This window comes from Tamandua tetradactyla, chromosome 11 (assembly GCF_023851605.1).
Source record: "Tamandua tetradactyla isolate mTamTet1 chromosome 11, mTamTet1.pri, whole genome shotgun sequence".
Taxonomy (NCBI): domain Eukaryota; kingdom Metazoa; phylum Chordata; class Mammalia; order Pilosa; family Myrmecophagidae; genus Tamandua; species Tamandua tetradactyla.
Window position 1 is genome coordinate 77,464,850 of NC_135337.1, and position 56,784 is coordinate 77,521,633.

General features: G+C 51.6%; 2 protein-coding genes and 1 long non-coding RNA gene across 8 annotated transcripts; 2 read left to right on the forward strand and 1 right to left on the reverse strand.

The window, feature by feature from the left end:
• Positions 1-1,305: 1,305 nt before the first annotated feature.
• Positions 1,306-18,686, forward strand: MYDGF (myeloid derived growth factor). 2 transcript variants are annotated; one of them, XM_077121079.1, is made up of 6 exons: positions 1,306-1,532; positions 2,522-2,572; positions 12,487-12,548; positions 15,477-15,558; positions 17,762-17,834; positions 18,410-18,686. In XM_077121079.1, exons 1-6 carry the CDS (start codon positions 1,359-1,361, stop codon positions 18,547-18,549), a joined length of 582 nt encoding a protein of 193 aa, XP_076977194.1. In that variant the 5' UTR covers positions 1,306-1,358; the 3' UTR covers positions 18,550-18,686. The 2 variants fall into 2 exon arrangements, with proteins under 2 accessions (XP_076977194.1, XP_076977195.1); XM_077121080.1 differs by having other exon boundaries at positions 1,308-1,532; positions 18,218-18,532.
• Positions 18,687-20,824: 2,138 nt separating this feature from the next.
• On the reverse strand, positions 20,825-35,941 carry TNFAIP8L1 (TNF alpha induced protein 8 like 1). Of its 5 annotated transcripts, XM_077121084.1 has the most exons (5): positions 35,828-35,941; positions 27,861-28,030; positions 27,496-27,618; positions 23,271-23,449; positions 20,825-21,849 (listed from the first exon to the last, which is right to left on the reverse strand). In XM_077121084.1, exon 5 carries the CDS (start codon positions 21,842-21,844, stop codon positions 21,284-21,286), a length of 561 nt encoding a protein of 186 aa, XP_076977199.1. In that variant the 5' UTR covers positions 21,845-21,849; positions 23,271-23,449; positions 27,496-27,618; positions 27,861-28,030; positions 35,828-35,941; the 3' UTR covers positions 20,825-21,283. The 5 variants fall into 5 exon arrangements, with proteins under 5 accessions (XP_076977199.1, XP_076977197.1, XP_076977200.1 ...); XM_077121082.1 differs by lacking the exon at positions 27,496-27,618; XM_077121085.1 differs by lacking the exons at positions 27,496-27,618; positions 35,828-35,941 and adding an exon at positions 34,561-34,675.
• Positions 35,942-35,977: 36 nt separating this feature from the next.
• Positions 35,978-46,413, forward strand: LOC143650366 (uncharacterized). The gene is made up of 3 exons (XR_013159537.1): positions 35,978-36,260; positions 45,622-45,758; positions 45,974-46,413. It is a non-coding gene; the product is annotated as an uncharacterized LOC143650366 (long non-coding RNA).
• Positions 46,414-56,784: the final 10,371 nt, after the last annotated feature.

Below are 56,784 nucleotides of genomic sequence, written 5' to 3' on the forward strand. Positions count from 1 at the left end.
GCCTTCTTGAACCAAGGTATCTTTGCTTGGATGCTTTAGATTGGACATTTCTATAGACTTGTCTTAACTGGGACATTTTCTCAGCCCTAGAACTATAAACTAGCAAGTTATTAAATTCCCCCTTTTAAAAAGCCATCCTGTTTCTGGTAAATTGCATTCTGGCAGCTAGCAAACTGGAACTATATAGCCTTTATCTTGTGATTGTAAAAACCTTGTGACTGGCCCCACTTGTACCCCCTAATCCTGTCTTTCAAGTTTAGAGTTTTATGCCCAGATGAGTCAGCCCCTAACGCTTATCAATGAAGGAACGTGAGTCAGCTCAGAACTAACCCACCCAATTCCGAAATTATCTTAGTAGATGAAGCTGAAACTAACCAAAGCTGGCCCTCCTGACATGTGCAGCAGCTTATAACACTAAAAATCATGCCCATCATCATATTAAGGTGGCCATTCTCATACAGACTTTCTGGGACTAAGCATGTAATAATCAAGCCACGCATGCTAAATAATTAGATCACCTCTTATTACATCATCTGGGGCCATTGTGCTCAGTATCCTAAAACCTGCCCATCTTTTTTTTTTTTTTTTCCACATGGGCAGGTTCCGGGAATCGAACCCAGGTCTCTGGCATGGCAGGTGAGAATTTCGCCACTGAGCCACCATTGCACTGGCCCCTGCCCATCTTTTGATACAATAAAACTACCAGAGTTACCGCAGTTCAGGGAGACAGATTTTTAGACCAATAGGCTATAGGATCTCCTCTTCTGGCTTAGCAATTAACTCTCTTTTTGAAACCCTGGTGTCTCAGGAACTGCTCATTCGAGAGCATGGATAGAGAACCCCCACTTTTGACAGGTAACACTGTAAAATTACTATTTGCTATTCCCCCCTCTTTGCAATTAATAAGCATCTTTGAAGGAAATACCTTGAGACCATACAAACATCCTGTTTCTTATCATTTCCCCCACTCATTTTAAGCATCCATCCATGGGCTGTCTGCAGCAATTATGAGGCGTTTTGCCTCATCGCGATCTTCTGATTCCCACATTTCCTGGACATTCAGTGATCGAAAGGGCTGTAGGGGCAGTAACATGGCTAACAAGCACGGACTACTGGCCGCCGAGCCCAAGAACCCCGAGACCCACCCAAGGGACCCTCCCTGGGTTTCCCGGCCCAGCAGGGACCCGGAGCCTGGCCCGCCCTTTCCAAGCCCCGCCCCCCAGGCCGGCAGCACGGGCAGGAGGAGGGGCGTCGGGCCACGTGGTTTCCGTGGACGCTGACGTGGCCGCAGGCGAACGTCCCACGTGTCCCTCGCGGCGCCCCGTCCGCCGCTCCCGCTTTGCGCACCCGACCCCAAGATGGCGGCGCCCAGCGGAAAGAGGAATAGCAGCGGCGCGAGCTTGTGGGCCGCGTTGCTCCTGGCGGCCGTGGCCCTGAGGCCGGCGGAGGCGTTGTCCGAGCCCACGACGGTGGCGTTTGACGTGAGGCCCGGGGGCGTTGTGCACTCGTTCTCTCAGAACGCGGGCCCAGGGGTACGTGCCACTGCCGCCCCGGGGATTTGAGCGATGTTGCCGGCGGGGGTCGGGACGCGAGGAGGGGGCGCGGACCGTCAGGGGTGGGGCCTGTTTTGGGGGACGCGGGACATCGGGGTGGGGCCTGGGGCAGGGCGAGGCGAAGTTTAACTGCTAGAGGGCGGGGTCTCCTGATGTCTGGAGACTTTTGACGGGGTGGGGCCACCCGCCTCAGTCCCTGTCTCACCCCTGCGGTGTCTGCACGCCATGGGTTCCCCTACCTGGCTAGAATATCTAGCCAACCCTGTCCCCCAAACCCTAGGGCGAATCCCTGGCCTTTGGAGTGCAGGGCGGACCAGAGGTAGGAGGGTGGAGGTGGCAGGAAGACAGATTGCTAGTCTGGAGGATGAGGAGTCGTCTTTACACAAGGTCCCCGCCATTTTCATGGAGCGGGTGAGGAGCTTACCCCAACACTTTCCCCAGCTTGTGGGAAGAAGCCCCTCCCTCTCAGAGGTTGTTTCCATAGCTAGACATTGCTGAGTGCTCAGGCCTTTATATGTTAGGCCCATTTTACAGATGAGGAAACAGAGGCTTAGGGAGGTTTTTACCTCCCAGGCAGAGCAGAGACGCGGACCCCACGTGCTCATGCCTCCAAAGTCCGTGTTCCTAGAGGGGTGGGTGCTGGGGGATGACCTCCCCTTCCTGTTCTTCATTCCCCCGGACCCCCACCCCGAAGTCACATGGATTGTTTCCCCTAACCTAGGGATTCCCCAGTAGGGAGGCCAGCAGGGGTCTAAAGCCTCTGGAAGGCCTTGCAGGGCTGACCTCCAGGAACATGGCTGGAGGGAGCTTGTTCCCCTTCCTCTACAGTGCTGAAAAGGGAAAACCTCGCCTGAGCATATTGTCATACTTCTAGATCTCAGAAGAATGTCCTGAGGCTGAACCTTAGGCACTAAGCGTTACCCCCTGCCAAGTCTTTTTTTTCTTTTTTTCTTTCTTTTATGCTCTAGGACAGATATGCTTGTGTGTTCACCTATGCTTCTCAAGGAGGGACCAATGAGGTGAGTTGTTGAAAATACTTTGTGGTTTATTTCAGACTTAAACCTGTTATTAGACAGTGATGCTCTCCAGGGAGTATGCATTAGCTCACACTCCTTGAAACATTCTTGCTTTAATAAGAGAGGAGGATTCAATTTAAATCATGGTGACAGATTCCACTCATTGTACACAGTCCACAAATGTCTGGACAGATGAAGAAATGTGAGATGTGAACCTGCTGTTCCTAGGAGCCTGAATTAGTGGCTATTGCATTTGTTTTCTGAGCTGCCCAGCACATTAACATAAAGGTTGCAGCTTCACACAATACCCGTTTATCATCTCACATTTCTGTAGGTCAGAAGTCTGCATGGGCTCGGTTGGGTTCCTCATAAAGCCAGAATCAAGATGTCGGTCAGGCTGGGCTCTTACCTGGAAGCTCTTCTGAGCTCAGTCAGTTGGTGGGAAGAATTCAGTGCATTGTGGGTGTAGGACTGAGGTCATCGCATCCTTGCTGGCTATTTTCTCCAGCTGGTGCCAGAAGAGGCAGTAAGAGAGGTTCGAAGTGCAAGAAAGATGCAATGCACTACTGCTGGTTGGAGGGGGCCACACAGCCAAGAGTGTGGACAGCCTCTTGGAGCTGAGGACAGCCCCTGGCATCCTACAACTGCAAGGAACTGAATTCTCCCATGACCACATACACTTGAAAGAGGACTCCAAGCTTTAGATGACAGTACAGCCTGGCTAACACCTTGATTTGAGCTTTGTGAGCTTCTGAGCAGAGAATCCAGTCACATCATGGCCAGCCTTCTGATCCACAGAGTGGTGAGCAAATAAATGCACATTATTTTAAGCTGGTGAATTTGTGGTAATTGTTATGCAATGTAGTGGGTTAAATGGTGGCCCCAAAAATATATGCCCACATCCTAATTTTTGGAACTGTGAATGTGACCTTATTTAGAAAAAAGGCCTTTGTGGATATAATTAAGGGTTTAGCGACCATCCTGGATTATCCAGGCGGGCCCTAAATCCAACAACAGGTGTCCTTATATGAGACATGGGAGATTTGATAGATGAAAGATAAAAAGCTACTTAGAAGAAAAGGCCATGTGAAAATGGAGCCAGTGATTGGAGCATTGCTGCCAGAGCCTAGGACCACGTGAAGTTGGAAGAGGCCAGGAAGGATTTTCCTCTAGAATCTTCAGAGAGAGTATAGCCCCACTGACATCTTGAACGAACTGTGAGAGAATGCATTTCTTTTGTAAGCCACCAAATTTGTGGTGATTTATGAAGGAAGCCCCAGGAAACAACTACTTGCAGCAATAAAAATCCAATACAGCCCATAAGTAGAAAATCACCATTAGAAATAAATATTCTGTTAATGAAATACTGTCATTAAACTAGCAAGATACTGCTGCTTGGTTTTGTCTGAAGGGAAAGCAGCAGGCATATACGAGGAGGCACAAAACTGAGACTTTCTTCTTGTGAATATTAGAAAGAATGAAAGAAAATTGAAAGGGAAGAACTGTCACTATGGGAATCAGAGTACTAATTTCCCTTCTCAAAACATCTTTTGCATCGCAAATCGTGCTTTCCTCTCACACCCAGACGTTGAAAAACACTACTATAGTTCTGGAACAATCCACGATGTTGTGACTTCTAACATCCTAGAGTATTAGGGGTTAGGAGGCTACCTGGGGAACCCTGGAAGTGTATACAGTTGATGGGAATGTAAAATGGCGCAGCTACTATGGAAAACAGTTTGGCATTGCCACAAATGACTAAACATAAAGTTACTTACGACCCAGCAATCCTACTCCTAGGTATCTACTGGAGAAAAATGAAAACTTACTGTTTCTTCTAATAGCCAAAACTTGAATGCCCGTCGGCAGATGAATGAATAAATAAAATGTTACATCCATGCAGTGGAATATTACTCAGCAATAAAAAGGAATGAAGGACTGATAATTGCTACAATACAGATGAACCTTGAAGATACGATGATTGGTGAAAGAAGCCAGACACAAAATACCACCTCTTGTATGATTATATTTATGTGAAATGTTCAGAAAAGGCAAATCCATAGAGACAGAAAGTGGATTGGCGATTGCCAGGGAGTGGGGGACAGGGAGGAATAAGGAGTGACTGCTAAGGGGTAAGGCGTGTCTTTTTGGGACGATGAAAACGTTCTGGTATTAGATAGGGTGGTGATGGTTGCCCAACCCTGTGACTATTCTAAAAACTGATGGATTATACACTCTAGAGGAGTAGATTATATGGCATGTGAATTATATCTCAATTAATCCCTTAAGAATGAATGAGCTAGTGATACACACAGCAGCATGGATGAATCTAAACTCATCGTGCTAAGTGAGACAGACTCAAAAGACGACATGCTGCATGATTCCACCCAAACGTCACGTTTGCAAAGACATAACTGTGGGGACCGACATCATATCATTAGTCACCAGGAGTTTGCAGAAAGGGGGCAGACTCCAAAGGAACCTGGGGGAGTATTTTAGGTGATGGAGCCTTTCAGTAGTCTCATTGTGATAGTGGATACATGGCTGTGCACATTTGTCAGAACTCTCCGATCTCTACTCTGAAATGGGCACATTTAAAAAATATCTTTATTGAGAGATCTTCACACACCATACAGTCCATCCAAAGTTTGGACTCACAATATCATCACATAGCTGTGTATTCATCACCATGATCATTTTGAAAACATTTTTCTCACTCCAGAAAAAGAATTAAAAGGAAAAACCCGTACATCCTGTACTCCTTAACCCTCCCTCACATTGACCACTAGTATTACAATATACCCAATTTTTTTTAACTTATCCCCCCTATTATTTATTTATTGTCATTTTTTTTTTACTCGTTTGCTCATACCCTGCAAAAAGGAAGCATCAGATACAAAGTTTTCACAGTCACATTGTAACAGCTATATCATTATAATCATCTTCGAGAAACAAGGTCACTGGAACACAGTTCAACAGTTTCAGGTACTTCCCTCCATCCACTCCAATAAATAAACTAAAAAGGGGTATCTATATAATGCATAAGAATAACCTCCAGGATAACCTCAACTCTGTGTGAAATCTTTCAGCCACTGAAACTTCATTTTGTCTCATTTCTCTCTTCCCCCAAAAGGTCAAGAAGGCTTTCTCAGTCCCTGAAATGGGTACATTTCACTACGTGTTAATTATACACTAATAAAAGAATAATAGTTGCTGCCACTTGTGTATCATCTACTCCACCAGCCACCGTAACTCTAGGGTGTTGTTAACACCCTCGGTTGTGCAATGCCCATCGGGCAGATCAGGCCACAGAGCCTCAGGTTGAGGAGGCTGGTGGAGTGTATGAAGCCACAACACACGCCATCGCCATAGTGTCCCGCTGCCTGCCCTGCCTCACGGCAGACACACCGAGCTCTCAGCCACCCTCACAAGAGGACAGTCACCTTCATTGAACCAGGGGAGTACCATCCCCACAGGGGTCGAGCCTCTGGTTAAGAGAGTCTTGGCTATAAATTTATTTGCTTTCCTAATGGTTTTTTGTTTGTTTATTTGTTTTTGGTACATGACCGGAAATCGAACCTGGGTCTCCTGCATGGAAGGCGAGCATTCTATCCATGAACCACCCATGTACCCATTAGGAATAATGTTTTGAGAAGAGATTTAATTATTTGCCTCATTTTCAAAAACTTTTCCAGAACTATGGAGAACCTCCCCAGATATATTTCACAGGTTCACACTGTTTCCAGGTGCTTAGAGAGCTCAGATTTTAAATAGGAAGAGGAAAGAAAGAAGTTGAGTGGGCACCTGTAGCCTTCCCTTGTCGTCCAAGTATAATTGATGCCCATGTTTGTGCTCACAGGCAAAAGGCATCCATATGACTATTTACTCCCATCTGTATGGCCGTTAATGTAAAAAATGGCCATGTTTCTACTAATGGAAACACTCCGACATTAGGCCAGAGATACCCGTAATCCAAGTCCATTATTATTCTTGGGAGGTGACCATAAATGTTGTCATTTAAAAAAATTATTTTTTAATTGTATAATATAACATATATACAAAGCAAAGAAAGAGAAAAGCACACTTCAACAGGTAGTTACAGAACAGATCCCAGGGTTTGTCATAGGCTACCATTCCACCTTCTCAGGTTTTTCCTTCTAGAGGCTCCAAAACACTAGAAGCTAAAAGGAATATTAATATAGTGATTCAGCAGCCATACTCATTTATTAAGTCCCATTTTCTCTGTTATAGCTCCTTCTCCTTTAATCCTTCTCCCAATCTATAGGGATCTTTGGGCCCAGCCTGTTCTGAGTTTTTCATATTGAGAACGGATGTCCACACCAAAGGATATGGGGATGAAATTCGTTGATATTCTTAGAGAGGTTGGTCCCTCTGGGTTTCAGGATTTATCTACCTAGGAGCCCTCTGGGAATTATATGTTCCAGGAATTATATGTTCATATAAAGGTATGAAACCTTTATAGAGTCTCAGTTCTGGCCCTAGATGTTCTTAAGAGCCAATGGGAGTCATCTTGATTGGAATTTAGCAAACCGTGGCAACTAGCACTGTCTAATTGAAGCTTCCATAAGAGCAGCCTCCAGAAAAGCCTCTTGACTCCATTTGATCTCTCTTGGGCACTGATGCCTTATTTGGTTACACTTCTTGTCCTCCATTTGGTCAGGAAGGCATTGTCCATTCCATGGTGCCAGGGCCAGACTCATCCCCAGAAGTCATGCCTAGTGTTGTCAGGGACCTTTTCACCCCCGAATGGTTTGTACCACGTAGCGGGAAGGGTAATGATTTTCCTTGCAGAGCTGGGCTTAGAGAAAGGCCACGTCTGAGCAACAAAGAGGCTTCCTGGAAGCAACTCTTAAACATCATTATGGATAGTCTTAGCTTCTCTCCTATAGAAATAAGTTTCACAAGGGCAAACCTCAAAATTCAGGGCTTGGCGTATTTTCTTAGGAGTCCCCAATGGTTCAGAAGATAACAGGAGTTTCACAGATGGGAGAATTGAATAGTTACATGTGAATGTGCGCATGTATATTTATGTTTTTTCCCCTTCAGATCCTCAAGGGACTCTACTTTTTACTTATCATCCCACCATAGTCTGCGATGTGTCTTGGTATTGCATTAATGCTGTAGAGAATTACAGGGTCTCCAGGAGTTTAGGTTGTTTATATGAGCTGTCCAGACAGGTTGAGTGATATTGTGTGTTACAGAAAATTTAGCTTCTAAACATAATAAACCTCTCTCCCTTTGATCTCATACAGTAGCTGAAGATCTAGAGTACACCCGCTATCATCTTTTACCCTGCGTTCTAATTTACCTTAGACCCAGCCAGATTGTCTGTTTTAAACTCTAATCAAGTCCTGATTAAATGCTTTCATTTTACAAGCAAAATATGAAGACTGCCCCAGGCGGCCAGCAGTGCAGTGACAGATTTACTAATACCGTTTGGCCAGATTATCAGAAGCCAGGAAAATGAGAATAAACTGATGGTAGCACGTCTTGGAAATTTTCTAGAAATTTAGGTTAATATTTCAAATTTAATTTAAAAAAAAGATAAGTCACGTTCAAAAAAGAGAAAAAATAAAGCAAGCTTTCGAGAGCCTTGACTTCATCCAGGTGCCACCCACCTTTGATGTTTCTTCATCTCTTGTGTCTCCTAGGACTTCCATATCTTATACAACTAAGCATGAGTACACTGTTTTCCCTTTTATTTTTACTGAAGTAAAGCATACAACTTTTGCTGTTCTGTAACATGCTATGTTGTTGGTTTGTTTGTTTAACTTTTTACTGTTAAGTACTTTTAAACTTCTAAGGCAGTTACAGAAATAGTACCAGCCCCACACAGAGACTTCTAACATACCCCCACTTCTAGCTACCCACATCCACCAATATAACATTTGCCACATTTGCTGTGTCGTTCTATCCATCCATTTGTCCATTCACCCATCCATCTATCCAATTATCTGTCCGTCCATCTGTCTATTTATCAATCCCTTTTCTGAACACTTGAGTGTAGGTTGTGGACATCATGTTCCTTGAGCACTTAACACTGCCAGGAACATTTCCTAAGAACAGGGATATTCAGTTATGTAACTGCCTTAAGTGCAGCTATCAAGTTCAAGACATTGAACATTGATATAAAATTTATAGTCTATCGCTTCTCGGCCTTTTAGCTGAGATCAAATGTAAAGACTTACAGTCTATATTCTAATTGTTTCATATGTTCCAGTAATGTTCCTTTAAGCCTTTTCTCCTCCCTTGCTAGTCCCGTTCAAAATCATGTATTGCATTTCATTGTCATTGTCTCCTCGGTTGCTCTTTCTTCTCCCTCTCCTTTCTCCCCTCCCCTCCCCCTCCCCTCCTCCTATTATTATTGTGGAATGTATATACAGCATCCCAGCTCAGCCACTCCCAAGCATACCATTCAGTGGAATTAATCACAGTCACAATGTTGCAATACCCTTACCACCTTCCGTTACTAAAACTTTCCCATCTTCCCAAGCAAAACTCCCCTGCACCCATTATACATTTACTGCCATTGTCCCTGTCCCCCGCCTCTGGGAACTGAGGTTGCACAGTCTCTAATATTTTCTTTGCAGTTACCATGAAGCTTAAATTTAACATCCTTCATCTGTAACAATCTCATTTGCTTTAATACCAACTTAATTTCAATTGTGTTTTCGTTTCCTGGTTGCCAAAGCAGATACCATGCCACAGGTTAGCTTAAACAAAGGGAATTGATTGGTGAGAAGTCCCAGATCAAGGCATCAGCACGGTGATGCTTTGTCCCAGGAGACTGTGGCATTCTGGGGCTGGCTGCTGGGAATCCGTGGTCCTCGGCTTTCTGTCATATGGCAATGCACATGGCGGCTCCTCCAGGCTTCTCTTGTAGGTTCCCTTGGCTCCACGGTTCCAGCTTCTCTCTCTCTCTCTGGACTTCCCTGTGAGGTTTTCAGTCAGAGGGTTAAGCCCTATCCTGAGTCAACTGGGCCACACCCTAACTGAAGTAACCTCCTCCAAAGGTCCTATTTACAATGGGTTCACACCCACAGGAATGGATTAAGTATGTTTTTCTAGGGCACATAGCTCTAAGCCATCATAAATAGTATACACAACCCGTGCTCCTATACTCGCACCTTTGTGTAGTTCTTATCCTGTTACATGTTTATACATTGTCAGTCCCAAACCACTCATTTATCATATTTTATGCATTTGCGTTTTAGTACCTGTAGGAAGTAAAAAGTGGACTCACAAACCAGAAATACATAGTTCTGGGATTCGTATCTACCCATGGTGTTACCTTCACTGGAGATCTTGATCTCTTCATGCAGTTTTGATCTATTGTGTATTGTCCTTTCCTTTCAACTTGCAGAACTCCCTTTAGCATCCTGTAGTGCTGGTCTAGGGGTGCCGACCTCTCTCAGCTTTAGTTTCTCTAGAAATGTCTCAGTCTCTCCCTCATTTTTGAAAAAGAGTTTTTGCTGGATATGGAATTCCTGGGCGGCACGTCTTTGCTTTCAGCACTTTAAATGTGTTTCCCCACTGCCTTCTTGCCTCCATGGTTTCCAGTGAGAAATTGGCTCTTAATCTTATTGAGACTCCCTTGTATGTGACACTTTGCTTCTCTCTTGTGGTTTTTGGAATTCTCTCTCTCTCCTTTGCATTCACTAGTTTAGTTATAATATGCCATTATGTGGATCTGTTTGGGTTCACTATTTGGAGTTCTTTGAGTGTCTTGGATGTGTAGGTTCATGTCTTTCACTCTGCTTGGAAAGTTTCTAGCCATTATTTCTCCAAATATACTCTCTACCCTTTCAACTCTCTCTCTCCTCCTCCTGAGACCCCCTCTGTGGTATCGATACATTTGATGGTGTCCCACAGTCTCTTAGGTTCTGTTCACTTTTCTTCTTTTTTTTCCTGCTCCTCAGATTGAATTATTTTAATTGTCTTATCTTCCGATTCCCTTATCCTTATCCTTCCTTCTACCAGTTTGAATCTGCTGTTAAACCCCTCTAGGGGAAGTTTTAATTTGTTACTTTGGTCTTCAGCTCTGTTAGGCTCCTTTTCATAATTTTCATCTCTCTAATAGTCTCTTTGTGGTCATCCTACATTTTCCTGCTTTCCTTAAGTTCTTTGAACAAATTTAGGACCGTTTTTAAAAAAATCTTTGCCTGGAATGTCCCAGATCAGTGGTTTGTAATGTTTTGGTCTCCAATGCCTGGGCCATCACTTCCTGTTTCTTTGTATATTTTGTAACCTTTTGAAACCCAGACTTTTGATATTTTAATGTGTTAACCCTGTAATTTAGTCTGTGAGGTGCCTATTTCTTAAGCTTGTATCTGGCTAGTGTTATCACAGAGCTTTCTTTGAATGCCAGGAGCTAATTTAAAAAAAAGAAAGAGGAGGAAAAAAAAAGCAAACACCTTTCCCAGTCCTTGCAGACTGACCCGAGGGAGTGCACTCCTTCAGGCCATCCCTTGGAGTTTATAGACTAGCTCCAGGCCAGACACAGGGATCCCTGATCCTTTCTGCCTCTGAGTGTTGAGTTTGCAGATGTAGTCCTGATAATTCCTGCATTTCCACGGTTCAGGATGTCCTGTCTTGCCTAGGAAGCAGTTTCCTCACAGTCCCGGGCACCACACAATATGTCCAGTTTTTTCCACAGCCTGCCCCAGGCAGCTCCGCTTGACAGCTTGCCCACCACATTCTGTGGGAAAGCTCGGCGAGCTGCCTTCTACACGCAGGATGAGTTCTGGCATGGCAAGTCCTTCAGCCACCACCAGGCAGATGGGCCCAGGAGCTCCAGGACTGGTAGCCAAGCCAGTGAGAGGTAAAGAAAGGGCCTGCTGTGAGGTCCTGTCGGTATGACTGGCCTGTGTTTGTGATTTGAGCTGGCCCTGTCACCACAATCCTCTGCTTTCTGGAGTTTTGAGAAAGATGTTTCTGCCAGTTCTTACTGATCATTCAAAGCTTCTACGGGGGTTGGAGCCCCGAAGGGTCTCACTGACCATCTTGACCCCACACCTTGCTGTTTTATGGGACAATGTGTCCTGGAGAGCTTTCTTCGTCCTACATCACGTGCTTGCTCAGTTCTTATCACAGTCGCGTCTCGCTCTGCTGGACACATGTGCACTGTTTATTTCACCAGCTCCTTGCAGATGGACAGGGAGTCCTTCCCGGTCTTGTGCAACTCCAAAAAGTACTGCTGTGAGTTCCTCGAGCAGAGGTGTAGGCACATGTGTGGGGTCACCCCCCAGAAATGACATTGCCAGGTTTGTGTGTTTTTGTTCAGCTTTTTGTCTTGAGATAATTTCAGATTCACACTCAGTTGTAGGAATTCATTCAGATGGATCCAGCAGGCCCTTTGACTACCCAAAATGATAGTCGGTATCATAGCCAGGATGATACATAGCCCCTTCTCCAGGGTCCCTCACGTGGCCCTTTTGTAGCCATGCCCGCCCCATGCCCATCCTGAAGGCCAGGAGTTTGCCATTTGGGATCACAGGGACAGGGCTAGGTACAGCCTACCAGCAACACCTGCGAGCCTCTGAGACCCGCCTCCCTCAGCCTCACCACCGCGTGCTGGCTGAGGGCCAGGGTTTACCTTTCACTATAGTTTAGTTTGCATTACTTTTTTTAGAAGTGAAGGAGGACATCGCATATATTTAACAGTTGTTTGGGGCAGTTCTTAGGAGAGGCCTGGTGTTTCATGAGCACACGGGCTGGGTGAGTTCCTTGGGCACTGAGGGACACTGAACTGCAGGCCACCCAGAGCAAGGGGGATTTTGAAGTGCCGGGCCCCTGAGCGAGGTGGCCATGAGGGACAGCTCAGAGCTCGCAGAGCTTCCTGGGCCAGTGCTGCTCTGTGTCCTGGGACCCACCCCGTGCTTCTCTTCTCTCCCCAGCAGTGGCAGATGAGCCTGGGGACCAGTGAGGACCAGCAGCATTTCACCTGCACCATCTGGCGGTGAGCCACGGGCCCTGGTGGGGAGACTCCGCCTTCCCTAAGGGCTGCTGTTGGCATTTGCCACCCCTGGAGCTCCCCTGCGCTGTTCCAGGCACCGGGGGTGTTGGGGGTGGGTGGGCAGGGTGACAGGACAGCCCAGGCCCCGTCCCCCCAGAGGGGCACCAGCCAGCGGGGTGCCGGTCACACGCTATACTGGGGCTATACAGGGTGCCGTGACTGAGGAGGCCTCCCTAAGGACGTATGTGGACACAGGCCAGAAGGAAGCAGGGAAGCCCAGGGGAGATTGTTCCAGGAAAGGGGAAGGAAAGGAAGCTGAGCGTGGCCAGACCACCCAGTACAGGGAGGGCGCCAGTGGGAGAGAGGGGTTGCAGCGGGAGGTGGGCAGGCCTGGGGCTCTCAAAGCTGCCTGTGAGCTTGGCTTCTCCTCCAGGGGCAGCTCCGGTCTTCAGAGGTCTTTTCTGTAGACTTTTTAAGGTTTGTTTTTTTTTTTGCATGGGCAAGCACCGGGAATTGAACCCAGGTCTCCGGCATGGCATGCGAGAACTCTGCCTACTGGGCCACCGTGGCCCTCCCTCTGGAGACTTTTTTTTGCCAGTATCGTTTCATTGGGATGCAGCTCACATACCGTAAAATTGACTTTCTTGAAGTGTACACACGTCCATGGTTTTTAGTGTATTCACAGAGTTGTGCAGCCATCACCACTACTTCTAGAATATTCTCATCAGCCCCACTAGCGGTCACTTCGTAGTCCCCCTCCCCCAGCCCCTGGCGAACACTAATCCGCTTTCCGTCTGTGTGGACTGGCCTTTTCTGGACCTTTCGTGTAAATAGGCTCATGCTGTGTTTGTCTCTTGGTGTCTGGCTTCTTCCACTCAGCGGCTTGTGTCAGGTCCATCCTGTCATAGCGTACATCAGAGCCTCGTTCCTTTTACGGCTGAATGAGCCTCTAGAGGGCTGTAAGCCAGAACCTGCCGGCATTAGGTCAAAGCAGCCGCAGGGGGAGGGGGAGGCCGTGAGGAGGCCACTGTGCTTGTCTCCGCTGGAGGGTCGTGCCCTGGGGGGGACGGGGCAGTCAGATGTGAGAGCTGGTGGGGGGCAGGGGGCAGGCCTGCAGCCCCTGTGGGCAGTGATGGGGGAGGTGGGTGGAGGGAGCGGCAGGAGAGGAAGGTCCCGGCGGGGAGCATGAGGAGGGGCAGGGGACATCCAAGGCCGGGCGGGCTGCTGTGGGAACTGTGGCTCAGGGTTGAAGGCGGGACCCCGAAGTGAAGGTAGTCCCTGAGGAGAGTGGGTCTCATGAGCAGATGTCGCCAGCAGGGTCTGATGAGACCCCCGCATTCCCCCCAGAAGTCACCTCGAAACCTGTTTTCCTTTGGGCAGGTCTTTCACCAAAATGTTTCTCCTAAGGAAAAGTGGTTTCTTAACCTTTAGCATTAAGACCTGAGAATCAGGCGAAAGCTGTGTGCTCGCTCCTTCCAGAATGTGCACGCGTGCACGTGGCTGCCCCAAGTTCAGAGGCCACAGCCCCTCTGAAGCCTGTCTGGCCTGGTTCAGGTGGTGTGGCTTTGCGTGAGGACAGGGCCTCCCGCGGCGGCCCCCTGCCTGCTCCTGGGCTCCTCTGCGCCTCCCTGTCTCCCTTCACATCACCCCGGGCACGTTCAAGACTCCTGGGCATAGCCTCCCTGCCAGGGGGCCTGCCTGGTCCTGCTCCTTGTGGTGCCAGTGCCTCGAGCACAGCTTGATGACAGAGCCTGGAGTCAGAGAAGGCGTGGTGGGTTCTTGCAGGCCAGGGGTGGGATGCTACAGAGCTTCCTGGGATCTTGGTCCTTCCCCGCTGGGCCCTGCAGCTCCCGAAGGCCCCAAGCCCCATAAATATTCCTCCAAGAGTCAGAACGTACGGACAGCGTGTGGTGCTCTGGGGATACACGAGAGCTACTCCTGGGCCCGCCCTCTGGAAGCTGGGGCTTTCCCCAGGGGCAGCGCCACCTGGGGAGCTGGTGAGAGAGCAGCGCAGGCCCAGAGAGCCGGAGGCCGCGTGCCTCCTGCAGACGCGGTACAAGCTTCCAAGGAAGTCCTCACCACCGTGTGGGATGGACCCCTGTTGGAGGCAGGCAGAGGCCAGGGTAACAGGTCCCCTATTGATAGAGAACTCCATTGGCAGGGTGCTAGCCGGGAGCCAGTGTCCACCCCGGTGAGACGTCCAGCCTCTCCATCACTGACTGGGCCACCATTGAGCCAGGCCCAGCAGCAGCTTCCCGGGTACACCCCTGCCCTGTGTGCAGCTCACCCGCAAGCCCTCCGACCATGGTCCCACGTGTCTGCTCTCCCGGCGACCACCTCCTTCCACCCCTACACCCCACCCAGGTGGGACTTCCCAAACTACAGACATAACCATCTTGCTGTCGCCTTCCAGTGGCTTCCCTCTGCGCAGCTCTCCCTCTCTCTACTGCTCACTGCTCTGGCTGCGCTGATCCTGCTGTTCCTTGCAGATACCGGCCCCTCTGCCCGGGACAGTTGCCCCTTTCCTTTCCTAGTTAGACCCTGTACTTCTTCCCTGAGTGATCTCTGACCCCTGGTGGCCCAGCCCCAACCCCTGTTGCAATTCCCACATGTCCCAGGCACTCAGTAGAAAGTATTCAGTCCCTGGACACGAGGGCCCCGTTCTAGAACCCCCCAGCCCAGAAGGCGAAGAGGCCTGTCGGGAAACGAGCTGGAAGAACATTCCAGCAGAGGGGAGAGGGGGCACGATGTGGAGGGGCCTGATCCTCCTTCTCCGAGTCAGGCCCACTTGGAAATGGTTTCCACTTTGAGAAGCAGATGGAAACACATGTTAAAACTAGCCCCTCACCCGGCCCAGGCCCAGCACCGGGCTCAGGCCATTATTTCCAGAGTCCACAGCCCTGGACTGACCCTGCCCACCCTTTCTCGCAGACCCCAGGGGAAGTCCTATCTGTACTTCACTCAGTTCAAGGCGGAAGTGCAGGGGGCCGAGATCGAATACGGCATGGCTTACGTGAGTATCGGCTTGGAGCTGGCTCGGGCCCTGGGGGTCGGCTGTGGGTGTGGGGGCTGTCCAGGAGACCACAGTACAAGACCGTCCTTCTCGGACCACCCAGGAGAGGCCAGCAAGTGAGAGTCCATTCCTGGGGCATGTGGCACAGCGTTTTTCAAATCCTGCCTGAGCAAGGGGCATCCCAGACTCTCATCCCCAGCTTGAAATGCATTTGGAGTATCTGAGCTTATCAGAAACCTCAGGGGCTTCCTATAGTCTAGACCATACCTTTGTTCTGTTTACTACAAGTCCTGTAATGGCCCCACATGGGGAAGTCGGTGCAGGCGGCAGGCCAGGGGGTCTATGGCTGCCTGTGTCCCGGGACTCGCTGCCTCGGGCTTCTGGGGCACGTGCTTCCCAGTCTGCAAAGTTCAGACACCACCGGGGTTTTGGGTGCAGAGCAGTAGGTCAGGGGTGTGGGAAACTGAGGCGCCGAGCCACTCATGAGCTGCCTGCATCCACGCCCCAGCAGGCCCCACACTCCCTTCTGTGCCTCAGTTTCCTCCTCTGGCCCACAGGGCTGACAGCACTGGCTCCCAAGTCACTGGGCAAAGCCGTGAAGAATGCGTGGGACAGTGTCAGGCAGGGCGGGTGTGCAGCAGCTGACGGGGCCGATGAGGGTGGTGATGGGCACAACGATAAGCCACCGGCTTAGGGCAGAGGGTCTGAACCTGCGCCCGGGTCTCCATGCGGGCACCCTGGCGTCACTGTGCTGAGTAGATCCTCCACCCCACTTAAGCCCAAGGAGCCCCTGAGTGGACTGCACTCTTAAGAAAGTGCTGTCTTTAAATTAAACAGAGGACATACTGGGTCCCAGCAGGAATAGAAGGCACAGGCCAGCGGGGTGGGTGAAGAGTTAAGTGTGGCTGAGGTTGGGGTAACTAACCAGGGGCTGTGCAGACCCCACAGGTCTGGAAGGGCTCCAGATGGGCTGCTGTGGTGCCCCTAGAGACCCAGCGGGGCCGGAGCCAGGAAATGCATACCCTGGCACTCCCCTCCGCCTGCCTACCATTCTCCTGCCCCCACTGGTGCCCCACAGCTGGAAGGCAGAGTGCAGGGCAGCCCGGTCTTGCAGTTCTGGCCACTCAGCCTCCTGGGACACGAGCAGGGCAGGTGAAGGTGGCAGTGGACATGCTGGGGCAGACAGGAGACACAGCCCCCAAGCCCAGGGACGGGGCCTAGAGCCCCCCCCCCCCCCCCGTGGCAGGCCAGCCAATCCACAGCTGGGGCAGTGCCTTAGGCCGCACTCTAAACCCCACAGCCCGTACCAGAGTCTTGTGCGCGGAGAGGGGTTAGGCAGGTCCCCACACAGGGCATGGGGCAGACCACAACCACAGGAGCCTACTGCTGGGCATTTGGGCCAAAAGAGGTTTGCAAACCCTTTATGTTAATCAGGGTTCAACCAGAGAAGCAGAACCAGCAGGAGATACTCATATTAAGAGATATGTTATAAGAAATCAGTGGACACGATGGTGGAGCTCGCAAGGCACAGGGTAGGCTGGAACTCTCGGACATGAGCTAAAGCTGCTGTCTGCAGGCAGGACCCCTTCTCCACCCAGGAAGTGTCAGCTTTGCTCTGAAGGTCTTTCAACTGATTAAGTCAGGCCCACCCAGTTGGTCTAGGGGGGCCCCCCCGACACTCACACATTCAGTCAGTGATCATGGATTTCAAGGGTCCATGTACAAAAGAGCCCCATGTTGCCATCCAGATGACCAAGTCATGGATGGGAGCCCTGTCCAGCAGACACACCACACTGACCATCACCCACTGAACTCATCACCTCTGGGGCCCCTTCCTCCTTTAAAATTCTCAGATTCTCTCATCTGGGCTGATTTGAAAGTGATTTAATCCATGTTTGTAAAAACAACTTTGAAGACCACTGGGCTTGTACCATCACTGTAGAATATTAACAGAAAGAAAAGAAGTGGATTAAATACCTTTCACACTCAGATTTGTCAGGAAGGCATGAGGTTTTAAGCTAGTCGACAATCTCTTAAATAGATTAACCCTTCCGTTGGATTCCTTTATGTGCTTAGGAAAGTAGCACCCGCCTCTTCTGTATGTAAACGTGGCTTTTCGTCTGCTTCTCTAGCCAGCCACCTGAACCGTTTTCCATCCCCATTAGAACAGCCATACTAAAGGGTTCTGCTTGTCCTCTTTCAGTCTAAAGCTGCATTTGAGAGAGAAAGTGATGTTCCCCTGAAAAGCGAAGAATTCGAAGTGACCAAAACAGCAGGTATGTAACGGTGGGCCTGGAAGCGGGGCCCAGGAACATGAGCAAAGAAGTGACCAAGAGAGAAATGACTGCAGCCCCTCAGAGGAAGATTTGGTGAAGGGCGGCCTACCGGAGGGTGTCTCAGGGTTGTCGAGCCGGCTGGCACCCAGGGGTGGCACGCTGTTTGTGGAAAAGACCAGACAGTAAATCTTATGGCTCTGCGGGCCACGCGGTCCCTGCATGATCACTCGGCTGTGGTGTGGAGCTGGATGAGGGGTCTCAGACAGCGTTTGGGCCCTCCTGGGTGGCAAGAGGCCGCTGTCTTCTGTGGGGCCTGTTCAGAGGCTTAGGCAGGCACTGGGCAGGCAGAGGGGTCAGTGCTAGTCATGTGTCTCCTCTTGCAGTGGTCCACAGGCCCGGCGCCTTTAAGTCCGAGCTGTCCAAGCTGGTGATGGTGGCCAAGGCGCCCCGCAGTGACCTCTGACCAGGAGCCCACCCGGGACGACGTATCTCCACCAAAGGAGTCCAGTGTCCTGAGAGGGCGGGGAGCACGTGTCTGGTTTCGGGGGGCTCTCCATTTTCTGCTCTCTTTGAAGGGGTTCACAGCCACCGAGGCCCCAACACAGAATCAGTGGGCCAGGAGCCATGGATGTGCCAGGACCCCTTTCCAGAAAGGGCATCTGGGACCAAGGAGGCTGCATCTTCCTGGACGCTCCGGGGCCTGCTTTACTTGTGACCCCCAGAGCCCACCATTTGCCCCAGGACTGTTTTCTTACAACCTACCTACCTGCCCAGGGACCTCCTTTCCGGTTGACTGGGAAGAAATGAAATGTTCTTTTGTATTTAAATAAATAAGGCAGGAGAAAAAAACAACCCCAGAGGCAGCCTTGCCCGTGTCCTCCCAGGGCAAGCGGGTGGGGCAGGGGCCCCGGGTGGCAGCAGGGTTGAGGAGCCCTGAGCGCCCTCTTGCTGCAGCCCGTCCTCCACCTCAGCTGAAAGACTTCGTCCAGGTGCTTCCCTTCCCGCAGGACGGGGCGACCCTGCAGCTCGGGCAGGACGCCACAGGAGTGGGAGCCAGGAGCCTTGTATTCCGGGGTGCAGCCCTGAACTTCCCTTAGAAGGGAGGCCATGCTGTGTCACATGCAGGTGCCCCGGGGGAGGTGGGACAAACCTGGGAACAGAGGCCAGGCCAAGGGGGGTGATCTCATCTGGAACGCATCTGGCCTAGCAACTGACCCCACTCCCCAGAGAAGCAGGCCCGGGCCAGAGGACGCTGGTTACAGAAGTGAGCAGGGGGCCACAGCCGTAACTGGTGTAGGAGCCCTTGGCCATTTAGAGGGGAAGGGTGTGGGGGTGCAGAGAGCGGAGTAGGTAATGAGAGCGGAGCTGTGGGCCTGAGCGTGTTATAAACACACCCTCAGCAGCCTTAACCTTGAGTGGGTGCCGCCTGGTGAGAAAGGTCATCCCCAGGGAGAATCACGGAGGTGGGGTACCCCTTCCACGGCCAGGGACGTCGCCGGCCCCAACTTGGGGGCTCCAGGGGGCCCAAGAGAAGGGCCTCCTGACCCCAAAGCAAATGGAGCCTGGGCGCCGAGACGAGGCGTGCACAGGTTTGCGCCCCCCACCCCACCCCGGCACCCCTTGTACTCGGCCCAGAGTCTCAGCAGCGACCCTCTGCTGTCTGCCTCTTGCTGGAACCACGTCCCCCTGGGAATCCCTGTCCTGGATCCAGGATGCAGGGCAGCTGGGGAGCGGGATGCTGGATGCTGCTGGATGTCTCAGGACCCCCGAGAAGCTTCCTCTGCCCCCTCGTGTGCCTGAAGGCACATCCTAAGGCAGCTTATAGCAAAACCAGGAAATTGGGATCCCCTCACCCTGGCAGCTGTGATCATGGTGAGGAGATGAAACCAGCCCTGGTTCAGGGGTGCAAAAACCTAGCCCCGCAATTCCATATTCTATCACCCCAGCCCCAGAAGGTGAGAAAACTGAGCTTGTCACGTGGGCCCAGGGAAGTGTCGCATTCACATATAACCTCAACTTGAAAGGCAAAATCTCCAGACGGACAAGAGAAAACTCTTCAGTCAACACCAGGCAATTTAATCACCAGTCCCACCTGATATAGGTGAAAGGCTCACACGTTTGTTTAAACTGTTCTGTGGTGCCTTTATTTTTTTTTTAATTAAATCTCTAATTTATGAGAGTCGAGACAGATGGGACAGCCCAGCAGGGAACAAGGACAAACAATCACACACATCAATAGTTTCCGTCAGCAAAGCCCAGGGCGCAGGATTTCATCTGGGGCTCCTTGGGGTACCCAGAGCGCACTTTTGTGCTCGACTGTGAAGCACTGTCTCTTGATTGGAGATGAGAGGATACGTTTGCCTTTGAAGTCTGGGGATGGAGGGAATAGCAGCTGGCTCTCAGAATCCTTTGGCCTTTTCAGGGAATCCTTTCAGGCCTTTCGACCACAGAAAGGCTGCCCTGAAACTGGGTTGTCATCTATCAGCCAGGGAAGCAGAATAGGTGGAGGCAAAAGGGAATGGTGGGGACTGTGGCAAAGCAGAGCCAGAGGCCACCCCCACGCAGCTTCCCCTGACTTGCCAGGAGACAGTGTAGGTCCAGGTGGCCTGAACTAGTGAGCTATCAATTCCAAATCTCCAAATAGATTTGCACGTGAAATTTCCTCCTTTTAAAGTGTCGGCAACAAATTCCAAACGCCTCGAATGCTGTATGGGGCCAACCAAACCCATCTTCTCTAATATGGCCTGCTCACCTCCCATTTGCAAACTTTGCCCTCAACAGACCAAATACAGCAAAACAAACATCACCATTCTCCTCCATCCCCTGCAGATACCCAAAATAACCTTCCTGAGCTGACCCCTCGAGACCTACAGCTGTGTTTTGCAAACTAGAAACCCATACCCCTTGCAACAGAAAGAAATCACAAGCACATCCCCCTAACCCCTCTCTGCATCTATATTGGGTGCCCTAGACACTGAGAGTTGTCCATCTTGAGTTAAAGCCGGGATTTATTTGTTTTCCAAACACAAAATTATAATTTAAAAATGTGCACATCAGAGATGCCCTCACCCCTGCCCCTGTGTCAGGCTTGTACATTTCCAACCAAAATGGGGTGGCCCTGGAACTGGGCCAGCCCCCACCGAAGACTGCACACAGGGTGCTCGAGGGGTGGAGGTAGTTCAGGCCAACTGCAGGCCAGGTGGACCCTCGGGGGAGTCCCTGGGCCAGCAGGGCTGCAGCCCCTCCCCTCACCCCGAACCCTCTCCTCATCCCCTAGTGAGAAGGACGGGAACCACCAAACGCCTTTAAAACCTCTGCAAAGAGGCTTCACCTGCCAAGGGGAGTTTGGGAGAAAAGAGAATAAAAAAATATGAAAAAACAATAATTACAGACCTCTCCCAGCAGAGGAGCCCCCCCGCCCCCGCCCCAGCCAGCTGGCCAGCCCAGCCTCATATGCTGTCCTCGTCCAGCATCTTGCTGACACCCTCACAGATCTTGCGCAGGTGGGAGCGGTAGGGCTCGGCCGGGCCGTAGAGCGCGGCCAGGAAGTCGCCATCGGCCAGCTGGCCGAACACGTGGTCAATGCGGCCGTGGGACTTGGCGGTCAGGTGCGGGCCCACGGCCTGCCGCAGCAGGTCCCGGCACTCAAGCAGGCCGGCGGCCAGTACGCGCCGGTCGAAGGTGAAGTCCACCTGCTGGAAGCTGACGATGGTCATGGCCAGGCTGTGCATCTTCCAGCGGAGGCGCCGGAGCAGGGCCAGCTCCTCGGCCCCCAGCTGGCCAGCGCGCAGCAGGACGCCCAGCTTCACCAGCACCTTCACCAGGTTCTTGACCAGCTTCTGGGCCTCCCGGCGGCTGCGCCGGAACTCCTTGGTGGCGCGGTACAGCTCGTCTAGCACTGCGCTGCCCGTGTCATCGAGGAAGACGCCCGCCAGCGCCCTGGACGCCACCTTGCTCAGGAGCTTCCTCTGGGCCTGCAGGACCAGCCCCTGGGTGCTGAAGGTGTCCATGGGGCCTGGGGGAGGGCGGTGCAATGCAGCTGTCAGTCCCCACGCCACCCACTCCCAGCCCCACCCCCACCAGCCACCCGCAGCCCTGCATTGTATGACCCGGGGCTGGCTGGGTGCTGGGGACCACACAGGACACCAGCATCCCTCCTGTGAAGCACCTACTGTGTGCAGAGGCTGGGCGCGCTGTGGAGAGCAGCGCTGCAACTGCTGGCAATGCAAACCTGCCACCCGGGGCCCCAGGAGATAAGGGGGCAGGGCAGACCTCCGCAGGAAGGGACAGGGAGGCGGGGGCGTATCCCGTGTGCACGGGCAGGACCTCGGAGGGGCCCAGGGAGGAGGCTGTGCAGGGACCAGCGAGCAGTGGAGGGACTTTGGGGTGATTGGGTGGGAGGGTGCCACAGGGAGAAGGTACAGTAGGACCTGGGTCTCCCAGACTTGGGGGACAGGTGCCCAGCGATTGCCCCGCTGCCCGGCAGACCCCACAGACGGCACCAGAGCAGGCCAGTGAGCGCGAGGCTGCAGCTCCCCCAGAACCGGGCCTCAACTGATGCCTCGGGACTCAGCCGCAGGGGGGCGGCCGACCTTTCCCCTTACCCCTGTCTCCTCCCCCCGGGGGTCCCGACAGGCCTAGGGAGGACATTTGCCTGAGCTCAGGGGCCTTGTCAAGACCAGGCCAGGCTGCTCACTTTAGAAACCTCCACAAACCCCAGCCATTGCCCTAGACTGTCAAAGGATCCCGAGCATGAGAAGTGGTGGGGTGCGAGGAGGGAGCTGATGGGGCAGGCAGGGCACCAGGGGAGTAGGAGGGGGTAGAGTGGGAGGGGCTTATACGGGGTACCATGGGTGGGGGTGGGGCAGGGTGCAGAGTGCTGGGGATGCCGGGGGCTCATGCAGTCAGAGAAGGGGGACCCCACCTGGCTCCACCAACCTTGGGGGCCTCCACTTCGGGGCTCACTGGTGAAATTGGGTGTGGGGTGGGGGGTATGATAGGACCTACCCCAAGGAGTCTAGTGAGGATGAAACAAACAAGGGCTGTGAACTCCCTAAGGAAGCTCCCAGTATGCAGTAGGTGTTTAATAAATGCATCTGGAATGAATGATTTCTCTCTAAATCAGAGGCCTCCTGTGTTGGAGGTCTTCAAGGAAGAGGACTGAGGTGTTCGCTGGCTGCAGAGGCCAACCATAGGTGGCCCGGGCACCAGCAAAGAGATGCAGGGCAGTGCCTCTGTGACCCCATTTTACAGAGGAAACTGAGGCACAGCCAGGAAAGGTGGGGGAACCCCAAATCAACACGCTCTGTCTGTCCATCTCTGAGCTCTTTCCCTGACCCCCAGCCTGCTCGTGTCTGATCCTTGCCTGGGGTCTTGAGGACAGACACAGGGTCACCAGCATGGGGGAGGGGGTCCCAGTCCAACTCCTTGGCTCACCTGGGCGAGTCGCCGCCCCACGGACGGGGTCCCCCCAGGCAGGACCCCAGACACTGAGCGGAGTCTGGAAACCTGTGCAGGCCGAGTCTGGAGAGGTTAACTCAAAAAACGCTGTAGCCGGGCGTCTTCAGTGTCAACTCCGCCTCTTCTCAACCCTCTCTGTGTCTCAGTTTCCCCATCTGTAAAATGGGGGACAGAACTCATCTCCTAGGGTTCTTACAAAGTCTAAATGAGTTAATGCAGGTCAAGCACTTAGAACAACATCTGACCTAAAGTACATGCTCAATAAAGAGACAGATATAGTTATTTCTGCTCCACCCTGTCCATGCACCACCTGCCACCAACAAACTCCCTCCCTTGAAAAAAAGATGCAGAAATACCTACATAGGAAAGGCTTGTGAAAAAAATCACATTCACATTGAAGACATGACAACCCAAGGGAACCTAAGGGACCTAGGGAATTTGTTTCTTAAAAACAAAAAGTCTCAGTCAAAGGAATTAATGTGTAATGATGGAATTGGGGCAGAGCCTTCTAAATCCCACTAATTGTGGCCTAGCTGTCCTGGCACCAGCCCCCAGAACCCAGCATATCTTACTGTGGGTTGAAAAGGGGCTCAGGGTGAGTTATCCCAATGTGAGTTAGAGAATTCTCTCTCCCCTAAGTTCAATTTCTTGTTCTCCATCCCTAAACTACAGTTCCATGAGATGGAGGTCCTGAGCCCCAGGCCCTGGACATTCAGGGTGGAGATGCCCAGGTACTAGTACCAATCCCTCCAGCCTCACTGTCCCTGCAGGTTAAGGCCTAGATAAGCCAAGTGGGCAGTGGGTTCATGGGGGATCATTTTTGGGTTCCGATGATTCCTCCAATACGAAGAGACTGATCTGTGACAGCTTCTGTCCAGGAAAGGCCTGGGGACAATGTGAAAAGCAGTCCAGCTCTCCAGGGGCACAGTGGCCAGGCCTCCGATGCTGAGGCCCGTCTGTCTGTCCACACATGTCTCTTTTTATCCTTCTAGCCACTGTGGTCTGCCAGATTTCCCAAAGTCTGAAACAGCCCCCTCTAAAAGGCCTCCTTCTCACAGCTCTGGAATTCTTCCTAAATTGCAGATTTGGGCATACCCCTTATCTGCTGAAAACCTGCCAGCAGTTCCTCTTGGCTGCCAGGACCAAGTCCTCACACCTCATTCTGGCCCCTGCCTCTTCCCTGGCAGACTCCTATACATCCCTCAATGCCCTGGCCTCTGAATCCCTTCCCCATGCAGATTCATCCCTCAGCCCTGCCTAAACAACCTTCTCCAGGAAGCCAGTCCTGAACTCAGGCTGACAAGTGGGGACCCTCCTCTGCGTCCCTTCCCCCAGTGCGCGTCACCCTCCTCACAGCTCTGCACCCCCTTGATCTCTGTCCCAGACCACCAGGCAGGTGGGATGGGCTCTGATTCCTTAGCTGTTCTGTCATCAGAGGCTCCAGAAAAGTCTGCTAAATGAATGAGGGGAGATGAGAGAACCTTGGGATCAAGTCTCCAGCCCTCACCCATTGCCCGGGGTCCTGGTCAGAATCCACTCCCACCCCAGCCAGGCCAGGCCAGGAATGCCTGTGGGCGCCCATTCATCCCCGTTTGCCCCCACAAAGCCCGTCTTTGTGCCAGCTCAGACCCCAGAGGAGTCCCAACCCTCAGACGCCCTCTCGCCTGCCCTCAGAGGTCAGGGCAGGCTTGGGGCCTCTGGGTCAGTCTTCCCCACCCCCGGCCCCAGTCACCAGACCCTGGACCCCTCAGGCCCTGACTCAGCGCCACATGGCAGGCCCTGATCCTGGAGACCTGTGCCCATTTCATCATTTCCACCTGGTTAAGGGCTGGTGGCCCAATTTGCAGAAGAGAACACAGGCTCAGAGAAGCTCAGCCACTTCCCCAAAACCACACAGCAATACGGTGACAGAGCAGAACTTGCAAACCAGTCTGTCCCCCGCCCCCCATACCTCTGCTTCCCAAACTCTCTACCCCTAGAAGACACTGTCTCTCCGCCTCCCCCACTTCATGTCTGTGAGCCACCCGCAACTATGACAAAACCAGCTCCAATATTTAGGGCTCACTCCTGGCTTTGAACTCTTAAGCATACAACATAATTTCCAGATGCCTCAGTTTCCCCATCTGTAAAATGGGGAAGCTCAGAACCAACTTCATCCTGGGACAGAAGCCCAGGGTGACATAGCAACCCCCCAACTATAAACCTTTCCCAGGCAAGACCCAGGAACCGTGCCTGGAATTCCACCATCCAGCCTCCCACCTCAGCTCTCTCTGAACATGCAAACCTAGTTCTCTGACACATACTGTGGAAAAAAAGAGAAGGAACTTCAGGATGGCCAGTTGGCATTAGGGAATGTTTACCCCTCCACTCCCCCAACACCAGATGCCGGCCTGCCTCCTCTCCACCCTGCCAGCTTCTCCAGAACATTCCGTCTCTCACTGTTCCCTGTTCCTGGATCTTTCCTCCCTCCATTATTCATCCAGCTAACTCCTGCTCAACTTTCAACCTGCAGCTTCCTAGCCACCTCCTCCTGGAGGCCTTCCTGGGTGCCCCCCCAGCATTCCCCGACAGTGCTAGAAGGGACTGCATCTGACTTCTTCGCGCCGTGTCCTCGATGCCTGGCTCAATGCCTGGTATACAACAGGGGCGCCCTAAGTATTTGGTGACTGCTTGAGAGAAAGGATGTCAAGAGGAACTCCCAAGGTACTCAGACCAGCCTCCTCAGTTTACCAATGAGCAGACTGAAGCGCAGAGAGGAGGGGACCTTAGCCTGAGTCCAGGGCTGGGACCCAGGGCCCTGGACCCCCAAGAGCCACCAAAACCCAGACTTTCCACCCGTCTTGGTTGTTGTGTGACCCCAGGCAGGGCTCTGTCCCTCTCTAGGCCCCGACCTTCCCATGTTGCACGGCCTTGTTTACCAGCTTCAGGAAGGGCCTGGGCTCCCCGCAGGAAAACGGATGCAGAGGTCCCGACCCCTCCGGCCGCCCCCCAGACCTGCCACCACCTGGGACCAGCCCAGCTGCGCAGCCCCCGCTTCCTCCCCGCCGACCCATTGTTCTGCCAGAAATGGCCCCACGGAAGCAGCCAGAGGAGATACCAGGGGAGCAGGTCACAGGGACCAAAATAAACCTCAGCCTTCCTTCCTGACCACTGTTTTCACCCAGGTCCGCCAGCCTGGAGGTGCCACTTCAGCCCTTCCCGGGGGGCACGGGCGGGCCGAGGGGTTGTCGAGGTGCTGCCCGGGTCCCCCCCACCAAACAACAAAAACAAAAAAGCCCCCTAAAAGCTCAAGGGCTTGGCCTGAGAACTTATCCCTCTGCTCAGTGAGCATTTATGGAGCGCCGACTGTCTACTAGGATTCAGGTACAAAGAGGTGACCGAAAGAGACCTCGTCTCTTCCTTCCCAGAATTCCTGGCCTTCTAGACCCCATGCCGCCTTCTTATTACAAAATAACTGGGGAGGCTGAGATTCCAAACAGAGTGGAAGGTTATCCTGGAGGTAGATAAGTAGATATCACCTTGTTATTCAAGATTTAGTGGAGAGGCTGGAGGGAACTGCCTGAAAATGTAGAGCTGTGTTCCAGTAGCCATGTTTCTTGAAGATGATTGTATAATGATATAGCTTTCACAATGTGTGTGATTGTGAAAACCTTGTGTCTGATGCTCCTTTTATCTACCTTATCGACAGACCAATAAAACATATGGATTAAAAATAAATAAATAATAGGGGGAACGAATGTTAAAATAAATTTAGTTTGAAATGCTAGTGATCAATGAAAGGGAGGGGTAAGGGGTATGGTATGTATAAATTTTTTTCTGTTTTCGTTTTCTTTTTCTGAGTAGATGCAAATGTTCCAAGAAATGATCATGATGATGAATATGCAACTATGTGACGATATTGTGAATTACTGATTATATATGCAGAACAGAATGATCAAAATAGGAATGTTTGCGTTTGTTAGGCGTTTTTTAGTATTTAAAAAAATTAAATTAAAAAAATTAAAAAAAAATAATAACTGGGGAGGTGGTTGTGTGAGGGTAGCTTAGTGATAGAATTCTCGCCTGCCATGCAGGAGACCCGGATTCAATTCCCGGACCATGCACTTCCCAAAAAACAAACAAGCAAGCAAGCAAACAAACAAACAAAAAAACGAACTGGTCAAAAATTCAACAAACAGTGCTGCAGTACTGGGATACTCACACGGAAAAAGAATGCAATGTGACCCTGCCGTACAGCGTACAAAAATTTAAAAATTGGGGAGCTCCTCGGCCCCTGGCTGGTACTATCTTGAAACAATTCACAGACAATGTCACTTCCCTCCACCTGCCAATTTGAAATCAAATGAATAGATGGTGACAACAGTCAGGGTCTGGGTGGGGGTGGGGGGTGGGGGGGTGGGGTAGGTGGAGGTGGTTTGAAAAGGAAGGGGCAAGACACAAAAGTGGGCTTCGGGGGGAGGTCTGGAATGTTCCACATTCTGTGTGTCCATATGAGCCTATCCATATGCAACAGGCCATAGAACGTGATGGCTGCCCGAGTCTATGAATACACTAAAAACGACCAACCTGTGCGTTTTCCAAGGGGGATCTGTATGGCCGGTAAACTCTATCTCCCTAAAATCCATGCAACAGTCTTCCAGAGAAGATACACAAATGGCCAATAAGCATGTGAGAAGATGCTCAACGTCTCCGCCTACCCGAGGGGCAATGCAAATCCAAATGCCTGGTGAAGATGGCTGGAATGAAAACGACAGGCCGTCACAAGGGGTGGCGAGGACAGGGAGAAATTGGCAGCCACACTCTCTGCTTTAGCAAGAAGAGGGGCAGCCTCTTTGGAAAACAGCTGCCAAAACCCAGTCTTTCCAACCCATCTTGGTTGCTGTGTGACCCCAGGCAGGGCTCCGTCCCTCTCTGGGCCCCAGCCTTCCATGTTGGAGGGCCTTGTTTACCAGCTTCAGGGAGGGCCTGGGCTTTGAGAAATCGGCAGCCACACCCTCTGCTTTAGAGAAAGAGGGGCAGCCTCTTTGGAAAACAGTCTGGTGGCTCCTCAAAAGACAAAACGCAGAATTACGATATGGCCCAGGAATTCTGTCCCCAGCGATCTACCCAAGAGAAATGGAAACCACCTACGTCCAGAGGAAACTCATGTAAGAATATCAACAGCCGCGTGATGCAAAATAGCCAAAGAATGGGAAAATGTCCTGAGCGGATGAATGGATAAACAGAACGTGATTCCCTCCAGACAATGGAATATTATTCAACTGCAAAAGGAATGAAGCTCTGATTCACGCTACAATGTGGATGAATCTTAAAAACATGATGCTGAGTGCAAGCAGCTGGATACAAAAAGACAAATATTGTGTGATTCCCTTGGTTTGGAATGTCCAGAACAGACAAATCCACAGGGACAAAGGGGGGAGGCTGGCGGCTGCCAGGGGCCAGGGGAGGGGAGGATGGGGGGTAATAGCTAATGAGGTGGGGTTTTTATTTGGAGGTGATGAAAATGTTCTGGGATGATACAAAGGTGATGGTTGCACAACCCCGTGAGCATACTATAATCCCCTGAATTGTACACCTACAAGGATGCATTTTATGGTATGGGAATCATATCTCCATTTCAAAAATATGTGTGTGTGTGTGTGCATGTATAATTGAGCTATTTACATGCATATATATATTTCATCGAGCGAACACTTACGATCTGTGCCCCTTACTACGTGGATTTTATATCTCATTTTTTAAATGTTAAAATAAATTGAAAAAGAAAAAAACTAAAAATCAGGATTCGGCCCAAATTGTAACATAAATGGAAAATAAAAAGGATCTCTCACACACACACATACACACAATAAAATAAAATTAAAAAATAATAATAATAAAAAGACCACACCAGTTGATACTTGTAAACCACTTCCACATTGCTGGGACTAAGGTAGATGCTCAATCCCCGTTTGGTGAAAAAGAGTCTCCCTCCTTAAATGTCCAGGCCCCACCTCCCCGGATGACAGAGGGAAGCCATCAGTCCAGACTCATGATAAAGTCACAGCCATAAATTCCCAGCAAGAGAAACCTCCATCTTCCCTCGATTTACCTGGGCATCACTGCCCAGGAATATTCACTAAATATTAAAATCGTGCGAAAACCCCACCTGTAGGTTTACATGTCAAGGAGAATTTGTCACCCCGCTCCCTGCCCCCATAGGAGTGTGTGGAGGGACATCTGGGCCCCCCCAAGGAGGTGTCCTCGCTCCTGCTGGAAGGAGGAGGCGAGAGAAACCAGTAAATGTACAAACCCACAGGATAATCCCAGGGGGAGATAAAAGGGTGACGGAGACATGGGAAAGCGACTGTAGGCGACAGGCAGCTGACCTTCGCCAGGGAGGAAGGAAGACCTCACCCTGGAGCTGGGTCTGATTCAAGGCCAGGAAAAGCCCGTGCAAAGGTCCTGAGGCACAACCAGGCCTGAGGTGTTGGAGGACCAGAAAGGGGGCTCATGGGGCTGAAGTGAGGGAGAGGGAGGGGACGAAGGTAGGGAGGGGACAGGGGAAGGTCCTGCAGGGCCTCGAGGCTGTGGGGGAGGACCTCTGACTGTGCCTCAGGAGCTCCTGGCCCCACTAGTTCTAAACCCTGCTTCCTACCCCCCCACTGCTGCAAACCCAGTCCTGCCCAAAGTCATCAAAGTCGGGGAGAGCTTGGGGAGGATTCTCAGCTGTCCATGACCCCGCCTCCCACCCCCCACAGTGGGCAGAGACCACCCCACCCCACCCCAGGAGCCCCGGTTGCAGGAGCTCCCCAGGGCGGTGAGTCCAGCCCAGCCACTTTGCTCCTGTCCAAGGAGCACCTAGACAAAGCCAGGTCTGATGCCCACCATGACCAGAGCCCCTGGCAGCCCCGACCCTGGCTCCTTTTTAACCTACAAACCCAGATTTTCGACATGCTCTGCGAAGCCATGAAAAAAAAAACACACACGAGAAAGAACCGAATGCCCCTCTTTGGGGGAGCCTTGGAGAGACGACAGCCATGACCCAAAGATCCAAGGGGAGGCCAAATGGCAGATGTAGACCCTGCCCAACCCCTGGAGGACCCACCTGCAGTCCCGTTCCCGGACACCCGTCCAGGGAACCCCCACCAGGATCTCTGGGCCCTAAACTCTCCCCACCAAGTCCCAAGACAAGCCCCGCACCCCTGGGGGCAGCTTTCCCATCTGGCTCTGAGAGCTCCTGCTGCACCCCACCCCTACACTGTTTCTGGGAATTCTGGGCTCCTGCCCACTCAGACTTTTGCCCTCTGCCAACCCCCTACATGTGTCTTTTGGAGTCCAAACTTCATCCCCAGATCCCAGAGTCCCCGCCTTAGCCACCGATCTGTTCTGTATCTGCAGCAGACAAAGCAGAGGCAAAGAAACTCCAAACTCGGCACCAAGGCAAATCACCCCTGCCAATATCCCACCCCCCGGATTACAACCTCATCTCCTGCTGCCTCCTTGCTGTTCCTGCTTCCGAGCTTTGCCCCTGTCATGTTCTCTGCCCCGGGGGGGCTCACCGTAACAATACGATGCAATTTACAAATTAAAAAAATAAATCAATATTCTTTATTGTAAATCCCACATAGCCAATTGATTCTCCTCAAATGGTTTTGTGATGCTTATCAAACTTGAATCTGCAGTGCCCTGTAATTGCAATTGACAGACGAGTGTAGCTCTGATAGGAAGGTTAGTTCACGTTTTCCTTTACATTAATAAAACTCAAGTGAAATAAGGAAGACAGATGCGAGGACTTCACTCATCCATCAGTGATGTGAGCAAAGTCGGCTGAACCCATTGGCAAATCCTGGAAGGGTATTTCCTTATTTGGGGAGCTGCTATTCACAAGATAAAGACTATAGAAATTGGCACCCTTTTAAGTTTAATTTGCATTATTGACATTTTCATCATCACTCTCTTACGTTATATCAGGAGTTGGCAAACTTCGGCCCGCTGCCTGTTTTTGCGAGTAAGGTTTTAGTGGCACACAGCGACACCCATTCATTTATATATTATGTATTTATGTATGTGTACACTTATGTATTATGTCATTGACAGTTTTCAGGCTAGTGTGACAGAGTTGAGATGAGTTAAGCCAATCAAAGCCAAAAGATATTTTCTATCTGGCCCTTTACAGAAAAAAAATTGCCAACTCCCATTTTAGACAATCAACGAAATCATAAAGCAAGCCCTGATTCGTAGCATTTGCCTATTTATGTGATGTCAATTCCACCCTCTGGCCAATTTCAAGCTCCCCGTGTGATGTAATGAACTTGGAGTTGGAAAGACGCACCCGGTATGGTGGCCCCATTTCCACCAAACAGATACAATAGAAGAAAACAACCTAAGCGCACGGACAATAGTAAAATGCGGTAAAATAATTCAAAAGTTTGGCGTTTTTCATATTTATCACTTCCGATTTTTTCTTGGTATGGAATTATTCAAATATCTTAAAAATCATCCTTTTCAAGTGTACAATTTGCTGGTTTGTGGTTCTAAATTGATCGATTTTAGAACATTTACATCACCCCAGAAAGAAACCTGGTACACATCAGCTGTCACCCCCACAGTCCCCTGCCCTCCCTCCAGCTGCCGACAACCACAAATCTCCTTTCTGTCTTTATGGGTTTGCTAATTTCTGGATATTACCTATAAATGGGACCCTATGGCAGGGGGCTCTTTTCCTGAATTTTCAAGGTTCCCGCCCCATCGTGGCATGCATCCGTGCTTCATTCCTTCACGGATGAATACTATCCCTGCCTTCATTTTAAATATAATTAATTAAGTATATGTTGACCATCTGTCATTTTTCATCATGGCCGGGTTTTGACAACCGCCTTGCAAAATTCCCGAAACGATAGCAAGTGGGACCAGCCAGGTTCCTGCCCCATGAATTCTTCATGCACCACACAAAGGGAAAGTCAATAATTGATGGACCAGCTCAGCAGGTCCCAGCCGGCCGCTGCCTCTCTCCTGTCTCCAACCCTGGCTGCGGCTGCCCCAAGGGTGGCCCCGGGATCTCCAGGAACCCCCAGGCCTGTGCCTGCCCTGGCTGATGTCCCCACGGCCACCGGCGCGACACGCGACACAGAGCCCACGAGTCAGCGCCTTTTTTTATAAATGGATCCCGCTTGCCTGGGATGGGGTGAGTGCCCATGGTTCTTAAACTGGGTTCCCTGGAGCCCTTGGAGGAACCTGCTGCTGGCCAGGCTGCTGTAGGCGAAAGAACGCTTTCAACCATGGTCATATTTTCTGGAAAAAGGGTTTGGGGCCCACTCTTCTGCTGACAAGGGCAGTGCAGGCTATAGCTCAGCCCAAGCAAGTGATCTTTAACAGCTAAGCTAAGAGCTGGGGCCATTGGCAGGAAGGTGGATGCAACCCCTAAATGAACCCCGGCTCCTCCCACTTCTCCCCCCTTCACTCCCCCACCGTGGTCCCCCCCACTCCCACCTACAACCCCATTGCCTATTGCCCCTACAGCAGCCAGAGGGAGCCTGTGGGTCCCCGGGTCAGGACTTGTCCCTCCTCTGCCTACAACCCTCCATGGCTCCCACTTTCCTCGGGGGAAGAATCCAAGTCCTCCCTACGGCCCCCCAGGCCCTGCACGCCCTACCTCGTCCCCTCCCTGCCTTCCCCTCCTCCTACTCTCCCCCTTGCTTCCTCCACTCCAGCCACACAGCGAGGCCTCCTCGCTGCTCCTCCAGCATGCCAAGCCTGGTCCTACCTCAGGGCCTTAGCACAGGCTATGCCCTCTGCCCAGAAGGTGCTTTCCCTAGTTCTCTGCATGACTGTTTCATTCAAGTAATTCAGGCTTCAGCTCAAATGTCACCTCCCCCCACCATCTAAACTAACTTCTCTATCCATCTGTTCATCCACTGTATTCACACAGTTATAACTAAGTGTAATGACATCCATCTTCCCCAACCCTAGTTTGTGAGCCAAGTGAGGGCAGGCACTGGATTGTCCAATGTCATTGCCGGGTCCCCTGTGCCCTGCACCAGGTTTGGCTCAGGGTAGCTGCTCAGCAACTGTTCATTGAATGAATAAATGACCTCCTGGCACTAGAGGGGCACAGTCAAGGATCCTGTCCAAGGACCTCATTATTCCATCAGGAAAACTGAGGCTCAGAAAGAGGCAGAGATTGGCAAGTTCAGGCAGCAGAGCAGGGTGAACCCCTCCGGGCCTGCCTGTCCTGCCCAGGTTTGGGATGGGGGGGGTTAAATGTTTCCCACCCACCCACACCCCCAGGACCACGACACCATGTATTAATGACCTTTGCAGGGAGCGCTCACTACCCACTAGGCTTTTTACCTCCACACCCTTACCATGGAGTTGTCATAATGGACCTGCAAAACAGGATTATTACGGAGGGGAAAACTGAGTCGGGGGGTGGAGAGACAGGGGCTTACCTAAAGTCACACGTCAATGATGTGGCAGAACTGAGATTGAAGCCAGCCCTGCGCCCTGGACGGTTCTTTCCTCATCCTTGCCCACTGCTAATTTAAGGTTCGAGCCTGCTGCACCCCTCCCACAGCCCACCCCAAAGTACAGTGATCCAAAGAGGCTTTTTAGGAAGGTTTGAGAGCCAACATCTACCATTTCCCCCTTCTCGGTGCCTTCAGGACTTCTGTTGAGACTTGCAGAATTCCCCACAAAGTAGCCCCCCTCCCGAGTTATCTCAACGCCTTTTCCGGGTCTGAAAGATGGGGAAACTGAGGCCTGGACCATGGAGAAGGCCCAAGGCCCTACCTTGGGGCTTTAGATCACCAGAACCCTGCCAGAGTGGCTTCCATTAGAACTTAGGCAGGTGGGACTGGGGGAGGGGGAGTGGGGGGAGTGGCACACCTTGGGACTGAGCCTCAACACCTGGGGCAGGTGGAGTCCTTATTTAGCATTCGCCTCAGGGCAGGGCCTTTCCATAACAACAGCTGCCATTCTGTCTTCAGGGGGCCCTACAGGACTGCCACAGCCAATCCTCAAGTGACCAAAAGGCTCCTCACTCCCTTGGATGGACCCTCCGCTCACCTGCCCATGCTGCAGATGGGGAAACTGAGGCTCAGGGGGTGCCTGAGCACCTCCTCCCAAGACAACACAACTGCACAATGGGAAGGGGACACTGGAAACTGCCCCTGCCTGACTTGTCCTCTCAGGGATCCGCCCCCCTCCCCCACCCCCACCCCCGACTCCACCAACAGAGTGGGGTTCATGGGCCTCCACTCCCCCAACATTTCCCAGGGGCACTCACCGACTGTCGGTGTCCCAGGCCGCCGCAGCCTCTGCCCCGGATGGAGCAGGAGAAGTGCTGCCCAGGTGTGCGCGGGGCCGCGGCCCGCTCTGTCTCCGTTTCCATGGTGACAGCGTCGGCGGCCCCGCCCCCGCCCCTCCCAGCCGAGGCCCCGCTCTGGGCAGTTCCCAGGCTCAGCTCCCCGGCGGCCCGGCCCACCCAGGCGGCTGGTTGTGTTTTAAAGTTGGCGCCCGCAGACCTGCCAGGGCGGGAGAGGGTACGGGCAGCCGATGCAAAGGTCCTGAGGCAGGCCCGTGCCTGAAAGCCTTAGAGGAAAAGCAAGGAGCAGAAGGGCCCGGGAGAGCAGAGGAGTGGAGGGCAGGCAGGGGCAGGCAAGAGCCTTCATTTCTGTATTGAATCCTCCAAGTAGCCCCGCCTGGGAGCTCTGTCCATCCGCATTCTACAGACAAGGAAATGGAGGCTCAGAAAACTGAACCCCTGTCCAAGGGAGTCAGCAAGGTTGTCTTGAGTCGGTGATCCCAGCTCCCGAACACTGGCTGAACTGCCCCAGCTGGGCTCTGATGTGCTCACAAAGTGACCTCTCCTCCGGGAGCTTGTTTACAGCTGCTGGCAGGCTGCCCCCCGCCCACCCCCAGGATGGAGGAGGTGGTGATGGGTGGAGGGGGTGGGACACGGGCAGCAGGTCCCAGTTCTGCCTGTGTTCCTACTTCACTGGACTCTTTCTGGGCCTCAGTTTACCCTCCCAGGGAAATGCACCTAATTAGACCCTACAGAAAAAGGCCCAGAGGCGGCAGATGTAAATCAGAACACCTGCCAATTACTTCGACGGGGCAGCCCCAGTTCAGAGCTGGCAAAACCAAGGCCAAGCCCCCCTGGGGAGTGTCCCCTGCCAGACTGGGGCGGGGGTTGGGGTTCTGGCCCTGGCTCACCCGGTTCCCTGGCCCATCCAGAAGCCCGGGGCACTCGCACATTCACACCTTCGCCAAGCTGCCCTCCCGAGGGTGGAAAGTCCCCAAGCCGGAGGGTGGGTGCTGGTTCCAGAACAGGACGCCGTGGGGTAGGGGGCAACTCAGGTCCACTCTGTCTGCCCCAACCCATGCTCCCAGAAAGTGACAGACAGCGAAGGGAAAATGAGAAACGAAGAGGGAAACTGAGGCAAGAATAAAGATAGAGGGGGTGAGGGGCATGGCGGGGGGGGGGGCGGGAAAGACAGACAAAGGACAGCTGGCTCCCCGGGATGCGCAGAAATGGGGGGCGCACTGCTCACCTGCACTCCGGGGCCGGTCCGTCGGTCTGACCGCCGGGGCTCTCTGTCCAGCCGCCTCCAGAGAGGTGGGAGCCTTTGTGATGGCAGCGGGACTCGCGCCGGGAGGCCGTGGGCGGGGCGGGCAGGACGGCCGCGCCCTCTCCCCGCCCCTCGGAGAGACCACGCCCCCTCCCCGCCCCCGCCGATGAGGAAGAGGCCAAAGATGCGACCGAGGGCGGGCCAAGGGCTCAGGTCCAGCCAATGACAGCGCGGGCGTCGTACAAAGACGCCAACGGGACCAGGTTGCCGTCATGGGGGGCGGGGCAGAGCCTTGGTGGGCGGAGTCAGGCGGCTCGGGGCGGGTGGGGGAATTCCTCCGGAATCGCCGAGGGGGCCGGATGCGGGGTGCTGCCGGCCGCGGTGGGGCGCAGGCCGAAGAAGGGGAAGGAAGGAGGTAAGGGTCAGAGGCGGACAGAGGCCGGAGGTAGGGGGAGAGTGCCAAAAAGACGGACCGAAAGAGAGCTAAAACAGAAAATGCCACCGCGTGGCCCCGAACTTGTCCCTTCCTCTCTCTGGGACTCAGTTTACCCGCCTGGGAGTATATAGGAGTCTGGGCAGAAGCCTGTTTCTCAAAGGATGGCCCCAGGGAATGCTACATCAGATTCACTTGGGCGCCCCTTAAGAATGTAGGGGGAGTCTTCTGGGGGTACAGATCAATGCTTGGGATGAAGTTTGAGGCGACCGCCTGGTAAACTGGTCCAACATCGATTTCCGTGGGAAGGAACTAGGGGACAGGGTCATGGGCGGCGGCGAACAGCTGGGGCCCTGGAGGATGCAGCTGCAAGTGCTGAGAACGGGGTCCAGGAGAGGCTCTCACCGCCCCTGCTGCTCGTTTCCTCCCTGGAGCCCCAACCGCCAAGTGGCTGCCTGGGCCACCTCCTCCAGGCACCCAGACTAGCTTTTGTTGACAACCTGCTTGTGCCGAGGCCTCCTGCTTCCAATGTAATAAATGCAAAAATAAATAAAACGTCCCCTATTCCCGTTTTGGGTGAGGAAGCTGAGGCCCAGAGAGGGAAAGTGACTTGCCTGAGGTCACACAGGCAGAAAGTGGCAGGGTCAGGATTCGAACCGGGAGTGTTCTGAGGCAACTCCCTGCCCACTCTCCCCGGCGACCCTCGGGGCAGCCTCCTCTCCCACCTCCTCCACCCACAGTCATGTCCTGTCCTCTGTTTCACCTTCAGCACCGTCTGCATTTGGGGGCAGAAATCACAGTTGTGACAACCAAAGATGTTTCCAGACACGGTCAAATGTCATGCCCCCACACCCCCCCCATCCCCGGTTAAGAACTACTATCATAGACCCCCGGGCCCCAGACTAAAGAGGAGTCACGTTTCTTTGGATCAGAGGTGCTAATAGGGGTGGCAGAAGAGACTGTTTATAGTAAGTCATCGAACCAAGGCGAATAGTTCTCAGCGAGTTGGGGTCAGGCAGGCAGGTGCGGGTGTGACAGAGGTGGGTTCAAACTCAGCTTTGTCCACACATTCATTCCTCCAAGCCTCGGTTTCCCACATCTGTGATGTGGAAATCGTAAGACCTACCAATCCTCAGATAAGACACATAATAAAAAGTGCCCGGTGGTGCTTATAAATAAATGTATAAATTTATTTACTGAGCACCTATTATGTGCAGGCTTCCATTCTTAGCGATTTACAGCTATTAATTCAATGAATCCTCCTAACTACACTGTGAGGGGGTTAGAAGTGTCCATTTCACAGATTAGGACATCAAAGCTCAGGGACAGCAAGGGTCACACAGCGAGGAGCTTGCCAGAGGTGGAATGGCCCTGACATCCTTGGGGATTCCCCCACTGGGTTGGGGCCTGGGAGGCACCTGATCCTCCATTCCACGTATAGACGAGAAAGCCGAGGCTCAGCGAGGTGGTGGAGAAAGGTGGTGATCAGGGCTTGACCAGGGGTGCAGGCTCGGGAGTTGGGGTTCAGCTTAGGGTCGGGGTTCAGTCGGGATCTAGGACTCAGCCTGGATGGGGACTTGGTTGGAAACTATGGCTTAGTCAAGTCAGACATCAAACTGGGATCAAGAGCTCAGCCCGGAGTTCGGGCTCAGAGAGGATCAGGGGCTCAGCCTGGGGTCGGGGCTCAGCCGGGATCCGGGCTCAGCCCGGTGTCCATGCTCAGCGAGGATCAAGGCTCGGCCCTGTATCCGGGCTGCGCCTGGGGGTTCGGGAGCGCGTGGCTGCGCCGATGCCGGCCCTGTGCGGCAGGGGGCGCTCTGCATCCACAGCCCGGCTGGCGGCGCCTTCGCTATCCCGGGAAAGCGTGGCCGGGGCCGACTGGATCTGTTTGCGGGGCGGGGTTTCCCCGCGTCCAAGTCACCACGGACTCTGGATCCAAGAGTCACTCGCACTCCGAGACCAGGCCTTGTACCCCGCGGGGTTGTGGGCCCGGAGACGTGCGACCCCCCTTCTCGGGGCCGGGGGCGGGGGTCAGGGGCGGGGTGGGGGGGAAGGATCTCGGCCTGGCGCCTGCGCAATGGGGACCCCCGTCCCCAGCGGCCGGCGGGGTGGGGGCGTTTGCGCAGCGCCTTCCCCAGCCCCGCGGCTTCCCCTCGCTGGGGGAGTTCGAGGGAACTGGTCTTGGTGGCCAGACTGTCCCTTCCCCCTGCCCAGCTGTGACTCCCACGTGCCCGCGATCCGTCTGTCCTCAGCCCATCTGTCTGTCCTCCAAGCCCCCCTCCCTAGGCCTCTAGTGGAAGGGAGTGGGTGGGCGGGCGCAGAGAGGGAGACGGGAGTTGGGGTTGAACTTCGCTTCAGCCCCCCACCGCGGGCCAGGCTGGGGGAGGGGCCCATGGAGCCGCCAGTGGGGGACCCCGGGGACCTTTCATCATTAACCTGGGGTTAAGGGCGCAGGGCATCTCCTCCCCCCCAATTCGCCCTTCCCCCGCGTCCACCCTCCCCTGCCCCCCACGCCCCATCTTCCTCCCACCCTGCCTCCAGCGCCCTGCCAAGGAGCCAAGGAGCGAGTAGGCCCTGCGGGAGGATGTATTTACAACTGTCAGCCCTGCAGACGCCAGCCGGCGGCCTGCGTGTGGGAGGCGGACGTCTGGGGAGATAAATGTCCCTGTGTGTGTGTGTGTGTGTTTGCGTGCCTATGCACATGCACGTGTGGGTGGGTGGGTGTGTTTGGGGAGGAGGGAGTGGCCTGATCTACTGTTGCCTCTGAGGATACTGACTGAGCCTTCCCCCCCCCATCCAACTGAGATGCCTGGCAGAAGGAAACCTCTCACTCCTTGGAGCCTCAGTGACCCCATCTGGAAAATGGGTGCAATGACAGCACCCACTTCCAAGAACTGCAAAACTTCAGTGTCAAGGGTTCTCTGGAGGCCTGGCTCATATCCCTGCACTAAGCGACCTGCTGTTCCCATGACCAGGCAATGATATCAGAGCTGTGATAGGGAACACAGGCAACTGTGGGAGTCCAGATGAGGGATGTGACCCCACCTGGGCTCCCTGGATGGTGATACCTGAGTGGAGACCCTTAAGAAAGAGCAGGAGACAGTCAAGTGAAGATGCAGGTAGAGGAAACAGCCAAGGACAAAGGCCTGGAGGGCAAAAATGCTAGGTGTATTTGGGGAACTGCCTTTGGCCTGGTTTGGTGACTTTGGGCAATTCAGAGGTCCACTCTGAACCTCGTCATCTGTAAGTGGAACTTCTGATATCCACCTTGGAGGGCAGTTGCCAAGATGGGCTGAGAGAGGTGAGTAACCCAGTGTGAGTGCCTAGCACGGGTGCCAGTTATTGCTATGTGTGGGATTTCTGTCCCCTGCTCCCCAGGAGCTCCCAGGCTACAGGCATGAGGCACGAGCATATGGTGAGCCAGGCAGATGCCCATCATGTTGATGAAGAAAAGGCACATCAGTCAGGGGGAGCCTCGTGAACAAAAGTGCTGAGATTGGGAAGCTCTGAGCGTGGAAGGGGAATTGCTGACCAGATCAGAACACAGAGCCCCACAGGGTATCTACAGCTGGGTATAAAACTCTAGACTTCGTCCTGAGGGCAATGGGGAGCCATGGAGGGTGTTAGAGCAAGGAAGAGATCAGGGTGGTGGAAAATCCATCTAGTGGCCCCAACAGTGAGCAGGCATAGAGGCTGGGAGACCAGGGAAGAGGCAGGTGTGGGGAAGGAGTGGGGGTGGGTCCTGGGATGACATGCCCCAATTGCACCGGGGGTTGTGGCTGGAGGAGAAGCTGTTGGGGATGTTGAGAAGGTTGTAGCCAGGCAGAGCTGGGTGTGGGTGAGCTCGTGGAGAGGAGGTAGGTGTGAGAGGGGTTGTGTGAGGGGGGTGTCAATGGAGAGGCGCTGAAACCACCTAAGTGCTACCTCCTGGGTCCCTGATCTGGGAAACCCACAGCTTCCACTCTCTCCTGGAGCCACCCTAGGGGGCCATCTCCTCTGTCCCCTGCTCTAGGCCACCTGCTTCCCTCTATGGTTGTGACCCCACGGCTGCCAGGAAGAGCTGCAAGGTCGAACAATGAGGTCCCCGGGCCCTGAATGGATCGGCGCCTGCTGAAAAACCCGCAGCAGCTCCAATAGGTTCAGCCTCCACCTTCTATCCTGGGGTCTGTTCCCCATGTGTCCCCCAGCCCACCCCACCATCCTCACAACGTGTCCTCTTAGTTTTAGTTTTCCCAGGATGCATAGCCACTCCTTTGCTTCTTCTGTCCCTCCACCAAACAGCCCGTCATATTCTCCCCTGCCCAGCTGGCGAGGCAGCTCCCTGAAGGAGAAAGTCCAACTTTTGAATCACGCTGGCCTGGATCCAGTTTGGCTCAGCTCCAAGCCTGTCTCAGTTTCTTCTATCTGTCAACAGAGGCTAGTCATGCAGTCCCTACCATGCCAAGTTGTCGTGGGGCTCCCTGGGTGCTCGGCCAGCTCCAAGGGCACAACGTGCCTGTGGGAAGCCCAGGCAGGGAAATCAGGGCTCTGGCTACCCCCACCCTGGCACCTCCCCATGCCTGCATGTATGCATCCATTCATTCATTCCGCATATAGTGATTGAGCACCATCTGTGTGCCAGACCTGGAAAAGCCTCAGCCTCCACGCCTGAGCCTCAAGAAACCCCCAGAGTTCAGGGAGCAGAGAAGGGTGTGAAGGTTTTACCTGTGAGAGTCTGGGGTGGACATGGTTGCATGGAAGTGGGGGCATTGGAGCTGGGGTCTTGATGGCTGAATAGGAGTTTTCCAGGAGACAATAAAATTTGTAAATGAGAAGAGGGATGTTTCAGGAAGAGAGAATATCATTAGCAGAAGCCCAAAGGTGTGAAAATAGCAAGCAGCTCATAATGGCTGGGATGGCAGAAGCAGGGTGGCAGGGGAGGAGTGAAATTTAAGTTGGAAAATCCACAGAGGCTGTGAAAATCAGGATCTGAGATTTAATTCCAATAGGAAAGGAAGTCACAAAGGAGATCCATTGGAGTAGAGCCTCACCATGAACTCAGCATCATTTAGTCATTCAACAAATGTTCACTGTCATCAGATTCTAGCTCAGCCAATTACCTGCTGTGTGACTTCAGAAATAGCACTTGCACTCTCTGATCCTCAACTTTATCATATGTAAAATGGGCCCCTCCTGTGTGCCTGGCCCTGGACTAGCTAGAGGTGCTGCCAGGGACAGAACAGACATGCAGTCTTCATCCTTGGGAAGTTCACAGCCTCAAAATTATAGGGGCTATTATGAGCTAGAAACTTGTAGGAGGGTATTCTTGTTTTATCTGTCCCACAGCCTTGCATGATTACCACTGACATTCTCCAGGAAGACTTGGCCTTCACCCCACCAGAAACTTCTTCCATGTCCTCTCTCTCACCTCCAGGTCTCCACCCATGTCAAGGTCCTAACCCCTGAACAACTATTCAGGGGTCACCTTCGATGGCTCATCCTCCATGATACCTAATAAAGGAATCAGGGCCTTTTTGGGGTGTGCAGAGCCCCACATGGCCCCCCTAGGTCATGATCATCTTGTGTTTTAATCCCAGTGGCCTGTCTGTCTTTCCCGCTGGATAGAGAGCTCTGGGAGGTGGCAGGGCTGGGTCCGCTGTGGTCACCACCATGCCCCCAGAGCCCAACACAGGACAGGAGATGCTCACTGAATGTCTGTGAAGCAATTAAATGAGATTGTCCTCCCCAGTTTTGTGGGGACTTGTTTAGTCACAGAGCAAGCGAGCCTCCAAGGTGGGGTTTGAACCCGGATCTGCCTGACTCCCAGTCCAGTGCTCTCACCTTCATTCTCAAAGCTCTTCTGCCATCCTCTTTGACTGTCCTGGCCAGCCTCTCAGCCTCACATTTCCATGAGAGCCCACCCCAATCCGACACTTTCCTGGGAGAACCCAGAGGGCTGAAACAATCCAGGAGGGCTTCCTGCAGGATGAGGCTCCAGGCAGAACAATGCGCTGAGGGTGGTATCCAACTACCTGTGCTGTTCCCACTGATTTGCTCATCATCACCTCTCTGGGAGGCACAAGGCGCAGGTGGGAAATCTATTTTCACCACCGTCCTCGCACTCAACCAACTGTCCGGGTGACTTCATCGGAGCCTGAGCTGGGGGTGCCTCTGAGCTCATCCTCTCACCCTGCAGAGCGTGTGTGAGCCAAATCCTGACCCGATAAAGCAGTAATTCAGCAGCCCCACACTTGGCTGAATCTGGAGCAACAAGCGCCTTCCAAGCATGATCTCAGGTCACCACCACATCCCCACTGGAAAGCGCTGTTATAGTCCTCCTTTAACAGATAAGGAAATGGAGCCCAGAGAGGGAATGCACTTGCCTGGGGAAACACAGCATGTTAGAAACAGAGCTGGAACTGGTCTCTCCTTTGCCATTACACGACCCACAGGCCCCCCAACTTCAATCCACTCTCCTGCAGCAGCAGACGGCGCCCTCTGAGTGCCCATGAGCACCTGAGTCAGGTCCGTCGCTCTTCCTCCTACAGCCCTCCATGGCTCCCACCACCCTAGGGTTAAAAGCCCATAGCCTCCCCATGACCCAGCAGACCCTGCACAGCCTGCCCCGTCCCTTTCCTGCCCTCCCCTCCCTCTGTTCTCCTCATTCACTCCAGTCACACAGGCCAGCTCGCTGTTCCTCCAACATTCCAAGCATGTCCAGCCTCAGGGCCTTTGCACATGTTATTCCCTCTGCTTGGGATGCTGTTCCTTGGAGTTCTTCATCAAGCATCTCCTCACCTGTTGGAGGTGAGGGGGCAGTTCCTGCCCACAGATGGATGGGGAAATAGAGGTGATGGAATGCCTTCTACCTCCAGGAGACAGACCTTCAGCCCACCCAATGGGTTGTGGTTTGGGGAAGTCCTTTCCCTTCCTGGACCTCCGTTTCCCCACTTTTACAATGAAAAGGTAACACCTCCCAATTCTGTACCATTGGTTTCTCACCTTTTCCATTTCTCCCATTTCACAAATACTTTATTCCTTGAAACCCACTCACATTTGAAACATTAATAAATGTCTGCATGTGTGTCATCTTAACCATTTTTAAATCTACCCTTCAGTGGCATTAATTTACATCTACAAAGCTGTGTTACCACCACCACCACCAGTAACTCCAAAGTTTTTCCTCACTCCAAACAAGAACTCTGTACCCATGAAGCATTAACCTCCCAGTCTCCTGGCCAGGAGGTAACCTGTTGGCTACACTCTGTCTCTAGGAAATGGTTTATTGCCAAGACAGAAAGTAGATTCTCTACAACCGGGATCATACAATATCTGTCCTTTTGTGTCTGGCTTATTTCATTGAGCATAATGTTTTCGAGGTTCATCCATGTGTCACATTTATCAGAGCTTCATTCCTTTTTCTAGCCAAATAATATTCCATTGTCTGCTTGGACCACATTTTGTTTCTCTGTTCATCTCCTGATGGACCCTTCGGGTTGCTTCCACCTTTTGGTTCTTGTGACTAATACTGCAATAAAGACTCATGTGCAAAGCTCACTCTGTTCTTTAAAAAAAAAAACAAAAAAACAAAAAAAACTTTTTTTTTTAACCACAAAAGTGAAAGGAAAACCAGCATCTCTTGCCAGAGACAGAAGGTAACCGAAAGTACAATTAAAGTTGCCTCTCACTGCCGGTGGTCCTGTGGTATGCATCTTTCCTAGCAAAAGGAAGAGGCTTTACAAAATCCCCAGCCCCCCACTGGAGATTTTTGCAGATAAAATGAGAAAGGTGGAAAGGAAATGCCAAAGGGATCACTTTTGCACGCTGGGGCTCAGCGCTGTCTCGTAACACTGCTGTCAACTCCCCCTGTTGTCATGTTATTTGTGAGGCACTAGGTGACTCTGGTCCTGAGATTCTAATCCAACTGTTCACACGCCATCTCTTCAGGAGACCCTCCCTCTTAGCCATTGGACAGGCTGTTTTCTGTTTACTTCATTCATTGTGTTGCCTGGCTGTCTCTATGACTAGAATTTATGCACCAGAAAGACCAGGATTTTTTGTCTGTTTTGTTGCCTGCTGTATCCCCAGCACCTGAGGTATACAGTAGGCGCTTAATAAATGTTTGTGGCATGAATGAATGTCACTATCTCCTGGTGCCCTGTTGTGGTTGGCAGAATAATGGCCAAAATCTCAGTGTCCTAATCCTCGGAACTTGCGAATATGGTACCTAACACGGCAAAAGGGACTTTGCAAGTGGGATTGAGTGAAAGTCCTGAGATGGGGAATATTTCTCTTCTATCACCTGGGTGAGTTCAGTGTCACCGCAAGGGTCCTTCTAAGAGGGAAGCAGGAAGGGAATTATCAAGAAAGTGATAGAGCAACCTACAGAGTGGGAGAAACTATTTGGAAACCATATATCAATAAGGGCTTAGTATCATACATTGATTATATGATGAAAACCATATATTGATAAGGGCAGAATATATAAAAGACTCCCCGCAAGTCAACAGCAAAAAAGACAAACAAGTCAAATAAAAACTGGGCCAAGGATTTGAATAGCCACGTCTCCAAAGAAGAGATCTTCAGAAGGCCACAGGGTATATGAAAAGATGCTCAACATTATTGGTCATTAAAGAAATGCAAATTAGGGTGGGCCATGGTGGCTCAATGGCAAGAATGCTTGCCTATGATGCCAGAGGACCCGGGTTCGATTCCCGGTGCCTGCCCATGTAAAAAAAGAAAAAAAAGAGAAAAAAAAAGAAATGCAAATTAAAACCCCATGGAGGGGGCGGGGCCGCGGGGGCAACTCAGTGGCAGAGTTTTTGCCTGACCTGCCGGAGAGACCCGGGTTCGATTTCCGGTGCCTGCGCATGCAAAAAAAATAATAATAAAGAAAGAAAAATGGAGGTACCACATCACACATCCCCACTTGGATGGCTATTATTTAAAAATCTGAAAATAACAAGTGTTGGCAAGGATGTGGAGAAAGAGGAGCCTTCCTATGTTGTTGGTGGGAATGGAAAATGAGGCAGCTGCTGTTAGATGGCGCTTCAGAAAATTAAGCATAGAATGACCATATGATCCGGCAATTCCACACCTAGGTACAAACCCTAAAGAATTGAAAGCTGGGACTCAGACAGACTTTTGTACAGCAGGGTTCATCACAGCATTATTCACGCTAGCTAAAAGGTGGATGCAACCCAACTGTCCATCAAAGGATGAATGGAGAAACAAAATGTGGTCTATGCATGCAATGGAATATTATGCAGTTGTGAAAAGAAAGTGAAGTGCTGGAAGACATTATATTGGGTGAAATAAGCCAGAAACAAAAGGACAAATATTATCTGATCTTTTTTTTTCTTAGGTACATGGTCCGGGAATCGAACCCAGGTCTCCCGCAGGGAAGGCAAGCATTCTACCACTGACCCACCCGTGCACCCTACCTGATTTCTGTTACATGAAATACTTAGAACCAACAAATTCATGGAGACCCAAAGCAAGGTAGTGTTTGAGGGAATGGGGTGTTATTACCAAACAAATATGACTTTGGATTTGAGATGATGAAATAGCCTGGAAATTGATAGGGGTGAAAGTGGCACACGGTAATGTATTTTATGTCAAAGAATTTGGCCACTTAAAATGCTTTAAATGACTTTTATGTTTTGCATCTTTTATTATAATTAAAAATAATTAAAAAGTTGTTTTTTTTTAAGTAGGAAGGCCAGTGTCAAAAAATGAAATGTGATAATAGAAGCAGAGAACCAGAACACTGTTGTTTGAGAAAAGTCCCAACTGGCCATAGTTGGCTTTGAAGATGGAGGAAGGGGCTATGTGCAAGGACTACTGGGGAACATGGTTGCTGCCAAGAAAGGGGAGCCCACCTTGGAGTGAAACCAACTCAGTGGAAAGCAGAGAGCAGAGATGGTAAGAGAAAAATTCCAAATAACAGTGTCTGAGCTCCTGGATCAAGCCATACCTGAAGCTCATCTAGAAACCAAAAAAGACAAGGAAACAGATTCTCACCTGAAGACTCCAGAAGGAATGCAGCCCTGCTGTCAACTTGATTTTAGCTCAGGGGAACTCAGCTTTGGACCCCAGGGAAAGAGACATTTCAGGACCAAGGAGAGCTGACCCTGGTACTGACTTAACTACTATTTATCACTCCCTCCCTTGTACCAAGCTCTGCTTCAGGTTTTGGGAACACAGCAGTGAATACAACAAGAGAAGAATTTTCTGGTGGTCATCAACCGTTGGTTTCGCTGACCCATTGTCCACCCTCGCTTCTTAGGGAACAAGCAACCCGTTTTCTTTTTTGAAACAGCCTTTTTCACAGGAAGCTGTCTCCATCAGCCTGGCTGATCAGAGATTCACAGCTTCTCTAGATCATTGTGATTAGTTAGGTTCAGGGCTGAACTAATGAGAATGAGCCATAGAATAGGCACTTTTTGAGATCCCTGAGCTGGGTGAATGCAGGCTTCCCCAAGAAACCCACCTGGGAGTGAAGCCAGCCCATAAGGAGGCAGAGGGGAGAGATGGCAACAGAAAAACTCCTAATGTCAGTATCTGAGCTCCTGGATCCAGCCATACCTGAAGCCCACATAAAATACAATTGTCATTTACTCTAGGCATCAAATTCCTTTTTGCGGTGGTGGCGGCAGTAGTGGCTGTTGCAACACTTGCAAAAGAATCTTGACTCTACCCTTTTTTTATGGCAATGCATTGGCTCTGGAAATTTCTGGAATATCTTTGGGGGAAAGTGCTAGGAAGAATTACCTGCAATTTTTAAGTGGTCTGAAGCCAAAGACAGTTGGTTCTTTCATGCCCTCAATTAATAGTGATGGTGGGTGGCATGGGGGAGGATGCCTGGCACCACGGGGTCATATCAGGACTCTGGGGGAGGAGAAAGTCTCAACAGGCTCTGGAGGTGGTGGTGTTGAAGCAGAGGGCTACAAAAATAAGAGCATTCAAGTATCAGTGAGAATGTGCGGTAGGGGGAGCTTCCAAAGCTACTGGCTGGAAGGCATGTGGCCATTAACTAGTCAGGTAAAGCCTCATTAACTAGCCAGTTAAATAGCCTGCACACCTCCAAAACACTTCACCAAATGCATAAAGAGATGTGTAAAGATTATTCGTATAAAATGGAAGATAACCTAGAAATCCATCAGCAGAATGGATGTGTAAAAGGAATTCAACCAGTGGAATAGTACACAGCCTTGAAAAGGAATCAATTCGATCTATAACATAATAAACACCGCAGCCAAAGTTTATCAAACACCCACTGTGAGCCAAAGCACTGAGCAGAGAAAACTTTCTATATGTGTGATAACATCTAGAATCCCTGAGAAACCACCTGCTTTACCCCAAGAGAGTCTTGGCCTTTGTCCCGGCTCCTGGCCAAGGGATGGAGGTAAGGGGTAACCTCTAAAGCACTGGGAATTTCCAGGAGATAAAAAGGGTGTTTGTTATCCGTGGGTCCCCCCACACACACCTGGCATGATAATCTATGCTAATGAGATGTCTCAGGGTGGTCTTTGGGGGTGCAGGGGGCTGGCCAAGCCAAAACGAGCGTGAGATTAAAGCTTTAGGATTTGAGTCATTGCATCAGCCTGACCTCCAGAGACTCGGTGGCAGTGGACAGGGCTGGGGACCGAGTCCAGCTACGCAGCCATGATTCACCCCATGGTTTCTATGAAATGCAACCCCATAAAAACTCTGCACACCGAGTCTCAGGTCGGCTTCCCTGGTGAGTGGTATTCCTTGAGTGTTGTCATACCCCTTGGATGCATCCTCTCTCCATGCAGAGAGGACAAGAGAAGCGTTGCACTCAAGCCCTGCCTTACATTTCTCTTCACCTGCCTGGACCTCATTTGGGTCATTCTGGCTATTTTTAAAAAGCTGTAATTGTTAAATTACGGCATGTGCCTGAGTTCTGTGAATTGTTCTAGCTGATGATTGAACCCCAGGAGGTGGCAGGGACCCCCGAACTTGCGGCTGGTGGCTAGGTGAGGGCAATATGCCCTTGACCTGTGAAGCCTGGCCTAACTCCAGCTCGTTAGTGTCAAATAACCTTGTTCCACTCTCAGATACACGGTCTACTGGTATTTGTGTTTTCCAGATGTGGTGCTTTTACAATATGTGCGGGAATTTTTCCATGCTTGAGGAGTTTGTCCCCTTGCATGCTGGCTGGACTCAGTGACTTGTTTCTAATTGAATGAAATAAGGCAGAAATGCGGATGTGTGATTTCAGGGACTAGGTCCCAAACGCACTTGAGCTTCCCCCTTTTTCTCTCTCTCTATCATTCACACTGGGAGAAACCGGCTGCCATATTGTAAGGAAGCTCAAGCAGCAACACAAAAAGGCTCACTGTTCTAGTTTGCTAGCTGCCAGGATGCAATCAATATACCAGAAACGGAATGGCTTTTAACAAGGGGAATTTAATAAGTTGCTAGTTTAGAGTTCTAAGGCTGAGAAAATGTCCCAATTAAAATAAGTCTATAGAAATGTCCACTCTAAGGCATCCAGGGAAAGATATCTTGGTTCAAGAAGGCCGATGAATTTCGGGGTTTCTTTCTCAAGTGAAAAGGCACATGGCGAACACAGTCAGGGTTCCTCTCTCATCTGGAAGGGCACATGGCAAGCACGGCATCATCTGCTAGCTTCTTCTCCTGGCTTCCTGTTTCATGAAGCTCCCCAGGAGGCATTTTTCTTCTACATCTCCAAAGGTCACTGGCTGGTGAACTCTGCTTCTCGTGGCTATGTCGTTCTGCTCTGCTCTCTCTGAATCTCCTTCATTCCCCAAGATGTTTCCTCTTTTATAGGACTCCAGAAACTTATCAAGACTCACCCACATGGGTGGAGACATGTCATCACCTAGTCCAGCTTAACAACCACTCTTCATTGGGTTACGTCTCCAGGGAGATGATCTAATTACAGATTCAAACATACAGTATTGAATAGGGATTATTCTGCCTTTATGAAATGAGATTTTGATTAAAACATGGTTTTTCTAGGGGACATACATCCTTTCAAACCAGCATACTCACCATGGCGAGAACCTGGGACCTCCAGCCCTTGGAAGCAGCTTCTCCAGCCCCAGTCGAGCCTTCCAGTGATGGAGTCCCCTGGCTGACAGCTCAACTGCCACCATGTGCGGGAACCCCAGGCCAGGACCACCCAAGTGAAAACATTTCCCGATCCCTGACCCGCAGAAATTCTGTGAGACAATAAATCTTAGTTGAGTGAAGCTGCAAAGTTTGGAGATATTTTGTGATTCAACCCTGAATAGCTAGTATCTTAGATTTGGAAACGGAGGCACAGAGAGGTTAGGTAATTTGCACAATGTCACAGAGCCTGGACGTGCCAGGCTTGGATTCAAACTCGAGCAAATACTGAGTGAAAAACTAAACAACTTGCTGAATGATACAAATCATTTGAGACATGAATGTATAATTTCAATGCAAAAATGAGTACTCTTTACTGAAATCATGGATATACGTGCCAATGTAAGTGTGTACATAAAAACATATATTTTTTTAACATGTGACTCTAGGGCAAATGAGACTTCACCTTTAGTTCTAACATTTTTTTTTTCTTTCTCTAAAAGAAAAGAGAAAGGCCTGAAGCAAATATGACAAGCATTAACCGTTGCTAATTCTGGGTGGAGGCTACACAGGTGTTTGCTGTCTTTTTCTTTACACTCTCCTTTCTCTTTCTCTTTTCTTGAAATTAAAAATAAATGATTACATCTGGACAACCAAAGCTATAGGCTGAGCCCCCAGGCTTGGGGTTTGTTCATATGAAACTTAACTCCACAAAGGATAGGTCAAGTCTACTTAAAATTTAGGCCTAAGAGTCACCCCCAAGAGAACCTCTTTTGTTGCTCAGATGTGGCCTCTCTCTCCAGCCAACACAACAAGCAAACTCACCACCCTCCCCCTGTCTACATGGGACATGACTCCCAGGGGTGTGGACCTTCCTGGCAACGTGGGACAGAAATCCTAGAATGAGCTGGGACTCAGCATCAAGCGATTGAGAAAAACCCTAGAATGAGCTGAGACTCAGCATCAAGGGATTGAGAAAACCTTCTCCACCAAAAGGGGGAAGAGTGAAATGAGACAAAGTGTCAATGGCTAAGAGATTCCAAACAGAGTTGAGAGGTTATCCTGGAGGTTATTCTTATTCATTGAGTAGATATCACCTTGTTATTCAAGATGTAAGGAAGAGGCTGGAGGGAACTGCCTGAAAATGTGGAGCTGTGTTCCAGTAGCCATGATTCTTGAGGATGATTGGATAATGATATAGCTTTCACAGTGTGACTGTGTGATTGTGAAAACCTTGTGTCTGATGCTCCTTTTATCTACCTTGTCAACAAACGAGTAGAACATATGGAATAAAAATAAATTATAGGGGGAACAAATGCTAAAATAAATTTAGTTTGAAATGCTAGTGATCAATGAAAGCGAGGGATAAGGGGTATGGTAGGTATAATCGGTTTTTTTTCTTTCCTGTGTTCGTTTGATTTCTTTTTCTGAATTAATGCAAATGTTCTAAGAAATGATGAATATGCAACTAAGTGGTGATACTGTGAATTACTGATTATATATGTTGATGTTTTATTTGGTTTATTAATTTTTTAATTAATAAATAAATTTTAAAAAATAAATAAATGATTGCAACAAAGAGAAAAGGCCATGGAGGATTTTAGACAGGAAGAGAGGAAATGAAAGGGCACTCTTGGCAGAGGAACCTGCTTTAGTGAAGGCCTGGGAACAGATATGAGCCTGACATTTTTGGAGAATAAGGAAGCCTCTGGCAGTTCTACATCCTGGTGATACATCAGAATTAGGTCGTCAGCCCCTAACTCCAGACGGATTAATTCACTCTCTGGAGGGGGTAGGTGGGTGGGTGAGGGCAGTAGGACTTAAAAAGATCCCCAGGTGATTCTAATATACAACCAGGGCTGGGAATCTCAGGATATACGGTCTAGGGCAGTAGCCACTTAAAACGAAAAGGTTTGTTGAATGGTGAATGAATTATGCGGGGAGCCTAAAAGAGAAGTGAAGGCACCTGTGATTTGGACTTGCGCTGTGCAGCCAAGATCCATTTCCCTTAGATGTACTTGATGAATTGCTATTGCAGGAGAATTCCAGGCGATGACAGATGCTGTAAAGATATTGCAAGATGATGGTAGAGAAAGTGACCGAGGCAGCTTCTTTAGTTGGAGTGGTCAGGGAGGGACTCTCAGTAGAGGTGACACTTTAACTGAGACCTGAAGGATGAGGAGGAGATGGCCCCAAATGCATGTGGGTAGGGTACACCAGGCGGAGTAAGCAGCTAAAGCAAAGGGCCTGGGGCAGCGAGGAGCTCTTAAGAAGGCAGTTTCAGCACAAAGTGACCAGGGCTGTCAGGGGACACCTGGGGTACTGGGTGGCCCCAGAGGAGGTCACTGGTCCAGAAGGGGGAGTCAGGGGAGGCTTCATGGACGAGGCAACAAGGACCCAGGTATCAGTTGCCCCTTCCTGCCCTGTCACTCACCAGCAAAGCCCCGCCCCACCCCCAGTATCCCTGGGGGGAAAACAGCACCTGAATTGAGGCGGGTTTATTTTTCTCCAAGGGGAGAGAAAGTTAAAAATGATCGCCCCACATCCATCCGCTTTTTAAATTTAGACCAGCACACATGGAACTCGGCTCGGGAAAAACAAGAAGTTATAAAAATATAATTCCATTCTCTGTCACGGGCAGTGGAGGGAGCGGGGCAGTGGAGAGATGGGGAAGCAATTTAGAGGCTGGGGAAGAGACTCGGTGGGGACAGGGAAGGGATCGAAGAGATGGTGCTGCTGAGAAGGAAGTCTCCTGCCACCACCCCCAAATCTTCTCCCCCATCCAAGTTGGCCCCACATCTTGCCCAGACTCCCACCTCTTCCCTCTGGCCTGAGGCAGGTCCCCAGGCTCTCCCACCCAGCCCCCGAACCCCAACACCTCCTAATGTGCCCCCCCAACAGCTGGATCTCCACCCAGCCCTTGTAGGCAACCGAAACCCCAGATTCAATCCCACGTAGCGCTGCTCCAACCTCCCACAGTGCCCCCACTCCTGAAAATGCAACCCAAACTCCACACCCCAGCCAGAGAAAACTGCTTTTCAGCCCCAATCTTGCCTTGAAATCTTGGCCTGTGCTGCCCCCATGTTCCCCCCTATGCACACTCATAGGAAAAAACATGAAGGAAGACGCCATGGGCATTGTCTCAGTCAGCTAGCACTGCGTAACAAATCACCTCCCCCCGGCACTTAGAGGAGTAAAATAACACACACTCACCGGCTCCAGATTCGTGGGTCAGGTGTTCAGGTGCGGCCTAGCGAGGGTTCTTTTGCTACAGGGTCTCACAGCTGCACCAGGCTGTCGGCCAGGGTTGGGGTCTCACCTGAGGGTTAGACTGGGGCAGGAGCCACCTCCAGGCTCATTTACATGTTCAGTGGCAGCATTCAGTTCCTTGGAGGTTCCTTGGAAGCTGGCTTCAGCTCCTTGGCAGGTTGGCTTCCTCCAACAGGGAAAGTTCTATAAGAAGAGTCAGAGAGAGAGGAACTAGCCAGCAAAACATAAGTGACACGCGTATGTGCCATGATCTCAGAAGTGACATGTTATCACTTTTGTGGTATAATATTGGTTATAAATCAGTCACGGGTTTCACACACACTCAAGGATATAGGGGCATAAACATCCAAAGGCAGGGAGACTTGGGGGCCTCCCTAGAAGTCTGTCTGCCACAGGTATCCCCCCAAGCATCCTTCCTTCCAGAAGTTTCTGAACTTGCCTAAAAGTTCAGCCCAGCCCAGAAGATAAGAGCAGGAGATGGGAAGTAAATTGGTTTCCCTGTGGTTGCAGCTTAGGAAATCACCTGTGATCATTCAGTGGAATATTATAGAGCTTTTAAAAACGATAGCAGAGCATTTCTTTTCTAACATTATCCATTTGCTGTTGAAAAAATAGCTGAAGACACAGAAGCCTCCCTGATAATGTGGGCTCACCCTGCCTTTGTGGCTTGAGCAAAAGTGGGCCCTCCTACAGCATACACCCAGCATCTGAGTGGGTCCACCTGAATGCCCCAAACTGCAGGGACCAGCCGGTAAGGTGGTCAGCCAGGCACGTCTGATGTCAACACTTCTCTCCAGCTCTGCTGTGCCAGGCAGCACAAGAGAGCTTTGAGAAAAGCAAATCCACTCTTGAGCTCCCCTGCTCAAGAATCATCCATGGCTCCCCATTGCCCTGAGCGTAATTCCGGAGCTCTCATTGGCGCCCACAAGCTCTGCATAGTCAATCTCAGTCCCCTCCCCACCCACCATTCCTCTTCATCTCCTACCACTCCCTCTGCTCCAGCCACGTGAGCCTCCTCACTGTTCCTCCAGCACTCCAGGCCTGTCTGTCCTGTGTCAGGTCTTTTGCACAGGCTCTTCCCTCCCTTAGAATACTCTTCCCTCTGGTGTCTGCCCAGCTCCCTTCCTCTCCTTCAGATCAGCATTCTGCAAATGCTTCCTCCTTGGAGAGGCCTCCCTGATACGCTTCTGTCCAAATGATAAGCCCCATGCCCCCCCCCCCCGCCTCATTTATAGCAGTTCCCTCCACTAGACCTTGTATCTTGTTATCCCTCCATTCCCGCCACTGGAAAGTCAGCTCCAGGGGGGAGGGAGTCCTGCCTGTTCCGTTCACTACGCCTGGAACACAGTCAGCGCTTAATAAACATTGGTGCAGCAAATGAATTTACACACACACATGGATTATGTGATATTTGGTTAACACCTGCATCCAGCCCTGGGGTGGGAGAACAGCGAGGGAAGAGCAGATGAAACCTCCTCTGTCATTGCCAAATCTTGGTCTTCAGCTCCGGGGTTCCACCGGCCCCCAGATCTGGGGTAAACTCTTCTGAAGTTTGAGGGGGGGTGCGTGGCACGGGGTGTCCTTCCAGGCCAGAGACGGATAAAGCCCTGAGTGTCAGTAGTGGCTCCCCCCGACCTTGGGATGTCAGTCTTTGAGCCCTGTGCATCCGCTTTGCCCCCCTTCACTAGGCAATCCCCACGCCCTCGACTCCCAGCCCCCCAGTGCCCGCTCCTTCCTCGGGTAGAGCAGATCAGCTGGCCCCACCGTGCCCACACTGAGCCCACACCCCCTGCCACCCTTCCTGGACCAGGCTGGCCTCTGAATGGAGCTCTTGAACGGAGCAGGCTGCCCCCCACTTCCCCTTCCACCCTGCATCGCAGTTCCCCGGCTCCAGGCCTTCCCACGGCCTCAGTGCCTCCCTAAGGAATGCAGCGATTCCTTCATCATCATCATCATCATCATCAGAGTGAAGTGACACTGACACTGTCCCTATGAGGTGGGGGAAGCCGAGGCTCAGGGTCCCTGCAGTCGCCACTGCAGGGGGAGATGAGGCCAGTGGGTGCCTTTAAATTCCATCCCACAATCCTGTGTTGAGTACTTGGGAGGCGTGGAGCCGTGGGACACCCCAGAAATTGAGGGGGTCCCCACCCCACTGCAGAGGGGAAGTGTGGGGCCAGTGAGGGGCAGCCCTGGGGAAGGGCCCCCGCTCAGCACGTGCTCAGATTCCAACGGACAAATAGAGTATCAAGGGAGAAAGGAGAGACCGAGAGAGGGGAGGGTGCTAGGTGGAGGCAGGAGGTAGGGGGAGCTGATGGAGGGAGGCGGGGTCTCCCCACCCTACCCTGTGGCCAGTGATGGAAGGGTAAATGGGGTCCCACACAAAGGTGAAAGGAAAGGCGTGGGGAAGGAGGCTGTGAAAGAAGTTGGTGGCCCAGGGGAGGGACAGAGACCAAAAAAGACAGAAGCAGAATGCCCCAAGGAGGTAGAAGGTGCAGACACAGATGCAGAGACATGCACCAGCCAGGAAAGACAGAGGGACAGTCCCAGAGAGAGGACACAGAGAGAAGGTGACGATGGGATCATAAGCATTTTAGCTGCCTTGTTGTATCCTTTCAGTGTTATCCCTGAATGCCCTGGTGCGTCCTGCCAGTAGCAAGAGACACCCCACCCTCCACCCCACCCTCGGACCTTTGTGGTCAAGCTGGGATGGAGGGAAGGTGCAGCTGGAGTCAGAGGTAGGGGATGTGCAAAGGAGGAATGGATGAGGAGGCTCTGGCTGGGGTGGGAGACTGAAGACTGCACAGCTTGGAGCTGAGGCATTAAAAGGATGAATATGCAATCGATCACTAGAAGGAAGAGACTTGGTGGAAAGACATTTCTGGCACAGGGAACAGCATATGCAAAGGCTTTGAAGCAAGGGAAAGCCCACAGGATCTTCCGGCTGGCTCCACAGTGGGTGGGTGCTGTGGGAGGCAGATATGATGAAGATGAGGCAAGAAACACCTCCTATGACAGCCACCTCATAAGGCCAGTGTTGGGGTTCAGGGAAGCCTCAGCCTTGGTTTGGTGCTTAAAAAGTTTACCAGACTGTGGTGAGGCAGAAGTGGACATGGCTGGACACTGATTTGAATGGTCAGGACCGGAGCAGAGGGAAGGCTTCTCTAAGGAGGTGGTAGGGGAAGGAGGCAGCCATGGGGATGACTGGGGGCAGGGCATTCCAGCCAGAGGGAACTAACAGTCTGAGCAAAGGCCCTGGGGCAAGGCTGTGCCCAGTGTGCTGAAGAGCAGCGAGGAAGCCTTCAGCGAGTGGCTGGAATAGAGGGAGCGAGGGAGAGAGCAGGAGGAGGGGAGGACAGGGAGGGGATGGGGGAGGGCATGCAAGGCCTAGAGGTTTGCATAGAGGACTTGGGCTTTTCACCAAGTGAAATGGGACCAAAGGAGGAATGAGCACTGATTTATAATTTAAATTGATCATTCTGAATTCTTTCGGGTAAGAAGAAAAACTAAAATCTTGGCCCAGAGTAATAAAACATTAACTGTGTTCTCTGAAGGGAGCCCTCACACGATATTTTGCTCCAGACTTTATGTTATTTAAGGAAAACAATTTTCCAAATGTAAATCAACTCTTAAATGAACAATGGCAAATTGAATCCGAACGGTGGGGCTCCAGCCTGGCTCAGGCAAGACGCTGGTTTTGAGAGACCCAGGCCCTCCTCTGGCCTGCAAACCTGACACTTTCCTAGGACCCGGGGCCTCCCGTCAGCACTCCCTCCCCTTGAGCTTCTTAGGCAGAAAGATTGGCTTCTGTCCTGAGCTGCAGACTAACGCCTCAGCTCTGAAAGCTTAATTGCGCATAAAATCCAATCAAATTATCAGGCCCTGATGAGCAATTCCCGAGATTATTTAGCTCAGTGAAGTAAATAATGACATTAACCATTATGTCTTCTGAAAACTCATTTTGTGGACAACCTAGCAGTGGCGCCCCCTCATTTCAGTCCTGCACAGCAGTTGCCTGTGGGGCCTTTTGCCGTTGCATTCTGAGTGGGGGATAAAGAGAGAGAGAAAATGGGGGGCTTGCAACCCTCAGATGCTAGCTCTGGGTGGTCTAAGTGATTTCCTATAGATGGAGGAAATTGAGGCCCAAAGAAGGATCTGC

What these genes read in the sequence shown, in the direction of transcription:
- MYDGF (XM_077121079.1), top strand. Translation starts at nt 1,359, where the DNA reads ATGGCGGCGCCCAGCGGAAAGAGGAATAGCAGCGGCGCGAGCTTGTGG. An exon ending in CTCAGAACGCGGGCCCAGGG is followed by an intron (nt 1,533 to 2,521) that starts GTACGTGCCACT and finishes TTTATGCTCTAG; the next exon opens with GACAGATATGCTTGTGTGTT. An exon ending in CGAAGTGACCAAAACAGCAG is followed by an intron (nt 17,835 to 18,409) that starts GTATGTAACGGT and finishes CTCTCTTTGAAG; the next exon opens with GGGTTCACAGCCACCGAGGC.
- TNFAIP8L1 (XM_077121082.1), bottom strand. Translation starts at nt 21,844, where the DNA reads ATGGACACCTTCAGCACCCAGGGGCTGGTCCTGCAGGCCCAGAGGAAG.